Genomic DNA, 72,089 nt, shown 5'->3' on the forward strand with positions numbered 1-72,089 from the left:
CTTGTAACAACTCCGTAAGATGCTCATACCACGCACGTGGGGCTTGTTTAAGGCCATAGAGCGCCTTATGGAGTTGATACACATGATCGGGGAAATAGGGATCTTCGAACCCGGGGGGTTGTTTGACATACACCAACTCATTTATGGGTCCATTAAGAAAAGCACTCTTCACATCCATTTGTTGCAACTTAAAGTTGTGATGAGAAGCATAAGTAATCAACAAACGACTAGATTCAAGGCGAGCAACGGGAGCAAAGGTTTCACCGTAGTCGATACCCTCGACTTGGGAGTAGCCTTGTGCCACCAATCGTGCCTTGTTGCGGATGATGGTCCCATGAGCATCTTGCTTGTTCTTGAATATCCACTTCGTTCCAATGACATTGTGGTTCCCCGTTGGCCTTGGCACTAATCTCCACACCTTGTTGTACTCGAAGTTGTTGAGTTCTTCATGCATGGCATTGAGCCAATCCGGATCTTCGAGAGCTTCAAATACCTTTTGGGGTTCCACACAAGAGACAAACGCGTGATGTTCACAATAGTTTGCCAATTTTCTACGAGTGCTTACCCCCTTTTGAATGCTTCCAAGTACATTCTTCATGAGATGACCCTTGGTGGAGAGCTTGGAAGCAATCTTGGCGGCACGACGCTCCAATTCCTCCTCGGAGGTGAGTTGAGGAGCAGTCACTTGATCATCTTGAGCGCCGTCTTGAGCTTGTTCTTGATCTTGAACTTGCTCGGAGGAGAGAACTTGACCTTGGGCATCACTTGGTGTGTCTCCACTGTCTTGATCATGATTTTGCCCTTGGTCTTGTTCATGAGGTTGAGGGCCTTCACTTTGTTCTTCGGAAGCGTGTGGGCCTTGGGTTGGTGATGGCTCCACTTGAGTGGAGCATTGTCCTTCTCCTTCGGCCACGAGGGGTTCCTCAATGGGTAGGATAAAACCAACACCCATTCTTCTTATGGCTTGAGGAGGAATGTCATCACCTACATCACAATTGCCACTTTGCTCCACTTGGGAGCCGTTATTCTCATCAAACTCCACGTTACACGTCTCCTCAATAAGTCCCATGGATTTATTAAGGACACGGTAAGCATGAGAGTTTGTAGCATAACCTACAAATATGCCCTCATATGCTCTAGCCTCAAATTTAGACAATCGAACACCTTTCTTGAGAATGAAACACTTACACCCGAACACCCGAAAGTACTTGAGGTTGGGCTTGTTACCGGTGAGTATCTCATATGGAGTCTTGTTCAAGCCCTTGCGGAGGTAGAGCCGATTGGATGCATGACACGCGGTGTTGATGGCTTCGGCCCAAAAGTTGTATGGAGACTTGAACTCCGCCATCATGGTCCTTGCGACATCCATCAACGTCCGGTTCTTCCTCTCCGCAACACCGTTTTGTTGAGGGGTGTAAGGTGCGGAATATTGATGCTTGATCCCCTCATCACCAAGAAACTCATCCAAGGTGTAGTTCTTGAACTCGGTGCCGTTGTCACTTCTTATTGTCAAGATCTTTGCATTGTGTTGACGTTTGGCTTCATTTGCAAAGTCAATGACGGTTTGTTGGGTCTCACTCTTCCTCTTGAAGAAATACACCCAAGTGTATCTTGAATAGTCATCCACAATTACCAAGTAATACTTTCTACCCCCAAGACTATCAAAGGATGGAGGCCCAAAGAGATCCAAATGAAGGAGCTCCAAAGGCCTCTTTCGAGTAAATGAGAGTCATGGGAGGGTGAGCCTTCTCATGAAGCTTTCCTTCGATACAAGCACTGCAAGCACGATCTTTAGCAAAACTAACGTTCGTTAGTCCACGGACATGGTCCCCCTTGAGAAGACTTTGCAAATATCTCATATTGACATGGGCTAAACGGCGATGCCAAAGCCATCCCACGTCAACTTTAGCCATTAGGCATGTCGCGGTCTTAGTGGGTCGCTTCGAAAAGTTAATCACATAGAGACCGTTCTCGACATGCCCAACAAAGGTTACTTTAAGAGTCTTGCTCCACAAGAGGGCCACGGTATCAATATCAAAGAAAGTGGCAAAGCCCATGATAGCAAGTTGACGAACGGAAAGTAAATTGTATGCAAGGGACTCAACTAGCATGACCTTCTCGATCGTGAGATCATGAGAAATGACAACTTTGCTGAGTCCCAATACCTTAGAAGACGAGGCATCACCCCACTCGACATTGGTGGGCATAGATGGAATCTTGTGCACGTCCACCACCAAGTCCTTGCTTCCGGTCATATGATTTGTAGCTCCACTATCGAGCAACCATGATCCCCCACCCGAAGCAAACACCTACAAGAGATCAATGCTTGGTTTTAGGTACCCATTTTGTAATGGGTCCTTTGATGTTAGTAACAAGGGTCTTAGGAACCCAAATGGACCATTCAATATACTCATGAGGAGAACCAACAAATTTGGCATAAACATGCCCATCACTAGCACGGCATAACACATAAGAAGGATTAAAGTCGTCGGCTTTGTTGGATGGGGTGGTATTGCCCTTCTTGACACCGTCACCCTTCGCATTGTTCTTCTTCTCCTTGGAAGCACCCTCTCCCTCCTTCACAAAAGTTTGCTTGAGAGGAGGAGGTCGTTTGGTCTTGTCATTCTTCTTCTTGTTCTTGGGCCTGGGTGCGAACCCAATCCCTCCTTGGCCACAACTTCCTTTTGGTTTCTCAAAAGGTCGTTGAGGTTCTTCTCACCTTGTATGCATGACACAAGGCCTTTCTCAAGTTGCTCCATCAACTTAGCATTCTCCTCAACAAGATGCACATGCTCACAACAAGGGTTAGTAGCATTTGCATTATCAATTAACACCATATGAGGAAAGGTGGCTTTCTCCTTAGTTAGCTTTACTTGGAGTTGATCATGAGACTCCTTGAGGCTAGCATGAACGCCCTTCAAGACTTTGTGAGCCTTATCGAGAATGTCAAACTCCTCTTTAAGTCTAGCAAGATCAACCCCAAGTTTTGCCTTCTCGGAGTTTAGCACACGAGACACAACAAGAGCATGATCAAGATATTTTTTTAACTTAGCATGATCATCGTTGTATGACTCCTCAAGAGCCAAACGAAGACCAAAATCTTCGTCAAGAGCATTGGAAAGATCTGAAATCTCATCGGCATAGTCACGACTATGCCCCTCCATCTTAGAGATGGTATCTTCGTGAGCCTCGATCATGTCATTGGCTTCACCAAGTTGTTCCAAGAGAGCAACGAAGTGCTTCTTGGATTTACCATTGAGTTTACCCATAAAGGTCTCCAACTCATTTTCCTCCACATTTGTCCCCTCATGTTCATCAATGTTATCCGTCGAAGAAGGATGATTAATGATGGTAGTTTTGATGTTGGAGGTTACCTTGTTGGTGGCTTTAGCCATGAGGCACTTGGCGGTGATGTTCTCATTGGGTGAGTCGAAGAGAGACATCCGTGGAGTCTTCGCAATGGCAATGGAGGCCATGGCAACCGACTCATCATCATCATCATCCTCGTTGTACTCTTCTTGTACCACCAATGCCTTGGGAGGAGTATTCTTGGTGAAGTTGCTCTTGTTGGGGAACGACTTGGCCTTGTCCTTTCTAATGAGTTTGCCACCATTGTCCTCCCTCTTCTCGTAAGGGCACTCCGCAACAAAGTGGCTCACATTGCCACAATTGAAGCAAGTCCTCACTCGTTGCTTGCCCTTTGCGCCACTTGAATTGTTCTTGTTGAAGTTTGGCCTTGTGTTCTTCTTGCTCCAAAATTGCCTTGAAGCAAGAGTCATGTGTTCATGATAGGCATACTTCGTATCTTCGAGGTTGCCCTCCTCTTCTTCCTCTTCATCCTCTTCCTCCATACTAACCTTGGCCTTTAGAGCAAGGTTGGGCTTCTTTACTCTTTGAGAGCGAAGAACCGCATTGTCGGCGGTCTTGTCCAAGATGCTCATAGCAACAAACTCATCCAACACTTCACTTGATGACAAGGTGTGGAAGTCCGGCCTTTGATGAATTACGGAGGACATGGCTTTGTGGTAGGGCATCATTGCCTTGAGGAATTTGCGCTTGATCCAATTGTCATCTGTGTCCTTACTTCCATGATCTCGGAGAGAGACCGCGAGTTTGGTTACTCTCCGAAAAAGCTCATGAGGTTCTTCATCTTCTTTCATTGCAAACTCTTCGGCTTCATCTTGCACCACTTCATAGTTGGAGCGTTGAATGCTTGCGCTTCCCCGATAGAGGGAAACAACTTGGAGCCAAGCATCTTTGGCCACGGTGTAAGGCCGGAGATGAGGAAGATCTTCGGGTGGGATTGCTTCTTGGATGATGAAGAGAGCATTCTCATTGAATTGATGATCCACAACTTCTCTAGGAGTGAAGTTACTTCGGTCATGCGGATAGAAACCTTCTTCAATGATTCTCCAAAGGTTAGTGTTCACATGATTTAAATGATGCTTAAAACGATAGACCCAAGAATGAAAATCTACATTCTTCTCAATCTTAGGAGCCGGGCCGGCATGATTTAAATGAGTGGAAGGGAGCGGTCCACCATAGACAGGTGGAGGTTCCAGATGGGCAAAGATGCCGGTGCCCTTTTTACCACTAGAAGAAGGAGCTTTCTCGCTAGCAGCTTCCCCTTTGTCGGAGGTAGCATCCGTCACCTTGTTGGCGGGATCACCCACTTTCAACGGTGCGGTGGAAAGCTTAAGCCCTTCTAAGTATTTATTAAACATGCTTTCGACCTCGGTAGTCATGGAGGTTTTCAATGTGTCCAACACCACATTTAATTCCTCACGAGAGACCGCGGTTCCCCCATCTCCCGTAGACGAGACCGGATTCACACCGGAGTGCTCCTCCACACCATCTACGACGTCAACCATACTCTTCGGACGGTAAAGTCCTTAAAAAGAGACCTGGCTCTGATACCAATTTAAAGGATCGATATAGTTGACTAGAGGGGGGGGTGAATAGGCAACTAACAATTTTTAGCTTTTCTTTACCAATTTAAACTTTGCATCAAAGTAGGTTGTCTAGATATGCAACTAGGTGGGCAACCTATATGATGCAACAACAACTAGCACACACGCAAGGAAGGGATACAACACAATATAAGCGCGCACAAGTAAAGGTAAGAGATAACCAAGAGTGGAGCCGGTGGGGACGAGGATGTGTTACCGAATTTCCTTCCTTTTGAGGGGAAGTGCGTCTCCGTTAGAGCGGTGTGGAGGCACAATGCTCCCCAAGAAGCCACTAGGGCCACCGTATTCTCCTCACGCCCTCACACAATGCGAGATGCCGTGATTCCACTATTGGTGCCCTTGAAGGCGGCGACCGAACCTTTACAAACAAGGTTGGGGCAATCTCCACAACTTAATTGGAGGCTCCCAACGACACCACGAAGCTTCACCACAATGGACTATGGCTCCGCGGTGACCTCAACCGTCTAGGGTGCTCAAACACCCAAGAGTAACAAGATCCGCTAGGGATTAGTGGGGGGATCAAATTTCTCTTGGTGGAAGTGTAGATCGGGGCCTTCTCAACCAATCCCGAGCAAATCAACAAGTTTGATTGGCTAGGAAGAGAGATCGGGCGAAAATGGAGCTTGGAGCAACAATGGAGCTTTTGGGGGAAGAGGTGAGTCAACTTTGGGGAAGAAGATCCCCTTTTATAGTGGGGGAAGAAATCCAACCGTTACCCCCCACTTCAGCCCCGCAGAGAGCGGTACTACCGCTCCCCCTCGTGGTACTGCCGCTGGGCCCAGAGCGGTACTACCGTGGTGGTCAGGGCGGTACTACCGCACACGGGCGGTCCTACTGCCCCCACTGCCGCGGCTAGTACCGCAAAACCCGACACGGAAAAAGACCCCTAGAATCGAGGCGGTACTAGCACGAAGCCGCAGCGGTACTACGGCTGGGGGCTACAGCGGTACTACCGCTGTGGAGCGGTACTGCCGCTTGTAGCACCCAAGCGGTACTACCGCTCTGGCCCGCGGTACTACCGCTGGGACTAGAGAGGGCACACTGAGAGAGGGGAACGAGCTCGAATCGAGGCGGTACTAGCACGAAGCCGCAGCGGTACTACGGCTGGGGGCTACAGCGGTACTACCGCTCTGGAGCGGTACTGCCGCTTGTAGCACCCAAGCGGTACTACCGCTCCGGCCCGCGGTACTACCGCTGGGACCAGAGAGGGCACACTGAGAGAGGGGAACGAGCTCACCAACGAAGCGGAAAGGCTCGGAGGGTGTGCAAAGGAAGTGTGCGTGATGATTCCACCCTAGCCTTTCCAAAGCGGACCCCCTCTTGATAGTGCGGTGATCCCTATGAAACTAGTCCACCAAACTAATTCGAAAGGACTACACCGTCTTCGCTTCAAGCTCCGAGGGGAGGGAATCGTCTCGTGCCAAAAGGATGAATCTCTGAAAACACTCAATGCACACGATTAGTCCACAAAAGCATTGTCATCAATCACCAAAACATCTAAGGGATACAAATGCCCTTACAAAACTGAAGAAAGAGATCATCGCCCGCCGCGAGAACTAGTCTCCGCGACCTGCACCGCATAAAGAAAGTAGAGATCAGCGAGCCAGATCGTTGTATGCGTCTTCCTTCTTCTTTTTCCCTTGTGTATTTTGGGCGTAGCCGCATGTGGCTTTTATAATTATCTTCCTAATTATGTAAGACAATTATTATCCACTCTCGTCGTCTTGTATATATTCATCAGTCTTGCTATAAGTCGCAGTAGATGGTATATAGGTCCGTCGGATCTTACATCAAGATCCGTGCAAAATTTTCTTTTTTCTCTCTTAAATCTCAGTCGAGTGAGACATTGCCACGCCATTAAACAGAGGCTTGGGCGCCATTAATGGAGACCTTGGGAGAGAGGTGGACGGCAGATGGAGGTCAAAGGGCTCTCCTCCCGATAAGCACGCGCAGGGGTCTGATTGCACGCCTCCCGTACTCAAATAGCTACCCTGCACGGCGCCTCCTAGCTAATAAAAAAGGGGACGTGTGGCGGCACGTAAGTGGTAAATAGAACGCCCACTGTTTCAATAATACTTGTGTTTCCGATTGTAACGTGACAGCACTTGTTCCAAAATGACTTTGTTGATTGTTAATGTGTGCGCCTTCGCAAATCGGACAGCAAAATTACCACAGCATGTTGGTGCCATGTCATGACACCAAGCCAAGTTTCATGATTTTCATGCGTGTTTCGGATTTACAGGAATTAAAAAACCAAGTTTCTCAATGTTTCCAGCTGAGCCATGACGCCCAGATGTTTGAATTTCATTGCCATTTCTGGCATGGGACCTAGAAATTTACCCGAGGACACACATGTGATTTTTCAACCAGCTTTGGTGCACTGGAGCATGTGCTTGTATTTAAAATTTGAATTATGCACACAAAGGTGACATGTTCCCTCTCAGAACCACGAGCCTTCTTGAGAGAAGCTTCGGTTTGCAAGAAACTTATACCAAAAGTTGTTCCTATTCTGCAATTTTTTTTACCACAGCATGGTAGTACCATGACATGACAACATGCCAAGTTTCATGATTTTCAGGCGTGTTTTGGATTCACAAGAGTTTTAAAACCAAGCTTCTCAATGTTCTCGGCCGAACCACGATGCCTAGATGTTTGAATTTCATTCCCATTTCTTGCATGGGACCTAGAAATTCACCCGAGGACACACATGTGATTTTTCAGTCAACTTTGGTGCACGGGAGCATGTGCTTGTAGTTCAAATTTGAATTATGCACATTAAATGACCAGAAACTCAATTAATGTATAAAGAAGGCCAAACAAACCGGAATAATTCCAAAATTTAACAGGGCACTCATATAGTTCTATGTTGCATCTATAAAGAAAATCTGGGGGGAGGCAGCGTATATTGTTTCGCACACAAAGGTATAAAAAAATAAAGAAATAAAGAAATTAGCATACCTATTTAATTCTTGGGTTCTTATTATTTATGCCACTAGTTGTGTATCACTACTCAATTTTGCCATTAGAAGTTACAAGTACTCAAAAAATGACATCGATCCGTGAGATGCCAGCTCAAAAATGCAATTAGATATCTAAAAAATGTCATCGTTAAGTTAGATGTTTGCTCAGAAATGCCATTAGACATTGTTATTTTCACGTCAAACCCGTTGACCATGTTACATGACAAAAATAAGCCGATTCTCACAATGATAAGTTAATGGTGTCCAGCACAACACACCCCTCAAATAAAACTAAGCACCCTGGAATTCTTTGACAAAACTAAGCACCCTGAAATTCTTTGACAACTAAACTGTTGGCTATATGATGTTGGCCATATATATTGTACGTATATAATGTCAAGAAACGAGTGGTAGTACTATACCAACTAAAAGATGAAATGTACGAAATATAACGAAAAGAAACATAACATAGTTCTGCTGGGGGCTCAGCACAACACACCCCTCAAATAAAACTAAGCACACCAGAAATTAAACTAAGCAACTAGTCCGGTAGACACTGCATTAGAACCACCATGAGCAACGACACTGCCACCTTACTCGGAGTCCTCATCCACGTCCTCGACTTCGTCCTTGTCCCTCTTCCTCTTGGGCGATACTTCTTTGCTTGAACCGCACACTTGGCTCTTGCTCTTCATCCAACCCTTGTAGATATTGAAACAAAGGTAGCCATCCATTGTAGCGTAGTAGATGTGGTCTATATCTAGTACAGTCCACTACCATGCATGATGAAACGTGTGCGGAGGTTTCTTCAGTTCACCGTACGAAGGATGAACCATGGCTCCTGCCAGGGTCAGCATTGAAGGCTGATCAAGGGAGGGCACCAGCCCTTCCTTCTGGAGATCGAAGGGGTCACCTACAACAAGGCCTATCCGACCCAGGATTTCCTTGTCATTCCTAAAGTCTACAGTAACGAATTTGACTCAGCCGCCCTTGAGGAACTTCTTAAATTCCTCGTACTCAATGTCGGCATGGCATATGTGGTAGACCAAGCATAAGTCATGCACGCAAACCTGGATCACGGCGGGCTTCTTCTTCTCTGCCTCCTTTAGTTTCTTCTCGCTTCCCAGGACTATTGTGTACTCAACATCTAGCCCAGCGACCCACTTATCATTTGAGTTTTCGAACATGCATTTGAAGCGAGCAAGGCATTCTTTCACCGTTGCAGAAGAACGAGTGTAGATGACGTCGAACTCATCGCCGGTGATGGTTCTAACCTTGTACTCACCGCCGATCATGGAGATTTGGGACGCCATGGATTTGGGAGGAGGGTTAGGATTAGTGGAACTGCCGTAATGTGAAAGGACAGGGCGACTAGGAGCGGTTTATCGATTGTAAAAATGACGAGTGGGGGGGGGGCGTGCGAATGGCAGGGTAGTGGCTTTCCTGGTGGATAAATGGATTCATGCACAGTACTATGGGGGCCCAATTAGATGTCATGTCTACTCGACGCCCAATTAAATGGCTTTCGATGTCATGTCAAGCGTTGGGAAAATTACACGTGATACGAAGCTTTCCATTCTCCCATGATGCGGGCTTCCGAGAGCCCTTGGATCTGAGATCGAACGGTTGCATGGCGTGATTCTAGACCTATGGGTGAATATCCTATCCTGGAGGGTTATTCTGCAAATTTTCAGCAACTTAGCATGCGACCGTTCGATCTCAGATCCAAGGGCTGCCAGCAGCCCGTATCATGGTCGCACCTACCACGACCGTCGCCTCGCTCGCGCGGTCGCGCCCTTGGAGATTTAACACGGTGCGTTAGGCTATTTGATGTTGGCATGTCATACATAGTCATCACTTAGTCACTCATACAACAAGGTTAGCTATAAGGTTGGCTATAATAGTATTTTTTTGTTCTCTCTATCTCTTTCTTCGTAGTATTTATTGCATTTGCCAAGGAGTGACCTCTTCCAATGAAATGGTGCTTAGATGAGGTGCTATGGGCATTAAATGGCTTAGCAACTCAAGTCCCCAATGCATAGGTGCTTAGTTTTTTGTTGCTAAGTTTGCTTCATCTAGGTACACGCGCTTATCACCGTTTCTTCCTGGGGTCACCAAACTAGTCTCTCTCTTCTTAATTAACTTGCCACATCAGACTTTATGCCTATGTGGCAGGCTTAGCACCTATAGGATCAAGTACAATAGTGGGCTATAAGCCCGCTTTACATGGCATTTTTGCATATGTGGGGGAAAGAGGGAAGGAAAAAGTGGAGGAGTGGGCTCTCAAGCAAGAGCCAGCCTCTACATGGTGGAGCATCGGGAGAGGCACCAGTATGGAGGTGGTCAGGAATCGGGAGACTCAAGCCGGTCGTAGCGCCGCAGTTAAAATGATAATGGCAAGTCAAATCACCGGGCCCCACTGATACGTCCATTTTGCATCATGCTTTTATATCGATATTTATTGCATTATGGGCTGTTATTACACATTATGTCACAATACTTATGCCTATTCTCTCTTATTTTACAAGGTTTACATAAGGAGGGAGAATGCCGGCAGCTGGAATTTTGGGCTGGAAAAGGAGCAAATATTAGAGACCTATTCTGCACAACTCCAAAAGTCCTGAAACTCCACGAAAGTTATTTTTGGAAATAATAAAAAATAATGAGCGGAAGAAATACGTCAGGGGGCCTCCACCTGTCCACGAGGGTGGGGGGCGCGCCCCCTGCCTCGTGGGCCCTCTGTTGGCCCTCCGGTGCCCATCTTCTGCTATATGAAGTCTTTCGTCCGAAGAAAAATCATAAGCAAGCTTTCGGGACGAGACTCCGTCGGCACGAGGCGGAACCTTGGCGGAACCAATCTAGGGCTCCGGCAGAGCTGTTCTGCCGGGGACACTTCCCTTCGGGAGGGGGGAAATCATCGCCATCGTCATCACCAACGCTCCTCTCATCGGGAGAGGGCAATCTCCATCAACGACTTCACCAGCACCATCTCCTCTCAAACCCTAGGTCATCTCTTGTATCCAATTCTTGTCTCTAAGTCTGGGATTGGTACCTGTAGGTTGCTAGTAGTGTTGATTACTCCTTGTAGTTGATGCTAGTTGGTTTATTTGGTGGAAGATCATATGTTCAGATCCTATATGCATATTAATACTCCTTTGATTATCAACATGAATATGCTTTGTGAGTAGTTACGTTTGTTCCTAAGGACATGAAAAGAAGATATATCCTGTTATTATTAGTGCTAACCTTTCAGAGCATGAAGAAGAGAGATTATTGAAAACTTTGAAGAAGCACCATGCTGCTATTGGATATACTCTTGATGATCTTAAGGGCATTAGTCCCACTCTATGCCAACACAAAATAAATTTGGAGAAAGATGCCAAACCAGTTCGTGATCACCAACAACGGCTGAATCCTAAGATGAAAGAAGTGGTAAGAAAGGAAATACTAAAGCTCCTTGAGGCAGGTATAATTTATCCCATTGCTGATAGTCAGTGGGTAAGTCATGTCCATTGTGTCCCTAAGAAGGGAGTTATTACCGTCGTTCCTAATGATAAAGATGAATTGATCCCGCAAAGAATTATTACAGGTTATCGGATGGTAATTGATTTCCGCAAATTAAATAAAGCTACTAAAAAGGATCATTATCCCTTACCTTTTATCGATCAAATGCTAGAAAGATTATCCAAACATACACATTTTTGATTTCTAGATGGTTATTCTGGTTTCTCTCAAATACCCGTGTCAGCCGATGATCAATCAAAGACCACTTTTACTTGCCCTTTCGGTACTTTTGCTTATAGACGCATGCCTTTTGGTTTATGTAATGCACCTGCTACCTTTCAAAGATGCATGATGGCTATATTCTCTGACTTTTGTGAAAAGATTTGTGAGGTTTTCATGGACGATTTCTCCGTTTATGGATCCTCTTTTGATGATTGCTTAAGCAACCTTGATCGAGTTTTGCAGAGATGTGAAGAAACTAATCTTGTCTTGAATTGGGAGAAGTGCCACTTTATGGTTAATGAAGGTATTGTCTTCGGGCATAAAGTTTCTGAAAGAGGTATTGAAGTTGATAAAGCTAAGGTTGATGCTATTGAAAAGATGCCATGCCCCAAGGACATCAAAGGTATAAGAAGTTTCCTTGGTCATGCCGGTTTTTATAGGAGGTTCATTAAGGACTTCTCAAAAATTTCTCGGCCTCTGAGTAATTTATTACAAAAAGATATACCATTTGTCTTTGATGATGATTGTGTAAGAGCATTTGAAATACTTAAGAAAGCATTGATCTCTGCACCTATTGTTCAGCCACCAGATTGGGATTTACCTTTTGAAATTATGTGTGATGCTAGTGATTATGCTGTAGGTGTTGTTATAGGGCAAAGAGTTGATAAGAAATTAAATGTTATCCAATATGCTAGCAAAACTCTAGACAATGCTCAAAGAAATTATGCTACTACTGAAAAAGAATTCTTAGCAGTTGTATTTGCTTGTGATAAGTTCAGACCTTATATTGTTGATTCTAAAGTAACTATTCACATTGACCATGCTGCTATTAAATATCTTATGGAAAAGAAAGATGTTAAACCTAGACTTATTAGATGGGTTCTCTTGTTACAAGAATTTGATTTGCATATTATTGATAGAAAGGGAGCTGAGAACCCCGTTGCAGACAACTTATCTAGGTTAGAAAATGTTCTTGATGACCCACTACCTATTGATGATAGCTTTCCTGATGAACAATTAAATGTCATAAATGCCTCTCGTACTGCTCCATGGTATGCTGATTATGCTAATTACATCGTTGCTAAATTCATACCACCTAGTTTCACATACCAACAAAAGAAAAAGTTTTTCTATGATTTAAGACATTACTTCTGGGATGACCCACATCTTTATAAAGAAGGAGTAGATGGTGTCATTAGACGTTGTGTACCTGAGCATGAACAGGAACAGATCCTACGCAAGTGTCATTCCGAGGCTTATGGAGGACACCACGCTGGAGACAGAACTGCACATAAGGTATTGCAATCCGGTTTTTATTGGCCTACTCTCTTCAAGGATGCCCGTAAGTTTGTCTTGTCTTGTGATGAATGTCAAAGAATTGGTAATATTAGTAGACGTCAAGAAATGCCTATGAATTATTCACTTGTTATTGAACCATTTGATGTTTGGGGCTTTGATTATATGGGACCGTTTCCTGCCTCTAATGGATATACACATATTTTACTTGCTGTTGATTACGTTACTAAGTGGATAGAAGCTATTCCAACTAGTAGTGCTGATCATAACACTTCTATTAAAATGCTTAAAGAAGTTATTTTTCCGAGGTTTGGAGTCCCTAGATATTTAATGACTGATGGTGGTTCACATTTTATTCATGGTGCTTTCCGTAAAATGCTTGCTAAATATGATGTTAATCATAGAATTGCATCTCCCTATCAGCCACAGTCTAGTGGTCAAGTAGAATTGAGCAACAGAGAGCTCAAATTAATTTTGCAAAAGACTGTTAATAGATCTAGAAAGAATTGGTCCAAGAAACTTGATGATGCATTATGGGCCTATAGAACTTCATATAAAAATCCTATGGGTATGTCTCCGTATAAAATGGTTTATGGAAAAGCATGTCACTTACCTCTCGAACTAGAACATAAGGCTTATTGGGCTATTAAAGAGCTCAACTATGATTTCAAACTTGCCGGTGAGAAGAGGTTATTTGACATTAGCTCACTTGATGAATGGAGAACCCAAGCCTATGAGAATGCCAAGTTGTTTAAAGAAAAAGTTAAAAGATGGCATGACAAAAGAATACAAAAGCGTGAGTTTAATGTAGGTGATTATGTATTGCTATACAACTCTCGTTTAAGATTTTTTTGCAGGAAAACTTCTCTCTAAATGGGAAGGCCCTTACGTTATCGAGGAGGTCTATCGTTTCGGTGCCATAAAAATCAACAACTTCGAAGGCACAAATCCAAAGGTGGTGAATGGTCAAAGAATCAAACATTATATCTCAGGTAATCCTATAAATGTTGAAACCAATGTTATTGAAACCGTAACCCCGGAGGAATACATAAGGGACACTTTCCGAACAGTTCTAAAGGCAATTTTTCTCCGTTTTGGAATATTTAGAAAAATAGAAAAATAAGAAGCAGTCCGGGAAGGACACGAGGTCTCCACGAGGGTGGAGGGCACGCCCTACCCCCCTGGGCGCGCCCCCTACCTCGTGGGCATCTCGTGTGCTCTCCGGACTCTGTTTTCTTGCACGATACTTATTTTGGTCGGTAAAAATTCATTATATAATCTCCCGAAGGTTTTGACCTCCGTATCACGCAAATATCTCATGTCTTTGTTTCGAGCTGTACTGCTGCAGATTAGAGCAACATGTCGTCCCAGGATTCGGAAGGAGAAAGCTATGTGGCTGATTACCTTGCAGATCCTAAGGTCTATAGGGATGTGGAGCATTGTGGTTGGACTACGGAAGAAGAAGAGGACTATGAGCCCAAGAGAAAGGAGGAGACGAGCTCAGATGAAGATGAAGTCCCATTACCTCAACCTGGGGACATGCATGTGGAGTTCAAAAAGTCAAGCCTCCCTGATAGAGCAAAGAAATTTAAGATCGAGTTTATCCCTTTTCGTGTCTTGCAGGAAAACAAGCAGGAATTATGCAAAAAGATATTAAGCCTGGAGCAAGAGATTGATGACTTGAGGGATCAAAATTCTGTCCTCAAGCGCAAATTAAGGAAGAAGACTACGCCATCAACTAAACCATCATCTTCTTCACCAGCAAAGGAGACATAATCACATGGGTATGGGCACTCCCCTTGGCAACTGCCAAGCTTGGGGGAGATGCCCCGGTATCGTATCACCACCACATCTCCTATCTTTACCGTTTTTCTTAGTTCGATCCTATTAGTAGTATCTTGATCTAGTAGAATAAAATTTTGGTATGATCTAGTTTTGAGTTTTGCTTTATGATCCCTCTATGTAATCGAGTCTGTGAGCTATATAATAAAGATTAGTGTTGAGTCAAGGGCTTGATTATCTAGCTATGATCTGGAGTGAATAAAATAAAGAAAGAGAAAAGAATAAAAAGAAATAAAAAAGAGATCATATTGATCTTATTGAGAGTAATGACTTCACATAGAAAGAGTATGATGATTACAAATTGTTGAGAATTGACAAACATAGCCTTGGTCATCGTTGCAATTAATAGGAAGTAATAAAGAAAGAGAGGTTTCACATATAAATATACTATCTTGGACATCTTTTATGATTGGGAGCACTCATTAAAATATGACATGCTAAAGAGTTGATGTTGGACAAGGAAGACAACGTAATGGGTTATGTTTTCTTATATCTGAGATAAAGTATATTGTCATGGATCATCCAACATGTTGAGCTTGCCTTTCCCCCTCATGCTAGCCAAATTCTTTGCACCAAGTAGAGATACTACTTGTGCTTCCAAATACCCTTAAACCCAGTTTTGCCATAAGAGTCCACCATACCTACCTATGGATTGAGTAAGATCCTTCAAGTAAGTTGTCATCCGTGCAAGCAATAAAAATTGCTCTCTAAATATGTATGATTGATTGGTGTGGAGGAAATAAGCTTTATACGATCTTGTGATGTGGGAGAAATGAAAGCGACGGACTGCATAATAAAGGTTCACATCACAAGTGGCAATATAAAGTGACGTTCTTTCGCATTAAGATTTTGTGCATCCAACCCTGAAAGCGCATGGCAACCTCTGCTTCCCTCTGCGAAGGGCCTATCTTTTACTATTATCTTCTACCTTATGCAAGAGTCATGGTGATCTTCACCTTTCCTTTTTACATTTTATCCTTTGGCAAGCACAGGATATTGGAAAGATCCTGATAGATATATCTAATTGGATGTGGGTTAGCATGAACTATTATTGTTGACATTACCCTTGAGGTAAAAGGTTGGGAGGCGAAACTATAAGCCCCTATCTTTCTCTGTGTCCGACTAAAACTCCATAACCACAAGTATTGCGTGAGTGTTAGCAATTGTGAAAGACTAAATGATAGTTGAGTATGTGGACTTACTAGAAAGTTCTGACATAGACTCTTTCTGATGTTATGATAAATTGCAATTGCTTCAATGACTGAGATTACAGTTTGTTAGTTCTCAATAAAGTTTCTGATTCATACTTTGCATTCTGAATAGATTATTACTTGAGCATAAGAGATCATATGACAATATCCGTATATGTTGCTGTTATGAGAATAATCATGATGCCCTCATGTCCGTATTTTATTTTATCGACACCTCTACCTCTAAACATGTGGACATATTTATCGTTATCGGCTTCCTCTTGAGGACAAGCGAGGTCTAAGCTTGGGGGAGTTGATACGTCCATTTTGCATCATGCTTTTATATCGATATTTATTGCATTATGGGCTGTTATTACACATTATGTCACAATACTTATGCCTATTCTCTCTTATTTTACAAGGTTTACATAAGGAGGGAGAATGCCGGCAGGTGGAATTCTGGGCTGGAAAAGGAGCAAATATTAGAGACCTATTCTGCACAACTCCAAAAGTCCTGAAACTCCACGAAAGTTATTTTTGGAAATAATAAAAAATAATGAGCGGAAGAAATACGTCAGGGGGGCCTCCACCTGTCCACGAGGGTGGGGGGCGCGCCCTACCCCCCTGGGCGCGTCCCCTGCCTTGTGGGCCCCTTGTTGGCCCTCCGGTGCCCATCTTTTGCTATATGAAGTCTTTGGTCCGAAGAAAAATCATAAGCAAGCTTTCGGGACGAGACTCCGCCGGCACGAGGCGGAACCTTGGCGGAACCAATCTAGGGCTCCGGCAGAGCTGTTCTGCCGGGGACACTTCCCTTCGGGAGGGGGGAAATCATCGCCATCGTCATCACCAACGCTCCTCTCATCGGGAGAGGGCAATCTCCATCAACGACTTCACCAGCACCATCTCCTCTCAAACCCTAGGTCATCTCTTGTATCCAATTCTTGTCTCTAAGTCTGGGATTGGTACCTGTAGGTTGCTAGTAGTGTTGATTACTCCTTGTAGTTGATGCTAGTTGGTTTATTTGGTGGAAGATCATATGTTCAGATCCTATATGCATATTAATACTCCTTTGATTATCAACATGAATATGCTTTGTGAGTAGTTATGTTTGTTCCTAAGGACATGGGAGAACTCTCGCTATTAGTTGTCATGTGAATTTGGTATTCGTTCGATATTTTGATGAGATGTATGTTGTCTATCCTCTAGTGGTGTTATGTGAACGTCGACTACATGACACTTCACCATTATTTGGGCCTAGAGGAAGGCATTGGGGAGTAATAAGTAGATGATGGGTTGCTAGAGTGACAGAAGCTTAAACCCTAGTTTATGCGTTGCTTCGTAAGGGGCTAATTTGGATCCATATGTTTCATGCTATGGTTTGGTTTACCTTAATGCATTTGTTGTAGTTGCGGATGCTTGCAATAGAGGTTAATCATAAGTGGGATGCTTGTCCAAGTAAGGGCAGCACCCAAGCACCGGTCCACCCACATATCAAATTATCAAAGTACCGAACGTGAATCATATGAACGTGATGAAAACTAGCTTGACGATAATTCCCATGTGTCCTCGGGAGCGCTTTTCTCTATATAAGAGTTTGTCCAGGCTTGTCCTTTGCTACAAAAAGGATTGGGCCACCTTGCTGCACTTTATTTACTTTTGTTACTTGTTGCTCGTTACCAATTATCCTATCACAAAACTGTCTGTTACCTATAATTTCAGTGCTTGCAGAGAATACCTTGCTGAAAACCGCTTATCATTTCCTTCTGCTCCTCGTTGGGTTTGACACTCTTACTTATCAAAAGGACTACGATAGATCCCCTATACTTGTGGGTCATCACCCACCTGTCCAGCAGTAACTCACTGTCAAATCACACAACCCTATGTTTGTAGCAGCCTACTCCCTCATCTTCTCACGTCTCTGTCGAACCGACTAGGCGAAACTGCCCCGCCTACCGCGCGGGAAAAGCCCCGCCCTCGACTTTTAAATAGTACAGTATACTAATTTTGTATCCATGGTTTGCGCCATGGAGCAAAGCCTCAAGAAAACGACGGTACACATGTACGGACTTTACAGCACGCCCGTCGCGTTCGCGTCGCACCCCAGAAGGTCGGTCGGTCTGGCACGCCGCTCTCCGAATGGAACGCGCGTCATATTGCGTTTGCACACACATGTGGGACCGCAATTGAGAACCGACCATAGGCACACTCTCCGGCCCCGCAAGTCGGGTGAGTTAATAGAAGTACATACGTTGGTACCTGGACGATCCCTGCAAGACACGGAAGATCAGTTCGTCCATGCAGGTGACCAGACTCCAGCAGACACGCCTGGATTGGCTATCGTCTACATATCATGCAGGCTGTGTTGTACAGGGCTGTAGTTCTAGTGAGAAATCTAAAAAATATTTCTTGTCATCTCGCAAAATTAGGTGTCATGTGCTTCAGATCACTGCGAGGGTTAAACAGCGACAACTGAGTTGGCTACTCATTTGGGGCACATGCACGAAGACTACTCGGCTGCCATCTAGGTCAAGCCAGCTATGTTAATTAGGACATCTATCGACGGACCCCTTTTCTATGAGCTTATCTTTAATTTGAGCTTTGATCCTCGTCTAGTTTGTCCGTCGGGATTCATCTTGTCTCCTTTGGGCAGTGAGGTTATGATTTCTTGCCATGTGGCATTTTTTCGTGTTATATGTTATAATCCGGTGCTTCAGATCAAATTGACGACAACTGCGCCTTTGGGGCACGTGCATGAAGACTTCTCGACAGTCATTGCCGAGGTCAAGCCGGCTCCGGCCGGTAGACAAAAGAAAACTAGTACTCCACTATATAGGCAGGAGCCTCCGCGCTTGCTTGCTAGTGTTGCTCTCTTCACACTGTCTCGTCCTCTCCAGATCTAAACACGATAGCGGTGGCCACACACTCTCTCTCTCTCTACTCACCGCTGGTCACAGATCCAGCCGGATCCTCTCCGTTGGGGAAGGTGAGAAGGTGCAACGTTCACGCGGTCGTCCTCGGCGATGGCTCTTACCCACTTCCGACGCGTCCCGATCAGCGTGACTTGCCGTTCTCTCCCAAGCATCGCTGGCGAGGGAGGGCCTCCCACCCCTTCTTCCTCGCTGCCGTAGTGTGGGCAGATCCGGCCTCCCGCCGCCCACCTAGCGACATCCCAGCGACCCTCGGGTATAATTTCCTTCGAAACCGGCCTTGCTCTACTTCCTGAGCTCCTGACATCGCTGCATTTGTATCTTTTACTATTTTTGAGGCCCCCTCGTGTAGATAGGATCGATCGGCTGTTCGAAAACCACCTAATTTTTTACTGTTAAGAGGTAAAACTAGTTCATGCACTGGAATCTAGCAGTACTTGGTTCAAACAAGGAAGAAAGGGGGTGGGGGTGGGGGAAGATTTGTTACCTGAATCTAGGACTTGGTCGAAAGAGGAAATAATGGGGGCGAAAAGTAGCAGAGACTGGCTATCCAACTGGTCTCTAGGTCTAATAGGGAAATAAAGGGAATGCAGTACAAACTCAATATAAACCCGATCTATTGGTTGAAAAAGGAAAGAAAGTGGGGACTGGGGGACAAGTCAACCGAGTAAGTCCAGCACTAGATTTGCTAGTCTCACACAGTATAAGGTGGCTATATACCGAACAAAAATGGGACCAACCCAGATATCCTCTTTTGATGTTTGTTGCCCCGAGCCGCTCTTATGTAATGCCACTGGTAAAATGTAGCAGTCGCACTGTTAAAAGTAAGGACACGTTAAACCAATGTTGTTTTCAATGTAATGCCTCCAGTAATATGAATCAATGGCACTTTTTTTCATGTCCTGCTAAATTTCCCATTAAGATAAGTTGCTTCTTTTCATTAGAGATGCAACTGTCCTGGTCCGCCTACTCTCCAGGAGCTTCACGACCAACCTTGATGTTGCTCAATTTTATTGCAACTAATGAAGAAGAAGCTCTGTGGGTTTCGTTTTCTGATGGAAATGGAACCAGGGCTGGAGCCCTTTTCTTAAAAGAAGAAGAATAAGAAGCTGCTAGCTCATGGGACATTGCTTCATTTTAGGTGAACTGCACCAAAAGGTCCCATGAATTGAATCATCCATGTTGGTGACAGGTGTCATCCCTTCTACGATGGCGATGACTACAGATATGGTTGCCATCACGAGGTATGTTCCTTTTTGGTTTGACCGTTTGCCAAAGACCCTGCATGTTGATCCTGCTCTTGTGCTACTGTTTTGGCACTGCCATGATAAAGCAGTAATGTTATTATTTTGCACCTTAATGTAGTGGCACTATTAATTTGAGGCAATGTTTTGGCACCGCGAGTGCCATTGTTTTTTTTATATATCGAAAGAGGGGGTTCCCTCCGATTTCATTAAAGAAACCCAACCATAGAGAACCATTATCCGACAACATCTCAGTGTAAACGGGCAGTTATGCAACTACTACTAGAACGGACTGAGTACTAGCAGGAGACAAGTTCGCCACATAAGCTAGGCAGGTAGGGGGACGCAGCACCAGCTCGACCAAGTTTGGATTACAACCCAAATGCTACCACAGAAACATCAGGGGGAAGATAGGGACTGAAAGAGCCAGCTTCAGCATCCCAATCTAAGCACCCCCGGCCTTCATCCTTGCGACGCACGGTACACCTCGTTTGCCACATGCTCGACCCTAGTGTCACTGATAAAATGAAATAATAATACAATTAAAATAGAGCGAGTGTCCTCTCTATCATTTCATTTCCAATGTAGATAAAGAAAGTGCTTCTCTTTGTTAATGTATGTTTCATCAACTAGTCCCATTGTTAATGTTTAAGCGTTTCTGCAAACTAGGGTGCTTAATTTTAGTTGATCTACACAAAAATAGAGATTTGAATGTCTCAAGGCCCCTCCTTGTACTACCGTTGTACACTGAGGTTCATCACTGGCAGAAGGTGTATCGGGGAGACTTGGGTCGATTTCCAGTATGATGTAATATTTTCTTCTGTTTATTAGTGTATGTTTCATCAACTAGTGCCACTATAATGTAATCATGCCTTTTCATTATCTGTGCAAACAGGGTTATTCAGCTGCATTTTGGTGGAACTGCACAAATGTACGGATGGAACCGACATATATGCAGAGTGCGAGGTGCCAAGTAAAAATTACCGACACCAACCCTGCTCCATCTAAGCATTGGCATCCACCACCATCAGTGGGATGTGTGGCGCTCACTGTGGACGGATCTTTCTCGGCAGCAAATCCTCTAACCAAATACTAGTAGCTTAGACTTAAAAAAAAATACTAGTAGCTTATATTGGCAGTTTTCTAGGGGTGTACTCTTTTCTGAAAGAAGCACCAATCTATTTTTCTTTATTTGTACACAGTGTCACAACTTTGACCCAAAGGTCCAGAGCTATTTTAGGGTCATTGGCGTAGTACTCGGAGACTGATTGTAAGCATGATTTTTATTAGTTGTCACACTGATTGTAAGCATGAGCAGATGGAAGATTAGGTTAGTGCGAAGCTTACCTTAAACCCTACTGACGTCGTTGAAACGAGGCGAGCATTGAGGGAACCATGGAGAACGGCGGGGAAGCGACGTCGCGCCATCCGGCCTCCTCTTGTGGTGGGAGAATGAATACTCCTGTGGCTTCGGCTGGCTCTGCACCCTCACGAACGGCACACCGTACTCGATCAATTCGTTATCCTCTGGGTGCTCGACCTTCGACCTGTACGCCCACCGCCTCCGCCTGACTTTCGCCTCGGGCGAATCTATCTGCTCCATCGCCCAGAGGAGATACTCGATGAACTCGAAGGACTGGGGCGAGACTGCCGCCGAGGAGTACATCGCCGCCCTCATCGCTGTCGTCTCGCTCTTTCGCATACATTGCCACATGGCCCTCACCGTCCTCGAAATCTCCCACTCATTGTCAAACCAAGTAAGGATCTCCTTCAACCTGGCTAACTTTTCCTGGTCGCCGCCGACGATCTGCCTGATTCGCTGCTGCATCCCCTCCATAGATGTCCTTCTGAGTGGTCCGGTGCTAGCTTTGGAAGATGGGAGGAGAGACGGTGGTCTTGCAATAGAGAAGAGGGAGAGGCGAGATAGTGGTTTTGGAATGGAGATGATGGAGAGGAGAGGGGTGGTTTTGAAATGGAGAAGAGGGAGAGGCGAGACGATGGTTTTGGAATGGAGATGATGGAGAGGAGAGGTTCCCCTGCCTTTCGGTCGTTGACAGGTGGGCCCCGCGCTTGGTGGGACCCATGTGTCAGTGTCTCAATGGCAGGATGGGCTACGTCAAGGGATCCTCGTCCGAGGAGAGAGGAGGTGGTTTTGCAATGGAGAAGAGGGAGAGGCGAGACGGTGGTTTTGGAATGGAGATGATGGAGAGGAGAGGAGGTGGTTTTGCAATGGAGAAGAGGGAGAGGAGCGTGCGGGAGTACATAGAGCTGCTCCTTTGGGCCATGGAGCAAACAGATTCACCAAATCCGATCGTGAGGGGGCGGTGGTGGGAGTATCGATCCCAGATGGAGCATCCACCAGAGATTGAAGGATCGAGCATCTACAGGGTGCCATTTGTGAGGGTGTCGTGCCAGAGCGAGCCAGTGTAGTCTTCATCGACCGAACCCAACTGCAAGAGGAGAAAAACTGTTGGCCCGACGACGCTTCCCCGCCATCCTCTCCCTTGCCGTTCACATCGTCTAACGGGGCGGCTGTCTGCCGCCGAGGAATAGGAGGGATTGCCCCCCCCGGACCAATAGTCGGGCAGGTTGTGAATTGTCAGGAGGAGCTTAGGGTTGTTAGTATTTGCAGGTTGTGAATTGTGTTTTGCGTTGTGTATTTTGAGAGTACTTTCAGATATGAATGTCTTTTGAATTTCAGATTTGCAGTATTGAGCATATGAAGTATTTTATGAATTCTAGAGATCTATTTTAAGCACTTAAAAATGTAGTTTCATAGGAGTATAAAAGTGCAGACAATGTGATTCTCAGAGAAGAAACTGCAAGTTTCAGTTTCAGATAAGAAACTCCAAGTTCAGTTTCAGATAAGAAACTGCCACTTTCAGAGGCAGAGCATTTATATTAACACGGCCTTTTCAAATAGTGTTAACATCATGCTGGAAGTTTTATTCATGGTCGAAACTGGAACTACCAGCCAGTTAACATCATGCTGATCAACATTCATGCATAGCACATCTTCATATGATGCACAGTCAAAAAGATATGCCATTTTCAAGATGCCCACACAATGTCGAGTGTGCGAAAAACAGAGAAAACGAGGGACGAAGTTTTGGCAAGTGTTGGACGTGGTGTGCGTAGATGACAATTGGGACACACATGTCAATAAAGGCAGAGGTAAAATTTTTGGAGATATTTTCTCTGCACATGTGGAATCGAACCCGAGCGGAACAGTTGTCGGGTAGTGTCACTCGGCCACTAGGCTAGTTCAGTTGTTTCATTACTAATAGGGCACTTCCTCAGGTGGTCGGATCTCCTCCTGCGCCTTTGTGCGCTCGCCGCGACGCCGCTGTCTGCCGTTGTGAACATGCTGAACAAACGAGAGGAATCTGGAGAGGACTGTACGTGGAGAGGCGGACAGTCGGCACCCACCAGGTCTATGGCCGTACGCAAGCAAGTTCTCATCGAAAAATACTTCCTCCTAATGCTATACTGACGTTGGGGCCCACGGGTTTGTCAACATAGTTACATTTTTTTAGGTGCTTCAACGTAGTTACTATAGGAGATAAATTCACAACGAAGCCGGGGAGCTGGGAGGTATCATTTATTATCACTGGGGCAGCAAGTATCAGCTGGGTTTTGGGCTGCCCCATCTAGGCTTTCTTTTTTAACATGCGCAGCCCACGACCTCGGATGGGAGGTCCATAGGCCTGTTTGTATTTTCTTGACGGTCGTCATGTATCGACCGGCCTATGGACCTCCCATCCGAGGTTTTATTTTTCCTGAAACATCGGCAGCCCAATTTATGTATTTTTTTTTAAGAAAACACAGAGGTCTGTTCTATTTTTCTATATAAGAATAGGAACACCTGGTCCAACTTATGTTTCCCTTCTAACTATATTATATATATATATATATAAATTATTTTATATGTTATATATATTATTATTGTCATCATATATTCAACATATACTTACATATGTAAGAAAACAATATCCCACATCTTATTAACTTATAAAAATAATTTCTTAACAATAAAATCCTGGATTTTTTTTGGCAACGAAAATCCTGGTGATTGTGTACAAAATCCTGGTAAGATTTAAGGACCAATGTAATAATAAATCACTTATTATTTAAATATATATATATATATATATGACAAAATGCTTAGCCCATGTTTATTTTTTGATAACATTGCTGCGCCCACCCCAACATTATAATTAGAATAAGCCCAGCAAAATCGTGTATTTCGAGAAAGTGCAAATGGCATGTAATTTTTTAGGAAAAACATAAATGGGTCGCATGGACGCTACATTATTTGTTCACCCAGCCCAGCCCAGCCTCGTCGTCGTCCACCACCTTGGATGCGCTCGGCGCGGAGTGGTCAACGTGGTCAACGAACGACACCATCGGAAGTAGACTGTGCGTGGAGAGGCTGACAGCTGGGTCCACGGCCGCACACAAGGAAATGCCTCCTTATTACGCGTAAAATAATGATTCCTCCACCTGACAGCCGGGACCCACCGGAAGGGCCTCTGTATTTCGCGAAAAACGTTTCCACCGCTGACAGGACGGACCCACCAGCTATATCTTCGCACGCAAGGAAGTGCCTCCTTATTACGCACAAAAAAAGGAATACCCCCTGCTAGCTGGGACCCACAATAGTGGGAGGCTGACTTGTGGGCCAACTAAGTTGACGGGGACGGAGGGCTTTGTCAACTTAGTCAATATGAACGATTCTAGCTCCGGTGACCGTACGATGTCCATCCAACGACCGTAGTGCTTCTTCAACCTCTGGTCTTCTTGCTCCAGCTGCCCAAAGCAACACCGGTCGTGCCTCGTGCTCCTGCCTCCCGTGGCCGGCCGCGATGCTGCGGAGGCCTCACCGCCCCTACTACTCCCACTGCTGGCCAGGCCATCCCTCTACTCACCCACACCCCCCTGTTATTCTGCGGCGACGACAGCCTCACACCACAGCGAACCAGTGAACCCTCATACTCCTCTACGCGTGGGCATCCACTGCCGCGTCTTCCCCGGCTCCGCGTCGTCCCCTTCCTAGGCCTCGCCGTCGTCCACCGCCCTGGTGCTCTCGGCGCGGCGTGGTCAACGTGGTTAAGGAACGGCTTCCATCGGACGTGGACTATATGTGGAGAGGCTGACAGCTGGGTCCACGGCCGCAGCAAGGAAGTGCCTCCTTATTACGCGGAAAATAATGATTCCTCTACCTGATAGCAGGGACCCACCGGACGGGCAACCGTAATTCGTGAAAAAAACATTTCCCCCTGACTGCTGGGACCTACCAGCGACATCTTCGCACGCAAGGAAGTGCCTCCGGGCAAAAAAAAACGATTCGCCCCCTGACTGCTGGGACCCACCAGCTATATCTTCGCACGCAAGGAAGTGCCTGATAGTCGGGACCCACCTAGTCGAAGCGTACGTAGCGTTGTCATTCTGGTCGCGAACGTGTACGTACATACTGGTCGATGTAGAGGCGCGCACGTAGCATGTACACGTACGTACAACGGCCAGGGTGTAAGAAAGTAAATACGGCCACGTACGTACATACGGGCGGGGTCTCAAACGCCTACTCGCGCATACGTACGGCCAGGGCTCGTGTAGATGGCTGGGTCGGAACGGAGAAACTGCATCGTCGTCGTGTTCATGGGGAGGCAACGGAATGCGTCGTGTTCATCGGGAGGCAACAGAACGCGTGGGAGCCAACCCGGCTTGGATGGAACAGCCGATGGAAACGACGCCTGGCGTACCGCAGAACGGAGGAAACGGCCTTGTGTTCGACCGGCCACGTTGAAACGGGATCCTGTTCATCGGGAGGGGTCTGGCGTACCGCAAAACGGAGGAAACGGACCTCCTACGGTCGAAACGGGGGTCCTGTTGATCAGGAGGGGTGTGGCGTACCGCAAAACGGAGGAAACGGACTTGTGTTGGAGCGCTACGGTCGAAACGGGGGTCCTGTTCATCGGGAGGGGTGTGGCATACCGCAAAACGGGACTCAACGGGATACTGTTCATCTGTCATCCACCGTCGACCTCCTCCAGCCTCCACCTGCGACTGTTCATCCACGGGCTCCTGTTCATCCAGCCTCCACCGCGCGCTACTCCACCAGCTACTGTTCAACCAGCCCTCTCCACGGGCTCCTGTTCAACCACCCCTCCACGGGCTACTGTTCATCCAGCCCTCCACCATCCACTGTTCATCCAGCCCTCCACGGGGTGGTCATGTTCATCCTGCCCTCCACGGGGTCCTATTCATCCAGCCCCAACCGGCTCGATCGATCGGGGTCCTGTTCATCCAGAGGCAACACCACGGGGTCCTGTTCATCCACCCCCACCGGGAACTGTTCATCCAAACCCCCCTAGCAACGCTCACTGTTCATCCAGAGGCAGCATCGATCGGCTTCAGTTAGCAGCAGTAGCAAAGGAATCGCTCGATCGGATTCAGTTAACAACCATCGATCGATCGCTCGGGTTCAGTAACGCGTAGCCTGCAGTGCAATCGCTCGGGTTCAGTTAGAGCCCAACGCCTCGCTCGGGTTCAGTTAGAGCCCAACGCCTCGCACCCACGCGCGTGCGTGTATGAGAGAAACGTGCATCGCTCAGCCCCGACCACCCACCGTAACCGGGAACACCTCGATATTTTCCTCGCCCTCGCTTCTACCACGGTTTTTTCCGTCATGGACGGCCCAAAGAATGTCATGCAGCTGCATCTCCGGCCCGCCCAGGACGAAAAGCCCATTTTTTGTCATGATTTTTTGTCATAGAAGTAGGACCCCACCACATCTATGATGATACCGTGTTTTGTCACAATTATTGTCATAGAAGTGTCATAAGTATGACAGAATTTTTTTTGTTTGGCCCAAAATGTCACGGATGTGTTTTTTTTGTAGTGTCTCCTAGTTATGTCTAGCCTTAAGATTATTCAACCTGTCCCTCTTGGGGTGCCCTGCCCCTCCGTATATAAGTTGAAGGGGCGGGTTACATGTAGAGTCCAACTCGGACTTAAGACTTAACTAGTCTGACTTCTCTTCACGGGCTTCTCTCCATGGGCTTCTTAACGTTTTGGGCTTATTAACCCGAGGCGACTCTGTCACAGTCTGACTTAAACAATCTACCGACTTACAATCTGCCGGCTTAACATCTAGCTTAACTGTCTGGCTTAACTGTCTGGCTTAACTATCTGCCAGCTTACCATGCTTAACTGTCCGCCGGCTTACCCTGCTTAACTGTCCGCCGGCTTATAATCAAACCGGGTCACCAATGAAATACCAAGTCCCAGCCGGGTCATACCGCAGGGTATATCCCCGACATTAGCCCCCAGTTTAATTTGGATTTATCCATGTTAAACTGATCCTGTAAACAAAACACAAGAACAATTTTAACAGGTTATGCTCCGGGTTAAATATTCTTGTAAGATGGCACCTGATCATTCTTAACTCCTTGTTATTTCCTTCTTCTAGAAAATCCGGGTCAATAAGCCAACTTCATAATCAATTTGCTGACGTTGGTTTCTCACATAGAAAAATTGTGAAGAATAATTCATTTGACTCAGCTCCCAATGTTTAAAATATTGGTCTTGAAATACTCATCTGATCTTCAGTCGGCTTGAAAATGTAGATCTTGCCAATTTATGATTACCAAAATTGCCGGGTTATAAACAGATGATGCCGAGTCATAATTGTTGCCGACGCCGGTTCATAATTATTGGTGACGCCGGGTCATAATTGAGAATTTGAAGATTTTTCTCCCTTATATCCATATTACCTGTAGCCCCCCAAGTCTTGAGCAGAGCAAAGTGATGACTTAAGACTTGCTTCAATATAAATATTGCAACCTTGAAGAAATCCAGGTTGTCCATCTCAATCACAAGTCAAAACTGAATATTCCACATATGTAGCCCCCAAGTGCCGGGTTGTCATGCTTGCAGCAACCTGGGACTTGTAGTTGCCTTATGCTCATAAAAACTTCAACCAGTGTAGCCCCCAAGGGTCGGGTCATTATGCAATAATGAGCAGGGACTTTGTAAATATGACCATGTAGACTTGAATTGTTGACAGGAGCAATTGGTATCCCCCAAGGGCCGGCTCATTACAATGTGATGAGTCGGGTCTTCAATAAGGTGAGCAAAAAATGACTTTGCATTAGCCCCCAAGTGCCATTGTGCATGCTGGCAGTGACATGGGACTTGCATATTTGATGTAATCTCAACTTGAATAATGTAGCCCCCAAGTGCCGGGTCATAAGCCTGCAGCGACTCGGGACTATTCCCTCCATTGTAGAATAAATCATATCCATTGATAAAATAATAGCCATTGCGCTAAAGCGAATTTGAAAACCTCAATCATAATATTGGTTATTGATAACCATAATAAAAATCCAGCCATGTTGGCTATTCAATATTTGAATAATATAATCCGTCGTGGGTATTGACCCGTAGGCATGCAATATCATGATTTTGATTGATCAAGGCAAAGATATCCTGGCAACTTATAGTCTGCTATCAGGGCGGGTTATTTACCCAATATGCTCAATTATGAGTCATATAGTTAAGGCTACATGGCCTGAATTGTAAAAACCATATGTCAATATGATACAAAGGTGAACCCAAAAATGTTCAAATAGGAATAATAAATCAGAAAAAACAAGGCTTTCATAGGCCGCCAAGCCTAAATCTCAAGTGCTTTCATGGGCCGCACAGCCGCTGAGTTAACCCTTTTAAACCTTATAAGCCGGACCTCACACAACCAATCGTCGTTTTAACTTTGACAAGTTCAGGCTCTGTATAAGATTGACTTGTCAAAAGTACGGCGGGTCGTTCCAGAATTACCTGGGTGGAGTGGCAGACTTAAAAAGGCAGGATAACCCGGGGTTTTAGGTGAATACACCTTGCTTCCAAGCCTGGCTTTTAAGCCTATTACAAGGGTCATAAAAACTCTTGTCCTTTAGAACAAAGAGCCCCCAAGCAATATTTTTGAGCTATGCTCAATGGGCACCTATGTTTGAGTTGTGCTTTTGCAACAGGCTCTCTTTGGTCCCTTTAACCTGTGTAGCAAGCCCCCAAGTGTTTTGTAAGCATGGCGTATAAGCCGGATCAAAGGGTAATCATAGCTTTGCTCAATGAGCAGGAAGCCCCCATGTGACCATAATAAGATAAGCCCATAAGGCAGGATACCCATGTCTGAACCGCGCATCATGACAGCAAGTTCTCTTTGGCAACCTTTAATTTTTCCTGAAAACTCAAACTTGCGAGAGATGAATTCTTTTTGAACCGGAAATTTAAACCGGATATTGAGAGCTTCAAAACTTTGTGAGAGACAGTTTTCCCTTGAGCCGGATTTTAAACCGGATATTTGAGAGCTTCAGTGAGAAACTGATTTCTCTTAAACCTGATTTTAAACCAGATATTTGAGAGCTTCAGTGAGAGACATATTTCTCTTGAACCGGATGTTGAGCCGGAATCTTCTTTTAAGCCGGAATTTTCCTGATGGCCTTTAAATTTTCATCAATATGGCAGTAGCCTCCGGGACTGGGTTATCTTTCTTCCTTTAATGAACCGGGGTCTTGAATCTCACAATATTTGCTGATAGTGTTTAAGACTTCGCTGAGTCATATCATTGTAGCCCCCGAGTCTTAAGATGACTCGAGGAGTTGGCTTGAGACTCTCCATACTTGACCGTGATATGAACCGGCATATGTTTGAACAGCGGAACGCTGTAATATGTTGAAGTTGGAGGTAAGGTGGCGAGTTGATGATCTTCGCAACACTCATTATATATCCCAGCATGAGTTATTCAACAAACTTCCGTGACATGACGGTCACCTTTGCAGTTGACAATTTTGTCCTGAACATGAAAATATTTAGACCAAAGTAATTGTTCTTTGACAAAAACAATATGCGGTAATGAAATAGACTTTAGATGGGTATCACCTGATTTATTCGGACGATAGATGATCGTATAATCGTGGGCTGTAAGTACTAGTTGCTTTTGCCTCCGTTTTCTTGTGAGAAAGTGGAGATGGCAGTGCATAGTATTTTTTTTTGATCTTCTGGCTGATTTGACCACCACAGTAGCATAGTATTTTTCTTTGATCTTTTGTTCGTTTCCAACAGCAATCTTGAGACTACGGGAGCCCATCATGCCATTATGGCTATTGCTACAGCCCGTTGCATGTTCAACACCAGCACGACCCGGGCGGCGCGAGTGCAGTGGTTACTGCGCAGCTGGCTTGATGAGGACCGTGGCATCAGAGGTGACTGCTCTGGGTGGCTCGCACCGGACGCGCGGCAGCTCAGGATAAGGCCGACCGGGCCATGGGTCTTTTTTTACTCAGCCCTCTCTCTTTCAGGAGCGCAGCGGCTCAGAGGAAAAATCGAGCGAGGGGGACAGAAGCGTGAGGGCGGGCCGGCCGGCGGGGGGGGGGGGGGGTTAAAGGGGCCGCAGACATGGAGCAGGGCGGCTCACCGCGTGTGGCGGCGCTCGACGCGGGAAAATCCGGAGGCACAGGGCGGCTCTCTGGCCGTGGCTCGACGCGGAGCGGTTTGGTGCGGCTCGGCGCCTACTCCGGCAGTGAGGCGGAGGAGACCCAGCGGCGGCTCAGTCCAGTTGGTGGAGAAGGGCGCGACGGCTGCGGGGTAACGTAGTAGAAGTATGTGGCTGGGCCGGCTCTGTGGCGGAGGCGGCTCAAGGCGCGGCAGGGTCGCTGTGCGACGCCGGCGATTCGGAATCGCGGCGAGGCGAGGTGAGAATGGTGAAGACTGGCGGTTCAAGGCGATTTTGGCGATTTAGAGACGAGAGGTGAGGGCGGCCTGCAGAGGCGGCCAAGCGGCTCGACGGGGCTCTGGCGGGTCGATGACGGAGGCGGGTTAAGCGCCCCCCAGACCCTAGAATTGAGAGCCGTTCGAGGTGATGGTGGTGAGCAACGAAACAAAGGTGGCGGTTCGACCGGGGCGACCCAAGGTGGCCGGCGGCTCGGAGGTGGCCGCGGTAGAGGCAAGCCGATGGAGGGGCTTGGGAGCCAGGACAGCTTGGCATAGGAGCGAGGCGCAGCTTGGAAGTGAACTCGGCGGCTCGCGGCGCACCGACGGAGGGGCGCAGCCCGTTGCAGAGGTGGGTTAAAGCCGGGCGACCATGGCGAGTCGAGGCCGCGGCCCAGAGGCGATGTGCACCGGTAGATCGATGGAGGCAGGTGAAAGCGCGCTGAAGCAGCAGTTTTGCGGCAGCTCGATTGCTTAGAACAGATCAGGCGACTTGGAAGCGCGATTTGACTATCGCGGTGATTCGAAGGCGATTTCATAGGGGACCGGCGACCCGCAACATGGGCAAGGCGGTTCTCCGGCAGAGAAGGCGCTCAGATCAGCGGGTCGAAGGCGGTGATGGCGACCCGCTGGCCAGGCGCGGCAGCGGGCGGCTCAACGCGCCATGGCGGCTCATCAAGTTGCAGGTGAGGCCGCAGTTGTAATGGCGATTTGTGGCAGCAGGAGCTGTTCAGAAGTGGCGGCGAACCATGGTGATCGTTGAAGTGGTCCGCCGGGTTGAAATCAATGCGGAAACGGCGGGTTGAGGCTGTGGTAAAAGCGCAGTCTGATGAGTTGAAAACCGCAGCTGTGCGGCTCTGAGATAGCGACTTGATATCGGCCACGGCGGAGACCGGCGGAAACGGAGGCTCTACGGTCTTTGAGTTTGGCGTCGGCGTCTCTGGTGGACGGCAGCAGTGCTCCAACCCGCGGCGGTGGTGGCCTCGGCGGCTCGGGGTTGCCGGCTTGGAGGTCCGCGCGGGCAGGGGCGGCTCGCCGCGCCACGGCGGAGACGGAGGCAACCAGGCAAGGCCGGCGTGGTGACTCGCCGCGGAGGTGAGTCTACGGTGGAAACGCAGCTGGGGACTTGCGACGTCCGGTTGTTTGGAGCAGAGTCTGAGGCAGTTTGACACGAAAACAGCTCGGTGGCTCTCGGCTGACTCGGAGTAGAGGATTGGAACCACGTGTGGTGGCTCGTCATGGCAGAGGACGGCGGGTCAGCGACCCAAACTGCGGCGGCTCAACGGCTCGAGGTCAACTAGGCGACGGTTCAACGGTCAGGAGAACACCGTGATGTGGAAGAGGGCCGGTGACTCAAAACAACAGTGCAAGGCGGCCGGCGGCTCAACGGCGTGTCCGTGACGGCGAGGACGGCGGCCAGTGGCCGGGCTGTCAAAACGGCGGCGGGTTAAAGCAGGGGCACGACGGCAGACGCAGGAAGCCTTAAATATCCGGGCGGAGGTGGCCGACGAATTAAAGGCGAACCGGCAATGTCATGAAGACCGTCTGTTTCCGGCTCATCCGATCGTTCAGGCTAGTCCATAGAACCACTCGGCCGGCTTGCTCAAATATTGCACATTTAACAAACCCGTCCTGATCCTTCCCATCGCGATATTGCCTTGTTTATTCAATGAATATCCTAACAAAGAATCCGACCAGGACTGGTGACACGCCAGCGTTTGATGTCTTTCTTAACTCGCAATGGCGGCTATTCTAGCACATACGGATTCATCTTCTAACTTGACGGATCGCCGGGTCTTGATTATCTGTCCCCCTGTACGCAACCTTAATTTTTTCTTGAACGCAAATCTCACATATTGCAAGTGCGGACCCTTCCAAATCGGTTCTTCTTCATCTGGAAATTTGCAAACTTCTCGAAACCCTGGAAAGATCCCTCCAAGAACTTAACACTACCGTGTGCGGGCCCCACGGTGGGCGCCAACTGTTGTGGATTTGTCACGGCAGATGTCCTAGTGTGAGGACTTAGTCGTGAGGCCAATGCATCTATGTGGTAGCTTGAGAGGGGTTGATCGGGATGAGAGACGTGAGACGGATCAACACACAAGACAAGGGTTTAGACAACTTCGGGCCCCGGGAAACATCATCCGGAAATAACCCTCCATGCTGTTTGTGGCTAGGTCTCATTATCATCACGAGGGAGTCGCCGCAGACCGGCTCTCCTAGTTATGTCTAGCCTTAAGATTATTCAACCTGTCCCTCTTGGGGTGCCCTGCCCCTCCTTATATAAGTTGAAGGGGCGGGTTACATGTAGAGTCCAACTCAGACTTAAGACTTAACTATTCCGACTTCTCTTCACGGGCTTCTCTCCATGGGCTTCTTAACGTTTTGGGCTTATTAACCCCAGGCGACTCTGTCACAGACTGACTTAAACATCTGGCTTAAATAATCTGCCGGCTTACAATCTGCCGGCTTAACATCTGGCTTAACTATCTGGCTTAACTATCTGCCAGCTTACCATGCTTAACTGTCCGCCGGCTTACCCTGCTTAACTGTCCGCCGGCTTATAATCAAACCGGGTCACCAATGAAATACCAAGTCCCAGCCGGGTCATACCTCCGGCCGGGTCATACCGCGGGGTATATCCCCGACACACATCATTGCAGCCCCACGAACAATTCCCCAACGAGCTTGAAGAACACCAAATGCCCTCTCCACATCCTTCCTAGCCGCTTCCTGCATTGTTGCAAACGGGCTCTGTTTATTGCCATGCGGTTCGGATATGGTCTTCACAAACGCTGCCCACTGAGGATAGATGCCATCGGCAAGATAGTACACCATGTTGTAGTCTCGGCCGTTGACGGTGTAGTTGCACGGCGGTGATTCCCCATTGCAAATCCTCTTGAACACCGGAGATCGTTGAAGCACGTTGATGTCATTGTGAAAACCTGACATTCCAAAGAAAGCATGCCAAATCCATAAGTCATGTGATGCCACCGCTTCTAGTATGATGGTGTCCTCTTTGGTGTGACCTTAATACATTCCCCGCAAACCTTTGGGGCAGTTCTTCCATTGACAATGCATGCAATCATTTGATCAGAGCATTTCTGGAAACCTCCTGGACTCTTCAATAGCCAACAACTTCTTCGTGTCCAGCGCATTTGGTTCTCTGAGATACTCAGCTCCATACACCTCCACCACGGCGTGGGGAAACTTGACAGTAGTCTTCAGGCATGTGCTCTCCCGCATCCTGACCATCTCACCAACGGCATATGCGACAGTACTAAGTGCAAGCATCCTCAGAGCAGATGCGCACTTCTGCTTGGCAGAGAAAGAAAATTGACCACAGGTCCACAGCAATCCCTTGTAAGCTCGAAGTAGTCATCGTGTGCCTTCACTCCCTCCACAATGCATAAGAACAATCGTTTTCACATGCGGAAACAACGATGAAACCATGGATCATCTGAAGAAGTAGGGTTCGGAGCAAAGTAGTCCTTCTGCAGTAGCCGTGCTCCGGACACCGTATCCCGATTGATCACTCTTCTCCCTTTGATTGAGCCCTTGAAGATGAGAATATGCTCCACCCGCCAGTCCATTTCCTCTTGCATGCTCATGAGCATGATCATGTCCACTTCTTCGTCTGAATCTGAGGAATCGAAGAACTCATCTTGAATCATTTGATCAAGCTCCGTCGGTCCATACTCCTCGTCGGACGAAGCATCGAAATCCATCGTTTTCCCTAATAAAATCACAAAAAAACCGGTCAGACAATGTGTTGAACACATCAAGCGCAAGGCGGAGCCAGAGAATTGCCAGACGTATCGTGATGGTATCTGGGCCGGCGGCGACGTCCCCCGAGGCGAGGACGGGAGAGAAGACTGCTTTGCCGGAGCAGGTGGTGGATAGGCTAGGAACAACTGCGGAGTGCGCGCAGCAGTGGACCTGCGAGACGAACGGCGCGTAGGAGGAAGAAGAGAGGAGAGAACAAATGAACCCGACAATTCTCAGGGGGTGGATTTGGTGCAATTTGCGGTAAGGTTGGGCTCACGGGTCCGACATGGCGGGCGCGCCCGGGCGCCCCATATTTGGGCTGGACATAAAGGGTACCGGTTCAGCCTCCGCCTGGGTCAAAATTTCGTAACCGGCCAGTGACCTGACGGGCCGCTCGGGCGTTTGAGGCGCCCGGCTGTAGATGGTCTTAGCCGACGAACATTCTCTAGGAGGGGGTGATATTTCGAACTATTTCGCTGACAGTATTAGCCGTGAGGGAATACTAATTTCTTCAAAACCACCCTCGCTAGGAGGAAATGACAAGAATTTTTGGTTTAAAACTGCCACCGTCTGATCTCGCGAAGCAACTGTGAGGAAACAACGTTTGCTTGTCAACCCCTTCCGGCTGACATTCGTCAAATAACATTACCAAATCTTTTAAGCAAGCAGTTTCACAAGTTTGAGACGAGTACAATGGCTATAATCGAGAAGGCAGGATCAAAATTCGAGTAAACAAGCTTTCGCTACAACGTTACAGAGTACAGTACAGATGTGATTATTGCTTTGCATCTCCCAAATGTGTGATCATGTGAAGCAATCCAGACCACATGCAAACTCTTGCCGCTCCAGTACTTTCCTAGATCAAATCCATGGCAGCACTACTACTCGCCTCCCTCCACCCGGCGAGGAGGAACTCTGCTCCACTTCCGGATCCTCGCGCCCAAGCCCTTCATCTCCTCCACCTGCAGATACAGAGAACACAGACGCGCGATGTAAATTTTTTGCCGCATCCAGATCGAGAATCCGTCACACGGATGCGAGGGCTTTAGACTCCGGCAACTTACCGATCCGACGCCCGCCGCGGACACTCCGGCGGTGACGGTCGTGGCGCCGGCGCCGACGAAGAGAGAGGCGACGGCGAACGCCCTGAATGGCATCGTCATGTCGCTGCCGCCCTTGCCTCGCCGGAACCAAACCAGCGCGCCGGTGATCTGGGCCGCACTCGCTCCAAGCCACCAGGGCCATGCCTTGCCCTTCTTCCCGCCGCCTCCACCCAGCTCATCCATCGCCGCCGCCGCCGCCGCCGCCGCCGCTAGGGTATTCGGGGGACACCACAGCTCTGTGGGAGTTGCAAACTATGCACACACTGAAACACACAATGCTCACCGACATGTGGGGCCCTTGGTAGGCCGTGTCATGTCCATCCGCTGACATGTGGGACCCGTTGCCAGTTCACCCCCCAACATAACGGGGTAGGCTCCCTTCTCTCCCACCTCTCAGTGATCACCAGTACTACTGCCATTCCCCATTCTCCAATCCACCTCAACCGCCCAGCTTCCATGGCTCGGAGCAACCCGGGGCTTCTCCTAGGGCTGCTTCTGCTGCGGCTCAATTGGTGCTTGGTGAGTTGTTGATCCGATCCGATCTGATTTTCGTACAGGTCGACTTTGTTCGTGTTATCGTTGATGGAATCGGTGCGATTGGGGGATATTAAACCAGGGCGTGGATGGCGGAGGCGCGGAGGAAGGGGGCGGCGTGTTTCCGGTGGTGGTGAGCACCTGGCCGTTCCGGGAGGCGGTCAGGGCGGCGTGGGACGTGGTGAAAACCGGTGGCGCAGGGGGGTCGGCTGTGGATGCCGTCGTCGCCGGCTGCTCCGCCTGCGAGGAGCTCCGCTGCGATGGCACAGGTCAGCTGCTTGCTGCCGTCCTTCTCTGTGCAATTCGTCCATGTGTGCCTGCGATGGGGATTGGTTGTGGCTTGTGGCATGGTATCATTTCAATTTTCACCTCAGCACTCGCTGAGCTGAAGTGGTAGCACTGGGGTGAATGGCGATGATGAAGGAACTATGCTTGTACAGTGGTAAAATTAGATGGAAATACCTGCTAAACCGTTATTTAATACCAAAGTTAGAAAATCATTTTGTTCCCTGGTGGTTGATTGATATGATATTTTTCCGGTTGCAACTCCCAGAAGCTCGCTTACATAGAAACCAGGGATTCTGACCAATTATTCTGTAAGCAAGCCTATAAATGGGTTTACATACAGGAAAGATCTCTGATGAACATACTTGCAGGTACCAGACAACAAAATGATATGGCATCATAGAAAAATCTCAAATATGATTTTATTCGGTGTTTTAATACTTTTTTTTTATGGTGAGAACCTTGAGCCTTACTACTGGATTTTGCAAGCCTACTTAAAACAATTCTCGAAGAAACTTAATCCTTTAAATTTGTCCATAACATCTATTATCAGAAGTGCTATTTACTCTAATTTTAAAATCAAGTGTACTCTTTATTGATGTAATGCCCTGGAGATCAGTACTTCTTGGAGCTTAATTTAACTATGAGAAAATTATGATGGATATCAAGACTTAAGTCTCAATAATCAAAAGATCAAAAACATTGGTCACGCCAACTTGCCCACTCAACCTATTTACAAACGTTATCAATTCACTCATTTATTTATCTCTACCTAACATCGTGAAAAACTAAAGACAACGGTAAGTGCAGTTGAGGTTATGCCGCAGGTAAATATTAGCAATGAAATGATACTTTGTTCTGAAAGTACTCGCCTGTTGTTCCCATTGCCTTGTGTTTGAATCCATTAATATTATCTATGCACTAAAGATATAGCAGAACCCCATGATTGTGTGCTTGCAACTTTTTAGTTTCACAACTTGCCTATTTTTAGTGTGTATCCTGAATCAACCATAGTACTGGTTTTAACTGGTTTATAACTTATGCAGTTGGTCCAGGTGGAAGTCCAGATGAGGATGGTGAAACTACCTTAGATGCTCTTATCATGAATGGGGTAAAAGCTACTTTAACCACTCAAGCTACAGTATATGCTGATGTTTATGTTACGACATTTATGGTGGATGTAATAGAGCATTCTTTTTGCTTAAGAAAACTGGCAGAAAACAATGGAAATTGGAGCTGTGGCTGCCATGAGATATGTGAAGGATGCAATTATGGCAGCAAAGTTGGTCATGGAGCACACCGGGCATACTCTTCTTGTTGGAGAGAAGGCGACATCCTTTGCGATTTCAATGGGTCTTGCAGGACCAACTAACCTGAGTTCACCAGAGTCAATTGAGAAATGGTCAAATTGGAGACAGAATAATTGCCAACCTAACTTTTGGAAAAATGTTGCTCCTGCTGGCAACTGTGGTCCATACCATCCTATAAATATACCTAAGGACCCTGTTAAAAGTGCTGTATGGGAGAATCAAGGAATCACTTGTCAGGAATGGCTCGAAAATGATAATTTACTAGAACCGACAAACTCCCATTTCAACTCTGTTAATCGCCACAACCATGACACAATCTCTATGGCCGTCATTGACAAGGTACCTAGCGCGTTTAAAGGAAAGTCACTCTTTCTATTAATATGAAACTAAACAGTGTGCTTTTGTTAAGATGGGTCATGTAGCAGTTGGCACATCAACTAATGGTGCTACGTTCAAAATTCCAGGAAGGTAAGCATCTTGCCTCTGTTAGGAAATTTGAAATATTGACATTACAATTTAGTTGGCCACCTGTTTTTTGCTAAATCAATGATCTGTCTATTGAATGCATCTGCAATAATGTATGAACGACTGCAGTAATTTTTTTTTGAGGGAAACGACTGCAGTATTTAGTTGGCCTTGTATCTTCTATATTCAAACTTCTGTCTGAGGGATAATATCAGCCATAGAACTCACCACTGCCGAATCCTCTTGTAGTATTGATGCTATGCACTGGTATATTTGCAAAGTCACTAATGTGTGGTGAGTCTTGATGATACTTTCTTTATGGCTGGATAAAGCTAACAAAATAGATGGTGCATAGTTAGAGGTTACATAACCTCATTAATAGTGGGATTAATATGTCTCAGTATATAGGTTTACAATATTTATCCTAACTGGATTATGACAGACATATTTTTGGTTTGTTCAACTTATATTTACGTAGGACAGGAATACTACTTGAAGCTTCCTTTTGATATGTATATCAACTTCTGAAATACTCTGGTATTGTATATCGACTTCTGAAATACTCTGGTATTGTATATCAACTTCTGAAATACTCTGTATATTTGACAACATAATGACATTGGTGTCATGCCACAGTTTTCCCTTTTCCGATGTTGTGGAAGTGGAACAGCTATTTACCTCTTGATAGGTAGTACTGACTAATCATTTGCTTCCAGGGTAGGTGATGGACCAATACCAGGATCTTCTGCATATGGTGATGATGAAGTTGGGGCTTGTGGAGCTACTGGTGACGGTGATATTATGATGCGCTTCCTTCCATGGTAATTGAGAAATGATTTTGTTAGAAAATCTGTTGTTCTTCTTTCCCACAAACCAATTTTTTTCTTGTTTTGACCCCTGCCTTATCAATTATAACCTCATAACTTCATTAGTCACTAGCAAGCTGTTATTTTCTCCGAACTTGCTTTAATCATGCACCTATTACCCCCTCTGTGGTCTTACTTGGAAGTTACATCCTAGGATATGATGGTATTCAACCATGTCCATATTCTAATTTGCTTCAGACGCCTATACCTGGATAGGAGTGCAGACAACATAGAGAAGTACAAGATGGCGAAGAAGGCTGCAAAGCGAGCTGTTGGTGAAGCAAGGGGTCGGGCATATGAGGACCTCTACCAACAGTTAGGCACGAAGGAAGGCGAAAGGGACATCTATAAGATGGCCAAGATCCGAGAGAGGAAGACGAGGGATATTGGCCAAGTCAAATGCATCAAGGACGGAGCAGGCCAACTCTTGGTGAAGGACGAGGAGATTAAGCATGGATGGCGGGAGTACTTCGACAAGCTGTTCAATGGGGAGAATGAGAGTTCTACCATTGAACTGGACGACTCCTTTGATGAGACCAGCATGCGTTTTGTGCGGCGAATCCAGGAGTCTGAGGTCAAGGAGGCTTTAAAAAGGATGAAAGGAGGCAAGGCGATGGGCCCTGATCGTATCCCCATTGAGGTGTGGAAAGGTCTCGGGGACATAGCGATAGTATGGCTAACCAAGCTTTTCAACCTCATTTTTCGGGCAAACAAGATGCCAGAAGAATGGAGACGGAGTATATTAGTACCAATCTACCGTGGAATTAAGCTGATGAGCCATACAATGAAGCTATGGGAGAGAGTCATTGAGCACCGCTTAAGAAGAATGACAAGCGTGACCAAAAATCAGTTTGGTTTCATGCCTGGGAGGTCGACCATGGAAGCCATTTTCTTGGTACGACAACTTATGGAGAGATATAGGGAGCAAAAGAAGGACTTGCATATGGTGTTCATTGACTTGGAGAAGGCCTATGATAAGATACCGCGGAATGTCATGTGGTGGGCCTTGGAGAAACACAAAGTCCCAGCAAAGTACATTACCCTCATCAAGGACATGTACGATAATGTTGTGACAAGTGTTCGAACAAGTGATGTCGACACTGATGACTTCCTGATTAAGATAGGACTGCATCAGGGGTCAGCTTTGAGCCCTTATCTTTTTGCATTGGTGATGGATGAGGTCACAAGGGATATACAAGGAGATATCCCATGGTGTATGCTCTTTGCGGATGATGTGGTGCTAGTTGACGAGTCGGACGGGGGTAAATAGGAAGTTAGAGTTATGGAGACAAACCTTGGAATCGAAAGGGTTTAGGCTTAGTAGAACTAAAACCGAGTACATGATGTGCGGTTTCAGTACTACTAGGTGTGAGGAGGAGGAGGTTAGCCTTGATGGCCAAGTGGTACCCCAGAAGGACACCTTTCGGTATTTGGGGTCAATGCTGCAGGAGGATGGGGGTATTGATGAAGATGTGAACCATCGAATCAAAGCCGGATGGGTGAAGTGGCGCCAAGCTTCTGGCATTCTCTGTGACAAGAGAGTGCCACAAAAGCTAAAAGGCAAGTTCTACAGGATAGCGGTTCGACCCGCAATGTTGTATGGCGCTGAGTGTTGGCCGACTAAAAGGCGACATGTTCAACAGTTAGGTGTGGCGGAGATGCTTATGTTGAGATGGATGTGTGGCCACACGAGGAAGGATTGAGTCCGGAATGATGATATACGAGATAGAGTTGGGGTAGCACCAATTGAAGAGAAGCTTGTCCAACATCGTCTAAGATGGTTTGGGCATATTCAGCGCAGGCCTCTAGAAGCTCCAGTGCATAGCGGACGGCTAAAGCGTGCGGAGAATGTCAAGAGAGGGCGGGGTAGACCGAATTTGACATGGGAGGAGTCCGTTAAGAGAGACCTGAAGGATTGGAGTATCACCAAAGAGCTAGCTATGGACAGGGGTGCGTGGAAGCTTGCTATCCATGTGCCAGAGCCATGAGTTGGTTGCGAGATCTTATGGGTTTCACCTCTAGCCTACCCCAACTTGTTTGGGACTAAAGGCTTTGTTGTTGTTGTTGTTGTTGTTGTTTTTCAAAGGCTGAGTATTGTAATATGAATTTTTATGTTAGTTTTTTTAGTAACCCAAGTTAAGCAATGGTCCCATGAACTGTGATTTTTTTGAACATTTCTGTTATTTTATTGTAGTTATCAAGTAGTAGAGAGCATGCGACTTGGAATGGAGCCTCGAGATGCTGCTGTGGATGCTATATCAAGAATTGCTCGTAAGTACCCAGATTTTGTTGGTGCTGTATTTGCGCTTAACAAGAAAGGAGTGCACGCCGGGGCGTGCCATGGTTGGACCTTTCAGTATTCTGTCAGGAATTCCAGCATGCTGGATGTGGAGGTCATCACAGTAACACCTTAACATAGGCAGATCCTTATTAAAACAAAAGGCTGATTCGCCAATAAGGTGTATTCCTTTATGCCAAGTTTTCTCCATTCACTCCCATGGTAATGCAACAATATTATGTTGGGCTTGTTCCCTGAGTCATCTATTGGACTGCAATTTTCTATTGAAACTGCCATGTTATATAGGTAGTAGATTCATTGAATGCATTGTAGACTTCTTGAGAAAAGGCTGGAATTGCACATAGTCAACTTTTGTCTTGCAACTACGAGTTTAATGTACTAGCCAGGTGTGCTTCTTTAAGTCATCCTCAGAGGTTTTGTGTGGAATAGGTCATCTTCAGAGTTGGTAAGGGCATATAATATTTCACGTACGCTTTGTCAGCTTTGAAGATTCCCAGAGAACCTCCTCCTTCGTTGTTGTTTTTGCGTTTGGTTTATTTTCGCACGTTTTCTCCTTTGATCAACCTAAGTTTGTTGGCAGTATCAAGTTGACACCCATTTCTTATTCCTCTATGTTATGTTGTCTTGTTGTTAATTTTATCAATCATTGTGTCTTACATATTTATCGACATAATGCAAGGTTGTCAGCATTGTCAATTAAGCGAGAAAAAAGGTATCTTGATGACGGTTGTATTAGGCAGCAAAGATTGTTATTTATTCTCTGAATATGCACTCACCTTGTTTTTGGCTTGAAGACCTCGGGTTATTGCGATCATGTTTGCAGGAGATGAATGCGTGTTGCTTAGAGAAGTCGGGTTGCGATCATGTTTGTACGAAATGAATGTGTACAACCCACCAGGACTGGAAAGAAACTTGGATAATAAACTCATAAATGAGAGTTGGGGTTGCTGTTTCACTAAATGCATTTGTTAGAAAGTCGGCTCCCGGTACCATTGTATGCGTAATGGTACCTGGCCCGTTACCGTGCCCCCTGAACTTCCGAGGGGCCATCCACACCCCAGGGGCGGGGAGCTGCCGATCGCCTCCATTCCTTTTTCCGGGGAACAACTGGAATAATGGTACTGTTGTTGATGACTTATCCGGAGAGAGGTCCCGTCGACGTTACGGGACACATGGATCAAACAGGGCACATATACACACAAATGACTGACATGCCGATCAATATGAACGGGGTGACCAGTCCTGTTTCTCCGTCTTCTCTTCTTTAAGCTGGGCGAGGATGACCCTAGTCATCGGTTACGCGTCATGGCAGGTCGACAAGAGCCCACCCTGTACCAGTTCATCGAGGCATCAAGTGGACTTGAAAAATACAAGATTTTTACATTTAACAAGTCGTTTGGGAAAATAGCTATTCCCAAGTTGATCAAGTTTTTATTTCTTTGCAGAGGAAAAAAGTGTTATTACTCAAATTAATAGCCTGACAGCTCCCCCACGGTCTGATTAGTCGTGAAAGATAAAGATTTCTCTAGCTGCCACGTCCGTCGTGTAACATGGGACTCGCAAGTCGCAGCAATAATAAGTTCAAAACGCACCGAGAACAATAATTACAAAAAAAACGCACTGACAACAATCATTAGAGGCCAGGGGATGTAAAATAAGCGCCACCGTACGTACGCCAATGAGCAACAGGGTAGAGATAAGAGAGCGTTTTCTTTGCCGAAAAGAAGGCTATATATGCAAGCAACCCCCCAACTGCAACTCCACAAGGCAAAGCAACGGCACTTACCCAAGCAACGAAGAAAGCTACCTCGCCCGTGGAGTAGGGAGCACACGGCGACCCAGTTGCTATCTTGCTCCGTGGAGAAGCGAAAGGGAGGGAAGCCTGCAAAGCCACAGCAACCGTCGAGAAGCCTGGGCGAGAAGAGATTGACAGGCTAGAAGCGAAGGCGTGGAGCTACTTGAGCAGGCATGCTGATACTGGAGCTGGGGGCGTGCATCATCCCAATGACGCTCATCTTCGTGCCGCTCCGGCGGCTGGTCCTGCTGGTGGCCAAGCTGCAGGAGCTGGAGGAATGCTTCATGCGCCCCAGGCCGCCGCCCCCGCACATGTCCGCCGAGATGTACGGCCACATGTCCACCCTGCACACCATGGCCATCATGGTGTGAAGGAAGGAGGTTCGGGCCGGGCCTTTGCTGTGCGGCGCTTGCTTGCTCTGCCGCCGGAGGAGGCGCGCCAAGGTGGGGAGGTTCTTCTTCACCCTCTGTAAGGTTGGAGTTTTCTTATAGGATTACTGATGATTCCCAATCATTGTACCTAGATCGTCGTCTCTCTGTGAATACCTCTTCTCCTTCTTGCCGTTGGCATCGTCTGTTCAGGCATACCTTTTTTTTTTTTCTTTTTGCGAAATGTTCAGGCATACCATCTTGCTGTCAGAAAAGAAACAACAAATACTAAGCACTGTGGTTCAGGCATTGTGTGCTTTCAACATGTTTCCAGGCACATGAGCTGCAGCAAGCCTGCGGGCAAACATTTTTTACTGAATTACTGTGAAAATTGAATGAAGTGTAAAATTTTCCACTACCAGATGTATGTGTTTTTATATCTGAAACCAAGGTTTTGGCTACCGAATCCCAAAAAAAAACCCAGGGGGAGGCGAGAAACGCGGTTACCGTAAATACCGAGTGAATGCCGTTCAAAATTTACAATGAATTTTGAACTCAAATTTATATGAGCTAGTTATATATTTGTATTATACTCATATTAGACGAAAGAACACTCGTGTCACTGTGGTTGGTCAGGTCATCTCCAACGCCGGCCCCCAGAATGGACATACATTTGTCCGCGGAAGCATCCGGACGCGTCCGCGGATGGTTATACAGGAGCCGGTCATCCAATTCTCACCGTAAACTTCGGCCCGCAATACAAACAAATTTGGACATAATTCATGCGACGGAATTCATTCAAACGGACTTAAATTTGATATATTTTATATAAACCGGATGATGTTTCGTTTGTTCAACTAATAAAACCTAAAAAAACTTAACTAGCTTGTAGTCGACAGTGACTGGTCGGCGGCACCTTTGTCGTCGTCTATGTCATCGTGGTCAGGGTGGTCCTTCCAGCGGCGGAAGGGTGCGGGGGCCCTGGGCAGCCGTTGCCTGAAGGTCGCGAAGGAGGCGCTCCTGAAAGGATCGAGATGGACCTAGGGGGTGGGTGGGGTCGAATAGGTACAATTACAAATTTTAACTGTTATTTAGCAATTTTAGTCAATAATGCGGAATATGAAAGTGGGTGCAACAAGTGCAAGAGCGATTCCAGAGCTAGCAGGATAATCAACAACAACAAATAGATAAGCAAATAACAAGTAACTACAAGTAAGGACTTAGGACTATGGATTACCGAAACTTCGGAGACGAGGATGTATCATGATGTTCACTTCCTTGGATGGAGGGATGTGTGTTACTATGAAGGCACACCAACACCACGAAGGCTCACCCTATTATCTTTAAGATATCATAACGAATGCGTTTCTCAACCATTATTGGTAGATCTTGAGGTGATCTCGAAACCTTCATAAATTTTTCGGGGTGAATCACAACAATCGATTCCTCACCGGAGAACTCCTGCCACATAGGAGTCTTCGACCTCCAAGAGTAACAATATAAATGGTGAAAAGCTCAAGACTTGCTCAAATTACGATTTCCTTTGGTCAAGAGATGGGAAAGGAGTGGATCTATCACTTGGTGCAATATCTTTCAAGAACTCCCAAGAATCTCGTTGGAATCTAAGATTTGGTGAAGAGGAGAGACGGGGGGGGGGGGGGGGGGGGGTTGGCACTTTTGTGTTCTAGGGTTTGCTCAAATGAAGTGGTCAACCCCTCTATCGGAGCGGTAGAGGGTATATATAGCAAGCCAAGAAACTAACCGTTTTTGAGTAGTGACTTGATGACCCACAAGTATATGAGATCAATCGTAGTCCTTCCGATAAGTAAGAGTGTCGAATCCAACAAGGAGCAGAAGGAGTCGATAAGTGGTTTTTAGCAAGGTATTTCCTGCAAGTGTTGTAAGATAGTTTTGATGGCAAGATAATTGATCCAAGTAACAAGGTGCAGCAAGGTGGCCCAATCCTTATTATTCCTAAGGATAAGCCAGAGGAACTTCTTATAGTGATTAAAGCGCTCTTGAGGGCACACGAGAATTCGTCGAGTTACTTTCACCACCATTCATTGACTTGCGTTCATTGCTTTGATAAGTTGCTATCTGGGTGGAGCGAAGCTAAGGTGTTATTCTTACTTGAACAAACAACCAAATTATGATTATCCCCTCCAAGCAAGCATTCACAAATACAAGAGAAGAATTAAGATAAACCTAACCATAATATTAAACATAAGGATCCAAAACGACCCCTTACGAAACAACTCATAAACTGGGGTTTAGGTTTTCATCACTCCCGCAACCCATCATCTACAAACTAATTCCACAATGTCTTCCCCTAGGCCCAAACATGGTGAAGTGTCTGTTGGGAAACGTTGCATGGAAAACAAAAAAATTCTACGCACACGCAATGATCTATCCATGGAGATGCATAGCAACGAGGGGGGGGAGTGTGTCTACGTACCCTTGTAGACCGTAAGCGGAAGCGTTTCACAACGCGGTTGATGTAGTCAAACTTCTTCGCGCTTCAACCGATCAAGTACCGAACGCACAACACCTCCGCGTTCTGCACACGTTCCGCTCGGTGACGTCCCTCGCCATCTTGATCTAGCAAGACGTCGACGTAGTAGATGAGTTCCGTCAACACGATGGCGTGGTGACGGTGATGGTGAAGTGATATCCGCAGGGCTTCGCCTAAGCACTACGAAAATATGACCGGGGGTGTAAACGGTGGAGGGGGGCGCCGCACACGGCTAACAATTGATCTGGTGTGTGCTAGGCGCCCCCCTCCCACATATATATAGGTGGGAGGGAGGGAGGAGCAGCCATAGGAGGCGCCCAAGTAGGAGGAATCCTACTTGGAGTCCCTCCCAAGCCGCGCCCCCCTGCCTTATATAGGTGCGGGAGAAAGGCAGGGGAGGGTGGCGCCCCCTTTCCTTTCTCCCATGAGAGGGAAAAGCAGGAGGGGCTAGCCCTCCCCCTTTCCTTCCCTTAGGGCCTGCTGTCTAAAGAAGGGGCGCACTAGGGGCTGGCCTGTTCCCCCTTTGGCCCATTACGCCCATATCTTTGCTGGGGGTGCCCGAAACTCCTTTCCGGTGACCCGATAAGTACCCGGTACCCTCCGAAACACTTCCGGTGTTCGAATACCATCGTCCATTATATCAATCTTTAGCTCTCGACCATTTCGAGACTCCTCGTCATGTCCGTGATCTCATCCGGGACTCCGAACAACATTCAGTCACCAAATCACATAACTCATATAATACTATCTTCATCGAACGTTAAGCGTGCAGACCCTACGGGTTCGAGAACTATGTAGACATGACCGAGAGACCTCTACGGTCAATAACCAATAGCGGAACCTGGATGCCCATATTGGCTCCTACATATTCTACGAAGATCTTTATCGGTCGAACCATTATGACAACATACTTAATTCCCTTTGTCCATCGGTATGAACTTGCCCGAGATTCGATCGTCGATATCTCTATACCTAGTTCAATCTCGTTACTGGCAAGTCTCTTTACTCGTTCTGTAATACATCAGCTCGTAACTAAATCCTTAGTTATTTGCTTGCAAGCTTATGATGTGTATTACCGAGAGGGCCCAGAGATACCTCTCCGATACTCGGAGTGACAAATCCTAATGTCGATCTATGCCTACTCAACAAACACCTTCGGAGATACCTGTAGAGAATCTTTATGATCACCCAGTTACGTTGTGACATTTGATAGCACACAAGGTATTCCTCCGGTATTCGGGAGTTGCATAATCTCATAGTCGAAGGATTATGTATTTGACATGAAGAAAGCAATAGCAATAAAACTGAACGATCATTATGCTAAGCTAACGGATGGCTCTTGTGCATCACATCATTCTCCTAATGATGTAATCCCGTTATCAAATGACAACTCATGTCCATGGTTAGGAAACCTTAACCATCTTTGATCAACGAGCTAGTCTAGTAGAGGCTTACTAGGGACACGGTATTTGTTTATGTGTTCACACATGTATTTAAGTTTCCGATCAATACAATTCTAGCATGAATAAGAAACCTTTATCATGAATAAGGAAATATTAAATAAAAACTTTATTATTGCCTCTAGGGCATATTTCCTTCAGTCTCCCACTTGCACTAGAGTCAATAATCTAGTTCACATTGCCATGTGATTTAACACCAATAGTTCACATCGCCATGTGATTAACACCCATAGTTCACATCGCCATGTGACCAACACCCAAAGGGTTTACTAGAGTCAATAATATAGTTCACATTACCATGTGATTAACACCCAAAGAGTACTAAGGTGTGATCATGTTTTGCTTGTGAGAGAAGTTTAGTCAACGAGTCTGTCACATTCAGATCCGTATGCATATTTGCAAATTTCTATGTCTACAATGCTCTGCATGGTGCTACTCTAGCTAATCGCTCCCACTTTCAATACATATCCAGATTGAGACTCATAGTCATCTAGATTAGTGTTAAAGCTTGCATCATCGTAACCCTTTACGACGAACCCTTTATCACCTTCATAACCGAGAAACATTTCCTTAGTCCTCTATGGATAATTTGACCGCTGTCCAGTGATCTACTCCTGGATCACTATTGTACCCCCTTGCCAAACTCATAGCAAGGCACACAATAGGTCTGGTACACAGCATGGCATATTTTATAGAACCTATGGCCGAGGCATAGGGAATGACTTTCATTATCTTTCTATCTTCTGCCGTGGTCGGGCTTTGAGTCTTACTCAACTTCACACCTTACAATACAGGCTAGAACTCCTTCTTTGACTGGTCCATTTTGAACTCCTTCAAAATCTTGTCAAGGTATGTACTCATTGAAAGTCTTATCAAGCGTCTTGATCTATCTCTATAGATCTTGATGCCCAATACATAAGTAGCTTTACCGAGGTCTTTTATTGAAAAATTCTTATTCAAGTATCCTTTTATGCTATCCAGAAATTCTATATCATTTCCAATCAACAATATGTCATCCACATATAATATTAGAAATGCTACAGAGCTCCCACTCAGTTTCTTGTAAATACAGGCTTCACCGAAAGTCTATATAAAACCACATGCTTTGATCACCTCATCAAAGCGTATATTCCAACTCCGAGATGCTTGCACCAGTCCATAGATGGATCACTGGAGCTTGCACACTTTGTTAGCACCTTTAGGATCGACAAACCTTCTGGTTGCATCATATACAACTCTTCTTCCAAAAATCCATTTAGGAATGCAGTTTTGACATCCATTTGCCAAATTTCATAATCATAAAATGCGGCAATTGCTAACATGATTCGGACGGACTTAAGCATCGCTATGGGTGAGAAAGTCTCATCATATACAACTCTTCTTTAAGATACCCGTTAAGGAATGCAGTTTTGACGTCCATTTGCCAGATTTCATAATCATAAAATGTGGCAATTGCTAACATGATTTAGACGGACTTAAGCATCGCTACGGGTGAGAAAATCTCATCATAGCAATTCCTTGAACTTGTCAGAAACCTTTTGCGACAAGTCGAGCTTTGTAAACAGTAACATTACCATCAGCGTCGGTCTTATTCTTGAAGATCCATTTATTCTTTACGGCTTGCCGATCATCGTACCATAGTCCACACTTTGTTCTCATACATGGATCGTATCTCAGATTTCATGGCCTCAAGCCATTTGTTGGAATCTGGGCTCATCATAGCTTCTTCATAATTCGTAGGTTCACCACGGTCTAGTAACATGACTTCCAGGACAGGATTACCGTACCAATCTGGTGCGGATCATGCTCTGGTTGACCTACAAAGTTCAGTAGTTGCTTGATCTGAAGTTTCATGATCATCATCATTAGCTTTCTCTCTAGTTGGTGTAGGCATCACGGGAACGGTTTTCTGTGATGTGCTACTTTCCAATTCGAGAGAAGGTACAATTACCTCATCAAGTTCTACTTTCCTCCCACTCACCTCTTTCAAGAGAAACTCCTTCTCTAGAAAGAACCCAAACTTAGCAACAAAGATTTTGCCTTCGGATATGTGGTAGAAGGTGTACCCAATAGTTTCTTTAGGGTATCCTATGAAGACGCACTTCTCCACTTTGGGTTCGAGCTTATCAGGCTGAAGCCTTTTGACATAAGCGTCGCATCCCCAAACTTTTAAGAAACGACAACTTAGGTTTCTTGTGAAACCATAGATAATACGGTGTCGTTTCAACGGATTTAGATGGCGCCCTATTTAACGTGAATGCAGTTGTCTCTAATGCATTCATACGTCTCCATCGTATCTACTTTTCCAAACACTTTTGCCCTTGTTTTGGACTCTAACTTGCATGATTTGAATGGAACTAACCTGGACTGACGTTGTTTTCAACAGAATTGCCATGGTGTTATTTTTGTGCAGAAATAAAAGTTCTCAGAATGACCTGAAAGTTCACGGAAAATATTTTTGGAATATATAAAAAATACTGGCGAAAGAATCAAGGCCAAGGGGCCCACACCCTGTCCACGAGGGTGGGGGCGTGATAACCCACAAGTATAGGGGATCAATTGTAGCCTCTTTCGATAAGTAAGAGTGTCGAACCCAACGAGGAGCTAAAGGTAGAACAAATATTCCCTCAAGTTCTATCGACCACCGGTACAACTCTACGCACGCTTAACGTTCACTTTACCTAGAACAAGTATGAAACTAGAAGTACTTTGTAGGTGTTGTTGGATAGGTTTGCAAAATAATAAAGAGCGCGTCCATAAAAAGTAGGGGCTGTTTAGATGAAGACACAACTAAGTTAGTTTTAGTAGAGAGCTTTTTGTCACGAGAAAGTTATTTGCCCCTAGGCAATCGATAACTAGACCGGTAATCATTATTGCAATTTTATTTGAGGGAGAGGCATAAGCTAACATACTTTCTCTTCTTGGATCATATGCACTTATGATTGGAACTCTAGCAAGCATCCGCAGCTACTAAAGATCATTAATGTAAAACCCAACCATAGCATTAAAGCATCAAGTCCCCTTTATCCCATACGCAACTACCCCCTTACCCGGGTTTATGCTTCTGTCACTCAAGCAACCCACTATAAGCGAATCATGAACGTATTGCAACACCCTACAACGGGAATCCCTCACGCTTGCGCGACACGGAGAGAACCATAGGACAACACCAATAATAAAACATGCAAGTCAAACCAATCACGATCATCAATTAACCCATAGGACAAAACGGATCTACTCAAACATCATAGGATAGCCATACATCATTGGGAAATAATATATAGGGTTGAGCACCATGTTTAAGTAGAGATTACAGCGGGTAAAAGAGGGGTTACACCGCTTCATAGAGGGGGGAAGAGTTTGTGATGACGGCGGTGAAGTTGTTGGTGTAGATTGCGGTGACGATGATGGCCCCGGCGGCACTCCGGTGCCATCGGAAGCGAGGGGAGAGAGCCCCCCTCCTTATTCTTCTTCCTTGACCTTCTCCCTAGATGGGAGAAGGGTTTCCCCTCTGGTCCATGGTCTCCATGGCGTGGGACGGGCGAGAGCCCCTCCGAGATTGGATCTGTCTCCCTGTCTCTCTCTGTTTCTTCCCTTTCACCGTTTCTTAAATTCCCGGAGATCCGTAACTCCGATTGGGCTGAATTTTGGACACGATCTCTATCCGGATATTAGCTTTCTTGTGGCGAAAGAAGGGCACCAACCGCCTTACGGGGTGGCCACGAGGACCCAGGGCGCGCCTGACCCCCTGGGGCGCGCCCCCTGCCTCGTGGCCCCCTCGGGCATCGTCTCGCGTTGATTCCACTTCCCAAAATTCACATATATTCCAAAAAAATCTCCGTCAGTTTTTATCCTGTTTGGACTCCGTTTGATATGGATTTTCTGCGAAACCAAAAACATGCAACAAACAGGAACTGGCACTGGGCACTGGATCAATATGTTAGTCCCAAAAAAATAGTATAAAAAGTTGCCAAAAGTATATGAAAGTTGTATAATATTGGCATGGAACAATCAAAAATTATAGATACGGCGGAGACGTATCAGCATCCCCAAGCTTAATTCCTGCTCGTCCTCGAGTAGGTAAATGATAAAAAAGATAAATTTTGATGTGGAATGCTACGTAGCATAATCTTGATCATGTATCTAATCATGGCATGAATATTAAGACACGAGTGATTCAAAGCAATAGTCTATTATTTGACATTAAGACAATAATACTTCAAGCATACTAATAAAGCAATCGTGTCTTTTCAAAATAACATGGCCAAAGAAAGTTATCCCTACAAAATCATATGTTTTGTCTATGCTCCATCTTCAGCACACAAAATATTCAAATCATGCACAGCCCCGATGACAAGCCAAGCAATTGTTTCATACTTTTGATGTTCTCAAACCTTTTCAACTTTCACGCAATACATGAGCGTGAGCCATGGACATAGCACTATAGGTGGAATAGAATATGATGGTGGAGGTTGTGTGGAGAATACAAAAAGGAGAAAGTCTCACATCGACGCGGCTAATTAGCGGGCTATGGAGATGCCCATCAATTGATGTCAATGTTAGGAGTAGGGATTGCCATGCAACGGATGCACTAAGAGCTATAAGTGTATGAAAGCTCAAATTGGAAACTAAGTGGGTGTGCATCCAACTTGCTTGCTCATGAAGACCTCGGGCATTTGAGGAAGCCCATTATCGGAATATACAAGCCAAGTTCTATAATGAAAATTCCCACTAGTATATGAAAGTGATAACTCAAGAGACTCTCTATATGAAGAACATGGTTCTACTTTGAAGCACAAGTGTGGTAAAAGGATAGTAACATTGCCCCCTTTTTTCTCTCCTTTTTTCTTTCTTTTTGGCGGGCTTCTTTGGCCCCCTTTTTATTTATGCTTCTTTGGCCTCTCTTTTTTGGGGGGGGGGGGCAATGCTCTAATAATGATGATCATCACACTTTTATTTACTTACAACTCAATATTACAACTCGATACTAGAACAAAGATATGACTCTATATGAATGCCTCCGGCGGTGTACCGGGATGTGCAATGATCTAGCGTAGCAATGACATCAAAAAACGGACAAGCCATGAAAACATCATGCTAGCTATCTTACGATCATGCAAAGCAATATGACAATAAATGCTCAAGTCATGTATATGATGATGATGGAAGTTGCATGGCAATATATCTCGGAATGGCTATGGAAATGCCATGATAGGTAGGTATGGTGGCTGTTTTGAGGAAGATATAAGGAGGCTTATGTGTGACAGAGCGTATCATATCACGGGGTTTGGATGCACCGGCAAAGTTTGCACCAACTCTCGAGGTGAGAGAGGACAATGCAGGGTACCGAAGAGGCTAGCAATGATGGAAGGGTGAGAGTGCGTATAATCCGTGGACTCAACATTAGTCATAAAGAACTCACATACTTATTGCAAAAATCTATTAGTCATTGAAACAAAGTACTACACGCATGCTCCTAGGGGGATAGATTGGTAGGAAAAGACCATCGCTCGTCCCCGACCGCCACTCATAAGGAAGACAATCAATAAATACCTCATGCTCCAACTTCATTACATAACGGTTCACCATACGTGCATGCTACGGGAATCACAAACTTCAACACAAGTATTTCTACAATCCACAACTACCCACTAGCATGACTCTAATATCACCATCTTTATATCGCAAAACTATTGCAAGGAATCAAACATATCATATTCAGTGATCTACAAGTTTTATGTAGGATTTTATGACTAACCATGTGAATGACCAGTTCCTGTCATCTCTCTAAATAGATATAAGTGAAGCAAGAGAGTTTAATTATTTCTACAAAAGATATGCCCACACTCTAAAAAATATAAGTGAAGCAAAAGAGCATTCTACAAATGGCGGTTTTCTATGTGAAGAGAAACAGGCAATCCAAACTTCAAATGATATAAGTGAAGCACATGAAGCATTCTATAAAGCCATACTCAAAAAATATAAGTGAAGTGCAATGAGCATTCTATAAATCAACCAAGGACTATCTCATACCAGCATGGTGCATAAAATAAAATTGAAAACTAAATGCAAAAGACGCTCCAAGATTTGCACATATCACATGAACAAAACGAATCCGAAAACATACTGATACTTGTTGAAGAAAGATGGGATGCCTTCCGGGGCATCCCCAATCTTAGACGCTTGAGTCTCCTTGAATATTTACTTGGGGTGCCTTGGGTATCCCCAAGCTTGAGCTCTTGCCTCTCCTCCTTATCCTCATATCGATACCTCATCGATCTTCGAACACTTCATCCACACAAAACTCAACAGAAAGCTCGGTAAGATCCGTTAGTATAATACAACAAATCACTACTGTAAGTACTGTTGCAAACCAATTCATATTTTGTTTTTGCATTGTATATACTGTAATATAACTTTTACATGGCTTAATCCACTGATAGAAATTGATAGTTTCATCAAAACAAGCAAACTATGCATCAAAAACAAAATCTGTCTTAAACAGGACAGTCTGTAGTAATCTGAACATTCACCATATCTATGGTACTCCAAAAATTCTGAAAAAATTAGGAAAAATACATATTTTGTACAGAAAGACAGTGCAAAAAGTTTCAGTACCATTTGTCGTTCCAGTAAAAAATGTAAAATCGCGCACTACAGCCAAAGTTTCTGTTCTGCACCGCACAAACCAACAAGCAATGTAAACATCCTAAAGGCAAATCTGGGCACATTATTATAATAATACAATGGAATTGTACAAGGGGATAATTATTTTTGTTTAAAAGTTTCTGTAATCAAGATTCACAAAGTTTCCGTGAGCATGAACAAAGTTCAAGGCTAGCTCCCACTTTAACAATGCTCGTCTTTCTCACTTTCGCTTTTCTTTTTGAAAAAGTTTTAGGTTCTCCTCTTTATTTTTTGTTTTTAAACTTTATAAAAGCACTCAACAGAAATAAATGACTCTCTAAAACTTCCAGGTTGTCTCCCTGGCAGCGCTTTCTTTAAATCCATGAAGCTAGGCATATAGTGCTCAAATAATGGATCCACCCGGATCCCAAGGTATATCAAAGCCAATTTTAATTAACGATGATTTAGAATTTAGTAGTGAGCACAAAGCAACATATATCAAGTATTGATGAAGTCTAACTCTCTTCCTATGCATCGGCATGTCATAAAAGAACAATTCATGCACACATAGTAAAGGCCAATGCATAGTATAAACAGTTTCTTGCAATTTTTCCGTGTTGGAAACATAGAGAGGCGGAGATGTAGTTCCTCTCTCATAATAATTGCAAGTAGGAGCAGAAAGCACATGCATATTATATCTATCAAAATCATCATGTGTAGTAGTGAAACACAACCCATCAATATAAACCTTAATAAGTGCAAACTTCTCCGATATAGTGTAGTTTGGAGAATTCAAAAAGATAATAGGACTAGCATGTGTGGGTGCAATAGCAACAATTTCATGTTTAACATAAGGAACAATAGCAAGTTCATCTCCATGAGCATAATTCATATTGGCATCTTGGCCACAAGCATAGCAAGCATCATCAAAAAGGGATATTTCAAAAGAATCAACGGGATCATAACAATCATCATAGCATTCATCCTTCAGTAAGCACGAAGAGAAATTAAACAATGTATGAGTTGAAGAGTTACTCTCATCAGAAGGTGGGCATGGGTAGCTAATCCGCTCTTCCTCCTTTTGTTCTTCGCTCTCCTCATCATCTTTTTCATCCAATGAGCTCACAGTTTCATCAATTTCTTCTTCCATAGATTCCTGCAAAATATTAGTCTCTTCTTGGACAGCGGAGACTCTCTCAATAAAATCATCAATATTGGAATTGAATTCATAATTCTCATAGCAATATTTAAGTATAGCAAAATTTTCAGGTCTATAAACAACATCATCAAGATTTTCACACTCTTTAAACAAAGATTCAATTTCATAAGCACCCATAAAAGCAACGAATTCTTCTATTTGTTCCACATCATAGTAATCATATATACCATTAGCATAAGAAGCCAAGGTTTTATCATCATTAAATTTGCATGAAAAGGGAAGGTGTGGAGCCTTCATCCTAGAGCAACAAGTGTAATCATATCTCAAGCATAGTTCCCGAGCATACCAATGCAACATATGAATTTGATCCCATAATAGTTTCCCTTTTTGAGTCAAGGATAATCCCTAAAGTATTCACGTTGATCCAACGTGTCTCCCATTACATAATTGAATGGGGTTTTCTCAGGATTATCATAGTAGTACATAATATTTTTCACATAACCAGCATCGAGGGTTTTAGGAGGTTCCCCATCTCCATGAGTAGCAAGTACACCTAATTTTTTTGGTATTTCGTGTTCCATATCCATAACTAAAGATAGAGAACAACTTAGAACAGCAAATAAAAATTACTTAGTGATAAAGCAAACAAGCACACACGAGAATATTCACCCCACGCTATAACTCCCCGGCAACGGCGCCAGAAAAAGGTCTTGATAACCCACAAGTATAGGGGATCAATTGTAGACTCTTTTGATAAGTAAGAGTGTTGAACCCAATGAGGAGCTAAAGGTAGAACAAATATTCCCTCAAGTTCTATCGACCACCGATACAACTCTACGCACGCTTAACATTCGCTTTACCTAGAACAAGTATGAAACTAGAAGTACTTTGTAGGTGTTGTTGGATAGGTTTGCAAGATAATAAAGAGCGCGTGAATAAAAAGTAGGGGCTGTTTAGATGAAGACACAACTAAGTTAGTTTTAGTAGAGAGCTTTTTGTCACGAGAAAGTTATTTGTCCCTAGGCAATCGATAACTAGACCGGTAATCATTATTGCAATTTTATTTGAGGGAGAGGCATAAGCTAACATACTTTCTCTTCTTGGATCATATGCACTTATGATTGGAACTCTAGCAAGCATCCGCAACTACTAAAGATCATTAAGGTAAAACCCAACCATAGCATTAAAGCATCAAGTCCCCTTTATCCCATACGCAACAACCCCCTAACTCGGGTTTATGCTTCTGTCACTCAAGCAACCCACTATAAGCGAATCATGAACGTATTGCAACACCCTACAGCGGGAATCCCTCACGCTTGTGCGACACGGAGAGCGCCATAGGACAGCACCAATAATAAAACATGCAACTCAAACCAATCACGATCATCAATTAACCCATATGACAAAACGGATCTACTCAAACGTCATAGGATAGCCATACATCATTGGGAAATAATATATAGCGTTGAGCACCATGTTTAAGTAGAGATTACAGCGGGTAAAAGAGGGCTTACACCGCTGCATAGAGGGGGGAAGAGTTGGCCATGATGGCGGTGAAGTTGTTGGTGTAGATTGCGGTGACGATGATGGCCCCGGCGGCACTCCGGTGCCACCGGAAGCGAGGGGGAGAGAGCCCCCCTCCTCCTTCTTCTTCCTTGACCTTCTCCCTAGATGGGAGAAGGGGTTCCCCTCTGGTACATGGTCTCCATGGCGTGGGAGGGGCGAGAGCCCCTCCGAGATTGGATCTGTCTCTCTGTCTATCTATGTTTCTGCCCTTTCACCGTTTCTTAATTTCCCGGAGATCCGTAACTCCGATTGGGCTGAATTTTGGACACGATATCTATCCGGATATTAGCTTTCTTGTGGCGAAAGAAGGGCACCAACCGCCTTACGGGGTGGCCACGAGGACCCAGGGCGCGCCCCCTGCCTCGTGGCCCCCTCGGGCATCGTCTCACGTTGATTCCACTTCCCAAAATTCACATATATTCCAAAAAAAAATCTCTGTCAGTTTTTATCCCGTTTGGACTCCGTTTGATATGGATTTTCTGCGAAACCAAAAACATGCAACAAACAGGAACTAGCACTGGGCACTGGATCAATATGTTAGTCCCAAAAAATAGTATAAAAAGTTGCCAAAAGTATATGAAAGTTGTATAATATTGGCATGGAACAATGAAAAATTATAGATACGACGGAGACGTATCAGCATCCCCAAGCTTAATTCCTGCTCGTCCTCGAGTAGGTAAATGATAAAAAAGATAATTTTTGAGGTGGAATGCTACGTAGCATAATCTTGATCATGTATCTAATCATGGCATGAATATTAAGACACGAGCGATTCAGAGCAATAGTCTATTATTTGAAATTAAGACAATAATACTTCAAGCATACTAATAAAGCAATCATGTCTTTTCAAATAACATGGCCAAAGAAAGTTATCCTACAAAATCATATGTTTTGGCTATGCTCCATCTTCACCACACAAAATATTCAAATCATGCACAACCCCAATGACAAGCCAATCAATTGTTTCATACTTTTGATGTTCTCAAACCTTTTCAACTTTCACGCAATACATGAGCGTGAGCCATGGACATAGCACTATAGGTGGAATAGAATATGATGGTGGAGGTTGTGTGGAGAAGACAAAAAGGAGAAAGTCTCACATCGACGTGGCTAATCAACGGGCTATGGAGATGCCCATCAATTGATGTCAATGTGAGGAGTAGGGATTGCCATGCAATGGATGCACTAAGAGCTATAAGTGTATGAAAGCTCAAACCGGAAACTAAGTGGGTGTGCATCCAACTTGCTTGCTCATGAAGACCTCGGGCATTTGAGGAAGCCCATCATCGGAATATACAATCCAAGTTCTATAATGAAAATTCCCACTAGTATATGAAAGTGATAACTCAAGAGACTCTCTATATGAAGAACATGGTGCTACTTTGAAGCACAAGTGTGGTAAAAGGATAGTATCATTGCCCCCTTTTTTCTCTCCTTTTTTCTTTTTTTGGCGGGCTTCTTTGGCCCCCTTTTTTATTTAGGCTTCTTTGGCCTCTCTTTTTTTTGGGGGGGGGGGGCAATGCTCTAATAATGATGATCATCACACTTTTATTTACTTACAACTCAATATTACAACTCGATACTAGAACAAAGATATGACTCTATATGAATGCCTCCGGCAGTGTACCGGGATGTGCAATGATCTAGCGTAGCAATGACATCAAAAAACGGACAAGCCATGAAAACATCATGCTAGCTATCTTACGATCATGCAAAGCAATATGACAATAAATGCTCAAGTCATGTATATGACGATGATGGAAGTTGCATGGCAATATATCTCGGAATGGCTATGGAAATGCCATGATAGGTAGGTATGGTGGCTGTTTTGAGGAAGATATAAGGAGGCTTATGTGTGACAGAGCGTATCATATCACGGGGTTTGGATGCACCGGCGAAGTTTGCACCAATTCTCGAGGTGAGAGAGGACAATGCAGGGTACCGAAGAGGCTAGCAATGATGGAAAGGTGAGAGTGCGTATAATCCATGGACTCAACATTAGTCATAAAGAACTCACATACTTATTGCAAAAATCTATTAGTCATTGAAGCAAAGTACTACACGCATGCTCCTAGGGGGATAGATTGGTAGGAAAAGACCATCGCTCGTCCCCTCTGTTCCATGGTCTCCATGGCGTGGGAGGGGCGAGAGCCCCTCCGAGATTGGATCTGTCTCTCTGTCTCTCTTTGTGTCTGCCCTTTCACCGTTTCTTAAATTCCCGGAGATCCGTAACTCCGATTGGGCTGAATTTTGGACACGATCTCTATCCGGGTATTAGCTTTGTTGTAGCGAAAGAAGGGCACCAACCGCCTTACAGGGTGGCCACGAGGGCCCAGGGTGCATCCCCTGCCTCGTGCCCCCCTCGGGCATCGTCTCGCGTTGATTCCACTTCCCAAAATTCACATATATTCCAAAAAAAATCCCCGTCAGTTTTTATCCCGTCTGGACTCCGTTTGATATGGATTTTCTGCGAAACCAAAAACATGCAACAAGCAGGAACTGGCACTGAGCACTGGATCAATATGTTAGTCCCAAAAAATAGTATAAAAAGTTGCCAAAAGTATATGAAAGTTGTATAATATTGGCAAGGAACAATCAAAAGTTATAGATACGACAGAGACGTATCAGGGCGTGCCTACCCCCTGGGCGCGCCCCCTGCCTCATGGGCCTCCTGGAGATCCACCGACATCAACTCCAACTCTATATATTCACGTTCGGGGAGAAAAAAAATCAGAGAGAAGGATTCATCGCGTTTTACGATACGGAGCCGCCACCAAGCCCTAATCTCTCTCGGAGGGCTGATCTGGAGTCCGTTCCGGCCTCCGGAGAGGGGAATCCGTCGCCGTCGTCATCATCAACCTTCCTCCATCACCAATTTCATGATGCTCACCGCCGTGCGTGAGTAATTCCATCGTAGGCTGGCTGGACGGTGATGGGTTGGATGAGATTTACCAGTAATCGAGTTAGTTTTGTTAGGGTTTGATCCCTAGTATCCACTATGTTCTGAGATTGATGTTGCTATGACTTTGCTATGCTTAATGCTTGTCACTAGGGCCTGAGTGCCATGATTTCAGATCTGAACCTATTATGTTTTCATGAATATATGTGAGTTCTTGATCCTATCTTGCAAGTCTATAGTCACCTATTATGTGTTATGATCCGTTAACCCCGAAGTGACAATAATCGGGATACTTACCGGTGATGACCGTAGTTTGAGGAGTTCATGTATTCACTAAGTGTTAATGCTTTGGTCCGGTACTCTATTAAAAGGAGGCCTTAATATCCCTTAGTTTCCAATAGGACCCCGCTGCCACGGGAGGGTAGGACAAAAGATGTCATGCAAGTTCTTTTCCATAAGCACGTATGACTATATTCGGAATGCATGCCTACGTTACATTGATGTTCTGTGTCACCCTAGGTTATAACTTTTGCATGAGGAATCGCATCCGACATAATTCTCCATCACCAATCCAATGCCTACGAGCTTTTCACATATTGATCTTTGCTTAGTTACTTTACCGTTGCCACTGTTACGCTTGCTACAAAACTACTACTGTTACTTTTGCTACTGTTACCGTTACTTCCATACTACTTTGCTACTAAATACTTTGCTGCAGATATTAAGTTATCCAGGTGTGGTTGAATTGACAACTCAACTGCTAATACTTGAGAATATTCTTTGGATCCCCTTGTGTCGAATCAATAAATTTGGGTTGAATACTCTACCCTCGAAAACTGTTATGATCCCCTATACTTGTGGGTTATTATGCATAACCCCAAAATGATAGTGGTAAATCGGTAAGAGACATCATAGATTGCACCATATCTAATAAAGTACAGTTATGACGTTGAGGCACGCCATTACTCTATGGTGTTCCAGGTGGCGTGAGTTGTGAAACTATTCCACATTGTTTTAAATGAAGGGCAAACTCGTAACTCAAATATTTGCCTCCACGATTAGATCGTAGAAACTTTATTTTCTTGTTACGCTGATTCTCCACTTCACTCTGAAATTCTTTGAACTTTTCAAATGTTTCAGATTTGTGTTTCATTAAGTAGATATACCCATACCTACTCAAATCATCCGCGAAGGTCAGAAATAATGGTACCCGCCGCGTGCTTCAACACTCATCGGACCGCATACATCGATATGTATTATATCCAATAAGTCATCAGCTCGCTCCATTGTTCCGGAGAACAGAGTTTTAGCCATCTTGCCCATGAGGCATGGTTCGCAAGTATCAAATGATTCATAATCAAGTGATTCCAAAAGTCCATCTGCATGGAGTTTCTTCATGCGCTTTACACCAATATGACCCAAACGGCAGTGCCACAATTATGTTGCACTATCATTATCAACTTTGCATCTGTTGGCATTAATATTATGAATATGTCTATCACTACGATCGAGATTCAATAAACCATTCACATTGGATGTATGACAATAGAAGGTTTTATTCATGTATTCATGTAAACCGAACAACAATTATTCTCTGACTTAAATGAATAATTATATTGCAATAAACACGATCTAATCATGTTCATGCTCAACGCACACACCAAATAACATTTATTTAGTCTCAACACTAATCCCGAAGGTAGAGGGAGTGTACGATGCAGATCGTATCAACCTTGGAATCAATTCCAACACACATCGTCACCTCGTCCTTAACTAGTCTCTGTTTATTCTGCAACTCCTGTTTCGAGTTACTAATCTTAGCAACTAAAATGGTATCAAATACCCAGGGGCTACTACAAACAGTAGTAAAGTACACATGAATAACATGTATATCAAATATACTTTTGTTCACTTTGCCATCCTTCTTATCCGCCAAGCATTTGGGGCAGTTCCGCTTCTAGTGACCATTCTCTTTGCAGTATAAGCACTCAGTTTCAGGCTTAGGTCCAGCTTTGCGCTTCTTCACAGGAGTGGCAACTTGCTTTCCATTCTTCTTGAAGTTCCCTTTCTTTCCCTTTGCCCTTTTCTTAAAACTAGTGGTCTTATTAACCATCAACACTTGATGCTCTTTCTTGATTTCTACCTTCGCCGATTTCAGCATCACGAAGAACTCGGGAATCATTTTCGTCATCCCTTGTATATTATAGTTTATCACGAAATTATAGTAGCACGGTGATAATGAATAGAGAACTCTGTCAATCACTATCTTATCTAGAGGATTAACTCCCACTTGATTCAAGCGATTGTAGTACCCAGACATTCTGAGCACATGCTCACTGGCTGAGCTATTCTCCTCCATCTTGTAGGCAAAGTACTTGTCAGAGGTCTCATACCTCTCAACATGGGCATGAGTCTGAAATACCAATTTCAGCTCTTGCAACATCTCATATGCTCAGTGGCGTTCAAAACCTTTTTGAAGTCCCAGTTCTAAGCCGTAAAGCATGGCACACTAAACTATTAAGTAGTCATCATATCGAGCTTGCCAAACGTTCATAACATCTGCATCTGCTCCTGCAATAGGTCTGTCACCTAGCGGTGCATCAAGGACATAATTATTCAATGCAGCAATGAGGATAACCCTCAAATTAGGGATCCAGTCCACGTCCTTGCTACTATCATCTTTCAACTTATTTTTCTCTAAAGAAAATATCAAAAAATAAGGGAGCTATATCGCGAGCTATTGATCTACAACATAGATTTGTAAATACTATAAAACTAAGTTCATGATAAATTAAGTTCAATTAATCAAATTACTTAAGAACTCCCACTTAAATAGACAACCCTCAAGTCATCTAAGTGATACGTGATCCAAATCAACTAACCCATGTCCGATCATCACGTGAGATGGGGTAGTCATCAATGGTGAACATCTCTATTGTGATCATATATACTATATGATTCACGTTCGACCTTTCGGTCTCCAGTGTTCTGAGGCCATGTCTATACATGCCAGGCTCGTCAAGTTAAACCCAAGTATTCTGCATGTGCAAAACTGTCTTACACCAGTTGTATGTGAACGTAGAGTCAATCACACCCAATCATCACGTGGTGTCTTGAAACGACGAACTTTTGCAATGGTGCATACTCAGGGAGAACACTTATATCTCGAAATTTAGTGAAGGGATCATATTATAATGCTACCGCCATTCTAAGCAAAATAAGATGCATAAAAGATAAACATCACATGCAATCAAAATATGTGACATGATATGGCCATAATCATCTTGTGCTTTTGATCTCCATCTCCAAAGCATCGTCATGGTCTCCATCGTCACCGGCTCGACACCTTGATCTCCATCATTGCTTCGTGGTCGTCTCGCCAACTATTGCTTATACAACTGTTGCTAACGCATAGCGATAAAGTAAAGCAATTACATGGCGTTTGCATTTCATACAATAAAGAGACAACCATAAGGCTCCTGCCGGTTGCCGATAACTTACAAAACATGATCATCTCACACAATAATGTATATCACATCATGTCTTGACAATATCACATCACAACATACCCCGCAAAAACAAGTTAGACATCCTCTACTTTGTTGTTGCAAGTTTTACGTGGCTGCCACGGGTTTCTAGCAAGAACCGTTCTTACCTATGCAAGTCTATAGTCACCTATTATGTTTTCATGAATATATGTGAGTTCTTGATCCTATCTTGCAAGTCTATAGTCACCTATTATGTGTTCTGATCCGTTAACCCCGAAGTGACAATAATCGGGATACTTACCGGTGATGACCGTAGTTTGAGGAGTTCATGTATTCACTAAGTGTTAATGCTTTGGTCCGGTACTCTATTAAAAGGAGGCCTTAATATCCCTTAGTTTCCAATAGGACCCCACTGCCACGGGAGGGTAGGACAAAAGATGTCATGCAAGTTCTTTTCCATAAGCATGTATGACTATATTCGGAATACATGCCTACGTTACATTGATGAACTGGAGCTAGTTCTGTGTCACCCTAGGTTATAACTTTTGCATGAGGAATCGCATCCGACATAATTCTCCACCACCGATCCAATGCCTACGAGCTTTTCACATATTGGTCTTTGCTTAGTTACTTTACCGTTGCCACTGTTACGCTTGCTACAAAACTCCTACTGTTACTTTTGCTACTGTTACCGTTACTTCCATACTACTTTGCTACTAAATACTTTGCTGCAGATATTAAGTTATCCAGGTGTGGTTGAATTGACAACTCAAGTGCTAATACTTGAGAATATTATTTGGCTCCCCTTGTGTCGAATCAATAAATTTGGGTTGAATACTCTACCCTCGAAAACTGTTGCGATCCCCTATACTTGTGGGTTATCAAGACTATTTTCTGGCGCTGTTGCCGGGGAGCATAGCTCTATTCTTTGAGTCACTTGGGATTTATATCTGCTGATCACTATGAGGAACTTGAAAGACGAAAAAACCAAAATTTATCCCTCAACTACGAGGGGAGGTAAGGAACTGCCATCTAGCTCCGCACTTGATTCACTTTCTGTTTTGAGTAGGCTTGCGACACCTAAACCTGCTTCTGCTATTAATTCTGATATGTCGCATGTTATTGATGATGCCACGTCTGCTATGCATGATACTTATGATGAAACTACTTCTATGCTTGATACTACTGTGCCACTAGGTGAATTTCTTGATGAACAACTTGCTAGGGCTAGAGAGAATGAAATTATTGAAACTGATAATATTGATGAAAGTGATGATGAAGAAAAAGGTATTAAAGCTGAAGATGTTAAGAATTTACCACCTATTGAAGAAATACATGGTCTTGATAACCCGACACAGGTAGTAAAGGTAAATTCTCTCTATAGATTTGATGAAGGTGATATTCCTCATTATAAGTCTGCTAGCCAATGCTTAGATGAGTTTGATAATTTTATTGTTAAACAAGAAAACTTCAATGCTTATGTTGGTAGACAATTGAAATGTAATGCTTATATGATTGAACACTTGAGTGATTATATGTCTAGAGTTAAGGGTGAACTTAAACTTATTAGTAAACATGCTTCTATGGTTACCACTCAAGTAGAACAAGTGCTTAAAGCTCAAAATATTTGCTCAATGAATTAAATAATAAGAAAATGATAATGCTGTTAGAGTTGTGACTAGAGGGGGTAAAATGACTCGGGAACCTTTGTATCCTGAGGGCCACCCTAAGAGAATTGAGCAAGATTCTCAGGGAACTAATGTTGATGCACCTAGTCCTTCTAAAAAGAAGAAAAAGAAAAATGATAGGACTTTGCATGCTTCTAGTGAACCTGTTGTTGACACACCTGAGAATCCCAATGATATTTCTATTTATGATGCTGAAACACAATCTGGTAATGAACATGAACCTAGTGATAATGTTAATGATGATGTTCATGTTGATGCTCAACCTAGCAATAACAATGATGTACAGATTGAACCTGCTGTTGATCTTGATAACCTACAATCACGTTATGATAAGAGAGACTTCGTTGCTAGGAAGCACGGTAAAGAAAGAGAACCATGGGTTCATAAACCCATGCCTTTTCCTCCTAAACCATCCAAGAAAAAGGATGATGAGGATTTTGAGCTGAAATGATTAGACCTATCTTGTTGCGTATGCGTTTGACTGATATGCTGAAAATGAATCCTTATGCTAAGTATATGAAAGAAATTGTTACAAATAAAAGATACCGGAAGCTGAAATTTCCACCATGCTTGCTAATTATACTTTTAAAGGTGGAATACCAAAGAAACTTGGAGATCCAGGAGTACCAACTATACCATGCTCCATTAAAAGAAACTATGTTAAAACTATTTTATGTGATCTTGGAGCCGGTGTTAGTGTTATGCCTCTCTCTTTATATCGTAGACTTGATTTGAATAAGTTGACACCTACTGAAATATCTTTGCAAATGGCCGATAAATCAACTGCTATACCTGTCGGTATTTGTGAGGATGTGCCTGTTGTGGTTGCAAACGTTACTATCTTAACAGACTTTGTTATTCTTGATATTCCCGAGGACGATAGTATGTCGATTATCCTTGGTACTCCCTTTTTGAATACTGCAGGGGCTGTTATTGATTGCAACAAAGGCAATGTCACTTTTCATGTTAATGGTAATGAGCATACGATACACTTTCCGAGGAAACAACCTCAAGTCCACAGCATAAATTCGATTGGAAAAATTCCATCGATTACTATTGGAGGTTTTGAATTTCCTCTTCCTACTGTCAAGAAGAAATATGATATTCTTATTGTTGGGGATGTGGATATCCCCGTTGAGGTAACCTAGTGTTATTCGAAATTTCTCCGGTTCCATGTTATTCGAAAAGAGTTTGTTAACAAGACTTGATCAACCTTGTTAGTGGATTCCTTTTGATGAGCATGAGATGGATGAAGTTAGAAAGCACAACCTTCTGTACCCTCCTTTTACTTCCTATTATTTAGATTAAATAAAGCAAAAATAGTATTTTCCGTCTGTTTTCTGAATTATCCGTGCAATAAAAAATACACCAAAAATAAAAGTTCTCCAAATGCCCTGAAACTGAAATATGATTTTTTCTAGAATATTTAAGAATAGTCGGCACTGAGAACACATCAGGGGGAGCCAGCACCTGGCCACGAGGGTCCAAGGCGCGCCCACCCCCTGGGCGCGCCCCCTGCCTCGTGGGCCCCTGGTGGCCCCCTCCACTTATTCCAGCACCCACACACTCCTTCTTCCTCCAGAAAAAATCACCAACCAGCTGAAGCACGAGTTCTAGCTCATCTTGCTGCCATTTTCGATCTCCTTGCTCAAAGCTCCACTCAGAAAACTGCTTTGGGGGATTGTTCTTTGGTATGTGACTCCTCCAATGCTCCAATTAGTTTTTGTTCTAGTGCTTTATTCAGTGCAAATTTTTGCCGCTTAGGTGACCCTGTTCTTGAGCTTGCATGTCAAATTTATATGGTCCCAAGTAGTTCTAATGCATGATATAGTCTCTAGGCACTTGTGGGAGTAGTTGCTACCAATTTTGTTGAGTTTGGTTCACTTTTATTTTGAGTTACTAAAAATTTCAGAAATTTTCAGAAAATGATGAAGAGATTATTGAGGGGCTCTTCGAGCCGAAGCTCGAAGGATAAGCAAAGTGAAGAGGATAAGAAGCCCAAATATAATCTCCCTCGCACCGTGGAGGTTCGGCCGTGTGAATGGCCTTGTGATGATTTCTTGAGAGCAGCCGGGATTCATGATGATTTTTATTATTTGGCTGAGAATGCAAGCCTCACCGACTTCCTCCACGACCAGCTCGATCAGTATCTCCTACTCACTAATATTTTTGTGCAAAATTTTCATTTCCATGCTAGGAGATCACCACCTTCGGTGGATTTTTATTTATATGATGAGTATAAGGAGATGTCACTTTATGACTTTTGTGGGGTTTGCAAGTTGCCCTTTGAGGGCAACATAGAGGAACCACATCGTAGCGATGTGGAAGGTTTATTGATATGATCGCTGTAGGGGAGACGAGGAAGGTTTCCGATGCAAGAATTACTAGCATACACTTTCCTGTTCTACGTTACTTTGCAATATTTGCTAGTAGATGCTTAATTGGCCGTGGGAATTGTGGAAACCTTAGTTCCCCTGATATTGTTATTCTACGCCATGCTTTGTTTCGTGATAGCACTTTTAGTTTAGGCGCTATTGTTGCCAAGCGGTTAAATCTGAACCGTACGAAGGGTCCCATCTTTGGAGGTATCTTTGCTTCGCGTCTTGCTAAATATTTTGAGATACCTATTAGACACTATGAGAAAGAGGAAAAGTTGCTGCCTCCAATTTTTCTAGACTATAAGAGTATGGTAGCACATGATTTTATTGTTAAGAATAAGAAAAAGATGCTTAACTATAGACTGATATTTGATAAAAAATACTTTGAGACTATTACCTTGCCTGCTCCTTCTTTGTTCAACATATCTTCAGGCATGTACCTTGTCCTGACGGAGGCCATTCATGCCTACCGGAGCCTAACACCAGCTCCAGAGCCCGAGCCGGAGCCACCACTTGATCCTCACCGTCAGTCTGTTTATCAGTGGGATCCGGAGGAGATCGCCAACCAGTGGCACCCCGAGCATCCTCCTCAGTACACCGGAGAGAGTAGCTTTGATCCATGGGCATAGACCAACTTAGGCCAAAAGCCTAAGCTTGGGGGAGTACATATTCCTCACCGACATTACATTCATGTTCACACACTCATTCTAGTTGTCGGTTCTCATACTTTTTCATTGTAATATCCATGGTAGTTTATTTCCTTTTTTCTCGCTTTCTTCTTGTGTGTTTGAATAACCTTAAGAAAAAACAAAAAAAATTAGTTGTAGCTTTTAGCTAGTTTACTTTCCATGCCTGTAGTAGTAATAATTAAAAGAAAACCCAAAAAGATTTCTCGTTCTTCTTTTGCTTGTTGGGATCTTTCCCGTGTAAATAGTTTTATTTTATTTCTTTTCTTTGGGGGTCGAGAGGAGAAGACCATAATGAAAATGTTGAAGTGGCTCTTATATGCATTATTGTTGATTTAACAAAGAGCCCACATTACCTTGTCTTCTCCCTTGTATTGAATGCTTGCCGATTCCAGCTTAGTCCAATGCACGTGCACTATTATTATTATCCACACCGTTCGGTCGTGCAAGTGAAAGGCAATAATGACAATATATGATGGACTGATTGAGATGGGAGAAGCTGGTATGAACTCGACCTCTCTTGTTTTTGTAAATATGATTAGTTCATCGTTCCTGATTCAGCCTATTATGAATGAAACATGTTTGCACTGACAATTAGAGATTATAGTTGCTTATGCCATGCTTAATTAGCTAGGAGTTTATAATGGTTTACCTTGCATGCCAACATGCTATTAAAATGGTTGTGATGTGGTATGATAGGGTGGTATCCTCCTTTGAATGATTCGAGTGGCTTGACTTGGCACATGTTCACACATGTAGTTGAAACAAAATCAACATAGCCTCCACGATATTTATGTTCATGGTGGATTATATCCTACTCATGCTTGCACTCAATGTTTGTTAATTTTAATGCATGTTCATGACTGTTGTCGCTCTCTAGTTGGTCGCTTCCCAGTCTTTTTCTAGCCTTCACTTGTACTAAGCGGGAATACTGCTTGTGCATCCACTTCCATAAACCCCAAAGTTATTCCATATGAGTCCACCATACCTTCCTATATGCGGCATCTACCTGCCGTTCCAAGTAAATTTGTATGTGCCAAACTCTAAACCTTCAAATGAAATTCTATTTTGTATGCTCGAATAGCTCATGTATCAACTAGGGCTGTCTGTATCTTCCATGCTAGGCGGCTTATTCTCAAGAGGAGTGGACTCCGCTCCTCACTCACGAGAAAATGGCTGGTCATCGGGATGCCCAGTCCCATGCTCAAATCAAATCAAAATAATTGCAAACAAAACTCCCCCAAGACTGTTGTTAGTTGGAGGCACCCGTTGTTTCGGGCCAGCCATGGATTGATGCTTGTTGGTGGTGGGGGAATATAAACTTTACCATTCTGTTTGGGAACCGCCTATAATGTGTGTATCATGGAAGATATCGAGATCTCTCGGTTGTTATGTTGACAATGAAAGTATGCCGCTCAAAATATTATTTATCTCTATTTCAAAATCGAGCTCTGGCACCTCTACAAATCCCTGCTTCCCTCTGCGAAGGGCCTATCTATTTACTTTTATGTTGAGTCATCCTCCTCTTATTAAAAAGCACCAGTTGGAGATACCATTATGTTGACAATGAAAGTATGCCGCTCAAACTCCTTTTATGTTGCATCCATTACTATTAATTTATATTGAGTATGACTATGACTGGATCTCTATTACCATGAATTACAATGTTTAGTCAGTCCTTGATCTCCAGAGGTGCTCTGCATTTATGTTTTGCGGTCTTAGAAAGGGCTAGCGAGATACCATCTTGTTATATCATATTATGATTGTTTTGAGAAAGTGTTGTCATCCGAGATTTATTATTATTGCTCGCTAGTTGATTATGCCATTGATATGAGTAAACATGAGACCTAAATGTTAGTGTGAATATGGTTAGTTCATAATCTTTGCTTGAAACTTGAATGCTGGCTTTAACAACAAGAGCAAACAGAGTTTGTAAAAGTTTTTCTTTATCACTTTCAGTTTATCAACTGAATTGCTTGAGGACACGCAAAGGTTTAAGCTTGGGGGAGTTGATACGTCTCCATCGTATCTACTTTTCCAAACACTTTTGCCCTTATTTGGACTCAAACTTGCATGATTTGAATGGAACTAACCCGGACTGATGTTGTTTTCAGCAGAATTGCCATGGTGTTATTTTTGTGCAGAAATAAAAGTTCTCGGAATGACCTGAAACTTCACGGAGAATATTTTTGGAATATATAAAAAATACTGGCAAAAGAATCAAGGCCAAGGGGCCCACACCCTGTCCACGAGGGTGGGGGCGCGCCTACCCCCCTGGGCAAGCCCCCTGCCTCGTGGGCCCCCTGGAGCTCCACTGACCTCAACTCCAACACTATATATTCACGTTCGGGGAGAAAAAATCAGAGAGAAGGATTCATCACGTTTTACGATACGGAGCCACCGCCAAGCCCTAATCTCTCTCGGAAGGGCTGATCTGGAGTCCGTTCGCGGCTCCGGAGAGGGGAATCCGTCGCCGCCGTCATCATCAACCTTCCTCCATCACCAATTTCATGATGCTCACCGCGCGTGAGTAATTTCATCGTAGGCTTGCTAGACGGTGATGGGTTGGATGAGATTTACCATGTAATCGAGTTAGTTTTGTTAGGGTTTGATCCCTACTATCCACTATGTTCTGAGATTGATGTTGCTATGACTTTGCTATGCTTAATGCTTGTCACTAGGGCCCGAGTGCCATGATTTCAGATCTGAACCTATTATGTTTTCATGAATATATGTGAGTTCTTGATCCTATCATGCAAGTCTATAGTCACCTGTTATGTGTTATGATCCGTTAACCCTGAAGTGACAATAATCGGGACACTTACCGGTGATGACCGTAGTTTGAGGAGTTCATGTATTCACTAAGTGTTAATGCTTTGGTCCGGTACTCTATTAAAAGGATGCCTTAATATCCCTTAGTTTCCAAAAGGACCCCGCTGCCACGGGAGGGTAGGACAAAAGATGTCATGCAAGTTCTTTTCCATGATCACGTATGACTATATTCGGAATACATGCCTACGTTACATTGATGAACTGGAGCTAGTTTTGTGTCACCCTAGGTTATAACTTTTGCATGAGGAATCGCATCCGACATAATTCTCCATCACCAATCCAATGCCTACGAGCTTTTCACGTATTGATCTTTGCTTAGTTACTTTACCGTTGCCACTGTTACGCTTGCTACAAAACTACTACTGTTACTTTTGCTACTGTTACCGTTACTTCCATACTTCTTTGCTGCAGATATTAAGTTATCCAGGTGTGATTGAATTGACAACTCAACTGCTAATACTTGAGAATATTCTTTGGCTCCCCTTGTGTCAAATCAATAAATTTGGGTTGAATACTCTACCCTCAAAAACTGTTGCGATCCCCTATACTTGTGGGTTATCATGCATAACCCCAAAATGATAGTGGTAAATCGGTAAGAGACATCATAGATTGTACTATATCTAATAAAGTACGGTTACGACATTCAGACACATCATTACGTTGTGGTGTTCCAGGTGGCGTGAGTTTTGAAACTATTCCACATTGTTTTAAATGAAGGGCAAACTCGTAACTCAAATATTTGCCTCCACGATTAGATCGTAGAAACTTTCTTTTCTTGTTACGATGATTCTACACTTCAATCTGAATTTTTTTGAACTTTTCAAATGTTTCAGATTTGTGTTTCATTAAGTAGATATACCCATACCTACTCAAATCATCCGTGAAGGTCAGAAAATAACGATACCCGCCGTGTGCTTCAACACTCATCGGACCGCATACATCGATATGTATTATATCCAATAAGTCATCAGCTCGCTTCATTGTTCCGGAGAATGGAGTTTTACTCATCTTGCCCATGAGGCCTGGTTTGCAAGTATCAAATGATTCATAATCAAGTGATTCCAAAAGTCCATCTGCAT

At 44.5% G+C, this 72,089-nt stretch overlaps 2 protein-coding genes across 6 annotated transcripts; one reads left to right on the top strand and one right to left on the bottom strand.

Annotated features, from left to right (window-relative positions):
- Nucleotides 1–35,330: 35,330 nt before the first annotated feature.
- Nucleotides 35,331–36,043, bottom strand: LOC109750020 (uncharacterized). The gene is made up of 2 exons (XM_020308968.3): nucleotides 35,755–36,043; nucleotides 35,331–35,652 (listed from the first exon to the last, which is right to left on the bottom strand). The coding sequence occupies exons 1-2, from the start codon at nucleotides 35,974–35,976 to the stop codon at nucleotides 35,572–35,574; spliced, it is 303 nt and encodes a 100-aa protein (XP_020164557.1). The 5' UTR covers nucleotides 35,977–36,043; the 3' UTR covers nucleotides 35,331–35,571.
- Nucleotides 35,907–41,952, top strand: LOC109750018 (probable isoaspartyl peptidase/L-asparaginase 3). 5 transcript variants are annotated; one of them, XM_073508947.1, is made up of 7 exons: nucleotides 35,907–36,162; nucleotides 36,351–36,596; nucleotides 37,659–37,723; nucleotides 37,819–38,261; nucleotides 38,332–38,390; nucleotides 39,104–39,208; nucleotides 41,448–41,952. In XM_073508947.1, exons 4-7 carry the CDS (start codon nucleotides 37,836–37,838, stop codon nucleotides 41,665–41,667), a joined length of 810 nt encoding a protein of 269 aa, XP_073365048.1. In that variant the 5' UTR covers nucleotides 35,907–36,162; nucleotides 36,351–36,596; nucleotides 37,659–37,723; nucleotides 37,819–37,835; the 3' UTR covers nucleotides 41,668–41,952. The 5 variants fall into 5 exon arrangements, with proteins under 5 accessions (XP_073365048.1, XP_020164551.1, XP_073365047.1 ...); XM_020308962.4 differs by having other exon boundaries at nucleotides 36,028–36,312; nucleotides 36,410–36,596; nucleotides 37,830–38,261; XM_073508946.1 differs by lacking the exon at nucleotides 35,907–36,162 and adding an exon at nucleotides 36,189–36,312 and having other exon boundaries at nucleotides 36,410–36,596.
- The last annotated feature ends 30,137 nt before the right edge of the window (nucleotides 41,953–72,089 follow it).

This window comes from Aegilops tauschii, chromosome 2 (genome assembly GCF_002575655.3).
Source record: "Aegilops tauschii subsp. strangulata cultivar AL8/78 chromosome 2, Aet v6.0, whole genome shotgun sequence".
NCBI lineage: Eukaryota > Viridiplantae > Streptophyta > Magnoliopsida > Poales > Poaceae > Aegilops > Aegilops tauschii.

Excerpts from the sequence above, each read along its gene's own strand:
- LOC109750020 (XM_020308968.3), bottom strand. The coding sequence starts at position 35,976 with ATGGATGAGCTGGGTGGAGGCGGCGGGAAGAAGGGCAAGGCATGGCCC. Across the intron at positions 35,653-35,754 it reads CCGCGGCGGGCGTCGGATCG|GTGGAGGAGATGAAGGGCTT; the intron begins GTAAGTTGCCGG and ends CTGTATCTGCAG.
- LOC109750018 (XM_020308962.4), top strand. The coding sequence starts at position 36,250 with ATGGCTCGGAGCAACCCGGGGCTTCTCCTAGGGCTGCTTCTGCTGCGG. Across the intron at positions 36,597-37,658 it reads GCTCCGCTGCGATGGCACAG|TTGGTCCAGGTGGAAGTCCA; the intron begins GTCAGCTGCTTG and ends TAACTTATGCAG. Across the intron at positions 39,209-41,447 it reads ATGATGCGCTTCCTTCCATG|TTATCAAGTAGTAGAGAGCA; the intron begins GTAATTGAGAAA and ends ATTTTATTGTAG.